The following is a 60,948-nucleotide window of genomic DNA, read 5'->3' as shown; positions in this document are numbered from 1 at the left end:
TCACAATGGGAAGGCCCAGATGACGTGACTTTCACTAAGCCTTTAGACACAGAATGGTGAGAAGGCACCGTCACACCTGAAGAGCACTCTGTCACTCTTTTCCTTGTGCCAGACCTTAGGGTCAAAGACGCTGCTGCTCGGCTGGATGAATTAGATCTGACGGGTTTAATCGGTCCCCACGTAGCAGGGGCTAGTTAGCAGTAGTGACTCACCAAAGGCAGGTGGTTGTAGTTATCATAATGGGCAACACGTGTTTATAATGGCTCGCTCCATAATGGTCAGCACAGGCAAAGAGATTTTTATGGTGGCATGACTCGTGGATCTTTGGAACTGGCTAACTGGTCATGGTGTTCCCGTATGTGAAGTAGATAAGAAGCCTACTGCATTTTTGTTTGATCTATATAAGCAGAAAAATCCTCAAATGAAAGACTACATTGGATTATGGCAAGAAGGAATCTTGGCCTGGGAAGCAGTTTCTGACTTACGCCAGCTCGCAGACCAGAACCCTTTGAATGAAGGGAAGGCCAAGAAGGATTTTGCTAAAATCTTACTTTAGTCCTTCTCCAGAGGGGCTTATGGCCTTTTACACAAATGGACACAAACCCTAGCTCCTGGCATCCCATTCCATGTTCCTCAGGATTCTAGAACCTTCTCCAGAAACCCTAGGACATGTCTGCCACCTTTTCCCCCTCCCACCTCGCAGGTGGTTGCTTAAGAAATCTTAGCTAGATTTCTAAAACGTATTCACCCTTTCCCTGTCTTCATCTTGTGCCTGACACTATTCTTGCTAGCTGTGGCTAGCAAGCCACTCTGACTGTGGCCATACTTTGCTCAGCACCTCTGTGGTTCCTCTTCTCCATAGTAAGAACCAAAGTTCTTCCAGAAGCCCAAGCCCCTCCCCCAAGGCTGTTGCTCCTTTATGACTCCCCTTCCTCCGGGGCGGGGGGGGGGGGCTATTCCTTTGACCTTGTCCTCTGAGACCTGGAAAATCCTTGTCTGGTCGTTACTGCAAGTATGTACCCATCCCAGCCAGGACCTTTGCTTAGGAGGTTTTCCTCTCAAGACATTTGCATGGCTTGACTCTCACTTCCTTCAGGGCTTTGTTCAAAAGTCACCTCTTCAATCAGGCTCTCCCTTCACTGTTCCCATAGCCCCTGTCATTACTGGACACATCATACATTATACTGACTGGGTCTTGTGTCTCTCTCCTCACAGGACAAGGAATGGTTTCCTGACTGGTCCATTGCCATGGTTAGGTGGGAGCCACACACTCGAGTGCACACAAATATGTTGCATTTAAGAGAGAAGAAACATGTTGCCCGGGGAAATTAGCTGCCACTTAAGTGGCCAGCTTGGTACAACCATACTCAGCACCATTGGTGGCTTCAGAGGATATAATGGAGCCTGGCATTCTATTGCTATCTCCTGTAGAAGCTACCTTCTCAAATACCTGACATATACAAACAAATAAACAAACAACAAAAAGAAAACTCCAAATACCTGTCAAAAGCAAATCAAGGAAGGAATGTCCATCTATCACAGCAGGAAGTCATGACACCCCTGTTTTCAGCAAGAGCATGAAAACAGTTTGCCACGCTGTGTCCATAACAGGAGAGCATCATGACACTGTTGGTGTGAACTTTCTCCTTTACACGTAGCTGTAGATCTCAGAACGAGGGACGGTGCCACTCTTATTTGGAGTGGGTTTTCTCAATTAACCTGCCATTAATAATAACACCTCATGGACACACCCAGATGTTTGTTTCCATGGTCATCCGAAATCCTACGAAGCTGATAATCAAGAGTAACGATCATGCATCTTACTCCTCTTCTCTTCCCTCTTTCCTCATTTCTGTTGTAATCTAAGCCTGAATGCTAGCTGTGTAGTCAAAGGATTTGAGTTTAATGCTTTCTCAAGTGACTGCATCAGCTTGCTTTCCCACCAGCCATGAAAAAAGGCTGCGACACTGGGCAAATAACTTAACAGCTTGGTGTTTCGATTTCCACTTCTGAAAAATGACAGAAGAACAAAGCTTGGAGCTATCCCCAGACTTCAACGCATACTGTATCACAGTTAGCACAAAGTCTCTGTGGCCACGGTGAAGAACAAGCAAACACGCCGTGAAGCAAGAAGAGAACCCATAGCTGAAGCCGTGCAAGTGCTGTGGCCCAGCCGTTGACAGAGGAGCAAAAAAGATATGATGTGTATGAAAACACTGTAGCGCAGGCGTGCACCAAACGGTGAATCTGCACAGGATTTAAGCTTGCCACAAAGGCTAACTCGGGATGGGTCTTAGGCCAAGGTGTAAAAAGTCAGACTATAAAATGCTAGAGAAAATCTAAATAACATTGATTATGACAATGTCCTCTTAGCTTCAACAGCAAAGATATGGCCCATGGGAGAAAAAGTCGACAAGCTGGACTTAATCAAACTTAAATTTTTCTGTTCTGTAAAACATAATGCCAAAAAAATGAGAAGACAACCACAGACTATAAGAGAATATTGACAGAAGCCATATCCAATAAAAGGCTTGTTGTCCAAGGGCTGAGCCTGAAGCTCAGTGATAAGAGTTCTTGCCTAGCATGTGCAAAGTCCTGGGTTCCATCCCAGCTCTGGGGAAGGGTATATGTACGTGTGTGTGTGTGTATGTATATGATACATATGTACATATAATGTGTGTATACTGGTATATATAAATATATACTGTACTACATAATTTATATATATTATACATAATACATATGAAATATATAATATATTATATTATATAGATATATATAATGAGGAGACGACAACCTCATTGACAAAACAGACCAAACACCCAAAGAGACACTGCACTTAAGAAGAGATAGAGATGGTAAATGACTTGTAGAAAGAAGCCCATTAGGGAAACATAGTTTAAAAGGCAATGAGGTAGGTACCATTACACGCCTATTAGAATAACCAAGATCTGGGCTTAGGAGATGCCTCAGTGGGCAAAAGCACTGGCTGCACAAGCATGAGGAGCTGAGTTCAAAGCTCTTACACTGTCTGGGGTGGAGACAGGAGAATGGCCACAGCCTGACTTAGGTTAGCAAGACTTTGTCTTCAAAGGAATAAGCATGATAGAGCAGGACACCCAGTGTCCTCCTCTGGCCTCTCTGAATGTACAACTGTGCACACTTACCCTCTCATGCACATAGACACACACACACTTTTAGTTTGTTTTCTGTGTCTGTGGTAAAGACCATGACCAGAAACAACTTGGGGAAGAAAGGGTTTGTTTGGCTTACACTTACTTTCACATCACTGTCCATCATCAAGGGAATATAGGGCAGGAACTCAAGGCAGGAACCCAGAGACTAAGCAGAGGCTATAGTGAAATGCTGCTTAATGGTTTGTTCATGACTTTCTCAGCTTGCTTTTCTAGATGACCCAGAACCACCTTCTCAGGGGTGGCACCATCCACAGTAAACTAGGTCCTCCGACAACAGTCATTTAAAACAAAGTATCTGAGGTCACACACACAGATGGCTGGGACAAGGGGGCTGCGTGTGCTTCAGAGCCTATGTGTCGATATTACACTCACGATGGTTGAATAGAGTCTGTCACCTTTTTACACGCACCATGCTATTTCCTATTCCAGCTATCTTCTTCAAAATGTGGATCACATCCTCCAAATGGAAACTCATTAGTGGGCCATAATCTGCAGCAGGAAACCTCCCGCTGTAGTCCATAGCAGGGCACCTGGCCACAGTAACTCCCCAGCACCCATTCTCCACCTCAGGACCCCTCAGCCTTCCTTTTCCTATTTTCTTTGCTTCAAACTGGACCAGCAGTGGGCACAGCCCAGTCTCTCCCACATGTGAGCTGACAGCTTTAGGACAGCTCCGAGCTTTCGTCGAGCTGGGGAGCTGATGGAACCGAGAGAGGGTACCCACTCTCTCTGATTGAGGTCATTAGGAGACATCGGGCAGAGGAGCCTCAGCTAGGCTAGGCTTTCATTTCCAAAGGCTGGGCTGGGGGAGGGAGATTGCACAGATATGGGAATGCTATGCTCAAGGCTAATACTATTTCTGCTTGGCTGGTAGCCAAGCTCCTTAACCCTTCCTGATACTGGAGCCTGAGAGACAACCCACAGGTAGGTGGGTCCTGCTAGTGTGGAAAATGACAATGGGGGGATCTGCTTAATAATTGTAATTTGTTATCATATACATCTTCCAAAGTCAAGCTAAAGGCATTCCCTGCATTACATCTGGGGTTGCTACCCTGGAACATCACATTTTATGAATGGAAACATGGGGACCCAGAAGCCAAACTGCTTGTGCAGTCTCAGCACAGCTGGGAGAGAGAATGCATGGAATGACTTTACTTTATAAAAGAGACCTTCAAAGGTCTTAGGTGAGAGGCATCAGGGACCTCAGCAACCAGGAGCCTTGATTTGTGGTGTGCCTGATGGCCTTGGGTCGACATGCTGGGCTTCTAGTGGAGAGCCTCCCCTTTCAGCTTCAGTTCACTCTGGGATCAAGGCATCGATGGATGTCATTTCTGCTCAGGAGTCCACATCATTCATGGGTCCTGCATCTTGGTCCTGGGCCTTTTGTGGTAAGAAAGTGACTTTATATTTTTATCTAGTGTCACAGCTCTGATGTTTACCCATTGATTGTTGGGTTTTCTAGGTAGAGAACAGTCACCTGCAGTGACTCCATTTGATTCTTTCCTCTCGTGTCCTGCCCCTTGCTTTCTTTCATGTGGGGGCTCAGGTCTCCAGTGCACGTTGTCAGTGGTAGTGCTGGTGGCAGCGCTGTCTTCTTTCTAACCTCACTGGCCTTTAAAGAGTCTGTGTGAAGAAAGTGCTGGTTTTTCTCATCAACCTTTTGAATTTAAGATGTTGATCTACTTTTGATTTGCTGAGATTGTATCTGCTGCATTTCTTTACCAGTGAAGCTAGTGTTTGGTTTTTCCTCTTTAGTCAATTATATGGGGAGTGATGGTAATTGGTGTTTGACCTTGGACCAACTTTGTATCTCTAGGACAAACCTTACTTGGACATAATGCATTATTTTAAAATTGCCCAACCATTTCTGAAATGGCCTTAAATGTACTTCTGCCACTTTATATTTGTGTAAAGTGGCATTCTTAACATTGATGATTCTTAGCATTGATGATTCTAAAATCAAAATACCTATCAATTCTACAGGGTGACAAGATGCTCTAAGTTTTACAGCATTGAATATTCAGGCAAGATTATGTAAAATGCATGAACACATTCATGGCACAAGGATGCAAAGTTGCTTTCATCCTTAATAAATGGAAAGTCACAGGTATGCCAAAGAATTGTTTCTAAATACATTTATTATTATCAGTAAATGATTTGCATACCTATATGCCCAGGGTTATGTAAAAAAAAATTTCTTGGTCCCAAATGGGAAAAGTTTAAGAAGCCCTACACTAATCACAGCTCAGACAATCCAGCATCTTCCTGCCTTTGTGAGAGCCACTGTGGAAAGACGCCTACCTCTCTCTCTCCTGACATTTCCATGAAGTAAGGCTTTCCTCTTCTCTACCTTTTCCTCCTCCTCCTCCTCCTCCTCCTCCTCCTCCTCCTCCTCCTCCTCCTCCTCCTCCTCCTCCTCCTCCTCCTCTTCCTCCTCCTCCTGTTCCTCCTCCTCCTTCTCTTCCTCCTCTTTCTCCTCTTCCTCCAGGAGCAATCTGATGCTGCTCTGGAATTCACTACCTGCTTTGCCAGTGGGAGGTGCCCCTATTCACAGGCACCTCCCAGAGTAATAGGCAACCTGCATTGCACCAGGACCTGACCTGCCTCTTCTCCTGTGCACAGAGCACTAACTACTTAGCATATCTATGTGAGCACAGCTGAGCACACAGCCTAAAGGCCAGAGAGGTGCAGGTCTGAGGCTTTATTTTAGACTGTAGCCTGAGCAGAGGCCTTGGTTCTAACTTTCAGCAGGCTTAGGGGGACCTATCTACGACGACAGAACAGAACTTTAGCCTTCTTGCTCTTATCTGTAAAACACAGCACCAAATGCTGCCTGGAGTTAGGGACCTGGACTCTATTCTAGGCACAAAGGCCAAGGCAGACCCTTCACAGTCTTTGCTATGGGGATATGCTTCCTACCAACCACACAGTCGTGAGAGATCCAGCTCTCTCAGAGCTAAGGGACAAGGCAACAAGCACCAAGAGCACAGCTGCCTGGGGCCTGTGGATGCTGATAAATGGGCTCCAGGACCACGAACTCAGGGAAATGAGAATGCAGTCTACCAACATGTTCCATTGCTGGACTAAACGGGAAGGAGAGCCTGCAAGGTGTCTGCTGGACTCTGGCCTTCAGCCCACTCCTCCTCTTCCTCTTATTCTCCTTCCTCCCTTGGCATCCCTATCTGCTCTTCCATCCTTCTCTCTCCTGCCTGCTTTCTCATCTGTTTTCACCATTCCTTCATTCTCTTCTCCCCTTCTATGTCCTTCTCCTCTCTCATCTTCTTTCTACCAGAAGTCTTTGCCACTCAACAGAGGATGGGAGACACAGTCCAGCCCCTGCTGAGGCTCCCTAGGGTTGCTGAATGGTATAGTGGGAAGGCCCTTGGCCATGAGACATTTGTTCCCCAGAATGGTAGTCTCAGGCTTACTCCTGGCCATAGAGAAAGCTCTGAGATTGGGATAGCAAGTTTTCAAGAACCCAGCCTGAAACTAGCTATGAGGACTTCTGGCCTCCTTGGAGTCAGAGCTGTGGTGGCCTGTCCCACCCCCCACGCCTCATCCAGACACTAGAGACACATGCATTTATTGAAGGGGGTGGGAGACCAGGAGGTGGGGCTAGGTGTAGGGAGGGCATCGCTGGCGATCTCAGCATCACTTCTTAGAGTTTAACTTCTTAAAGCCAGTGGTCTTCTTACTGCTCCTCCTCGTTTTGGTGAAAGGCTGTGTTTCCTCTTCAGGCTGTTTGAACCTAAATACACAATGGGAAGATGCAGGTACTGGGCATCAAGGGAACAGGCAGGGAGCCTGGCCTCGCTGATGAGGGCATGGCCCTGGAGGGAGAGTTGCAGGGGACAGCCCCATCTTGGGCCAGTCGTCTGATCCTAGTACTTTTCTATCTTTCTGGAAAGGGGTGACACTGCAGAATTGGTATTTGGTTCCCTGTTAACCATCACCAAGAAACTTGCTGTAGCTGAGAGCATTCTCCATCCTTCTGACAGATGAATCTGGACTTGGAGCCTTGCTACAAAGTGTATCGCCCAGTGCACAACCCTGACACCCAGTGGGACACTGCAAAACAGGCTGTCAATCAAGGGCTGGCCTGGCCTACAACCATAGGGACACAGATTACCAAGGCAAAAGGCATGCTCTGGTAGGCTTTCATGGCCTATGTGCAAGGGAATCCTGTAATGAGCCATCTGTAATCTGCCAACTAGAGTCATGGGGAAAACATACTTCTCAGGGGAAGGAGAAGGTTCTTTTTCTATTTTTTCCACAAGCGCCACTGAAGACACACTTCCTTCATAATCGTCGGATGGGGGTCTTTTAGTTGACTCAGAATCATCCTGGTTTGTGACATAGGTTGACATGCTGCAGGGGAGGGTGACAAGATGACATAGCTTAGGGGGTCAGGGGTGAGAGCCCAGAGTTCACTGAGTGCTATCCCACCCTATTCCAGACCCTAGAGAGACTAGCAAAACACTCTTCTTCCCAGTTGTCATAAGGGAGAAAGTGTTTGCTCTTGGAACCTGAGGGCCATTGGAGGCCAGTTTAGCTTCTGTGAAGGACCGCATAGCTCTCCTTCCCATGCCACCAGCTCCTGGGTCCATGCTACACTGAGCACGGGCAATGCCCACAGGTTCCAGATGACTTTGCAAAGCAGCAAAGGAGAGTGGAGTAGAAGCCATCATGCAGTGCTGTTGGCCAAATGTATCCCTTAAATTCATATGCAGAAACCCCAACCCCAGAACCCTAGAATGTGGCATCAGTAGAGACACAATAGTTGAGATATAGTCATTCTGGAATGAGGTGGGCCCCTAATCCTGCATGACTAGTGTCACATCAGGGTAGTGCTGTCACTAAAGCCAAAGAGAGGCAAGAATGTGACTTGAGAGGGTCCAGTTTCCAGCCCCTAGAACTGAGATGACACAAGTCTGCTGCGTAAGCCATACGGTTTGGCTATTCTGGCTGCTCTAAAAGCACTATGCATGCACGGCAAACAGATCATTGATGTGAACTGTGCTCAGTTCTCAAAACTGGCAGTCCATAGTCAAGGAGTGCCTGCTGACACTCGTGGATGAAATCAGCATGGATGGCAGCCTCTCACTCTTCTCACATAGCAGAAGGGGGAAGCTAGCTTGTAGATATTAACTCCACTCATGTCTCTGCTCATGTGGCCTAGTCACTTCCCAGAGCCCACATTCCTAACACCATCACCATGGAGCTAAGGATTTCAGCACATGAACCTGTGCCTCGTGGCGGCTTGCTACAGCCACTTCTCTTCACTCGTCCCTGGTACCTCCTGTTGTGACTCAGTTGGCCCCACTTCTTCTAAGGTGGGCAGAAGAGAGGGGTACAGTACAGTCACGCAGAAGCAAAGAGTCCCCTCATGACTGGAAGCACACACAGTACAACCAAGCCTTTGATGTTCATAAAGATCACGACTGCTCACAAACCCTGTGAGGTTCTCACACAGGTATTTGCATACCGTATTATTTTTACCAGGTCTCACTCCAGTCTGTAAGTCATGGGGAACTTGATAGTTTATAAGATGCTCTGCCCTTCATAGACTGCCTGCCGTTTACCAAGTGCTGTGCAGGTGGGGCACTTCATAGGTGACTGGGCACACTGTGCATGGCTCATGACAGCTTGCAAAGTGCTCTGCTACTTAGGAGGAGCAGGTCTGAGAGGAGGCCCAGTGGTTTCTGAGACCCTTTCTACTTCACAGGGCACTCGGCAGCTCCCACTTGCCACCGTGACTTACCAGGGATATGGGCAATTTACAAAGGATTTTGTCTTTCACACATTTCATAATTGCTGTCAGTGTTCTCTGTGGTCCACTGAACACATTACAGTTTACACAACATTCAGCTTATAGGGCCAAGATTGTTTTCAAGGCGTTTTTGTTACTGTAGAGTGTGGCTGTTTCTGATGGATTTTGGTTGTCTCCTGTAAAAACAACCCTAAGATGGTTATATCCCATCCCTTCAGGCCATGACTGAGGTACAGAGAAGATACAGGTCACAGTTGTAGTGTAGCCTGGATTTATTTGCTATTTATAGTACATCCTTTTCCTTGCTCACCCTCAGTTTCTCCTTCCATAAGGTCTATGTGCTGTGCCAGGATCTCCTAGCTCAGGGTTCTGGGTTGCTTTTATAGACACAGATACCTAACCAGACTCTAGCAATAGAGAACAAAGAACTTGGAGCCCACAGTTCCACATTCCTCTCCCTGATGACCATGTCACATTCTACAGGCAGCAGAGGACCCCAGGACACCACAGGCACACTTGCAAGTGTTACACAACTGTGTACTCTGATGCCACAAAAGGAAAGTAAAAGCAGCAGCAGCCTAAGCTTCCTTAGCAACCAGGAACAGACAAAAAATTGTCTTTCAAGTGTCCTCTGTAGACAGTCTTCTCAACCTGATTGTGAACTGTTAGCAATTTGGTGGAGTCCGGGGCTAAGTGTTCTTCTCCCTTCCCAACTAGATTTAACAACTCTTCCCTGATTGGTCCTATTTTTCACTTTATTTGCATACCCACAATTCAGCCAATCAGGGTCCAGAGGGTACCCAGTACAATCAGATGTTCTGAGGATTGCAGAGACAGAACTGTTGCTGGAGGGAAGAATCAAAAAAGGTAGACTTTAGGTTGGGCTCCAACTTTAGGTTGTTCATCCTCACTGAAGGAAGGCTACGCTCAGTGAAGGCTGCCTTCAAGACAGGCAGGGGACAGAACTGTCCCTATTCTCAAAGTTCACTTGAGCCAGCCTCTGGGGCATGCATGACCTCTACTTCAGCAGCAGATGAGAATTCATTCTTGACTTACTTCCAGCTTTCAAGACCTGCGCTCTGGGTGTTCCTGTTGTTGACTAGCAGATTCATTCTGCAGGAGCCTGGGTTAGTGCCCTGAAGTCCTCTAAGAACTTTTAAGCTGTAACACTCTTCAGAGCTGAAAGAGCTCTTGGCTAGCATCTTTCTGCTAACAAGAATTCAAACCTGATCCATTTAAATTGTCAAAACCCATGTGCCAACCAGTTTAAAGATGTTTTATCCTATTTAAAGCTGTTAATGCCAAATTGGCAACAAAGGCACCTCCTGGTGGTTGTCCTCACTGGCTGCCCACTCCATTCTTGAAGGAGAATGGGATAAGGACCCAGGTAGAAGGAGACAGGGATGTTTCCATTAGCCATTTCATTACATTGGGGCCTCCTATATAAACATGTACCTTTTGGAGCTGCTGCAGGTTAAGCTCCTTTGTGATTCCATCGGACCAACTTTTTTTCTGTCTGGTCTGCTCTCCCATCTGCTCGGCCTCCATGAATATCTCATACTGCTCTATCCTGGTCTCTCTTGTACCTAAGTCCTTGGTGGAGCGTGAACATGGCAGGGTAACACCTCTCTGCTTACAGTTACCAGTGCCTACAAACCACATGTGACCTCCCTTTAATGTCCCCAACCCTGTGAAGAAGGGTAAGTGTCGTCAGTATTTGTACAGGTGGGCATAGCCTCACTTGGGCTGGTCAGTAAGGACCACATTTTACATGTGCTTCCCACTGCGGCTGTCTGGCTACAAGCTTGTTATGCCCTCCCACCTAGAACCCAGAGACTTGGGTTAGGGGGCTAAGTTCTGGGTTCATACATACATTTTCTTATGTCATAGCCTTTGTCTCAAACTATAAAATGGCCACAAGCACAGTGGGGCTTATAATTAGACACCTCGGCAATTGTTCAAAGCATAAATAAATCTCTCTTTCTTTTCTGTTTCCTAGTATCTTTTAAAATACAGGAAATCTAAGGTGCTAGGTTTATGGTCATAAATGTCCAATAAGACCCAATATATCTCCAGCACATTCTTTTTTGTAACTGTGAACATTTTCTAAGACTCAGCTTTACAACTCCCTGGACCTGCCAATGTCTGGTCTCCAACAACTCTATCACCTTCTTCTCTTTGTGTTCTGAATGATGGGGCCTCAGAACACTTAGGATGTTCTGTCTGCCTTCCTTATCCTCATGGGCTCTTCCTCCTCCTGCCTTCTCTACTGAGTACTCCAAAACACTGAGGTCACTTGGTGTGAGCTCCATGGACTTCCCATGAATGGATCTCCAGCCTCGGGGTGAAGCACACTGACAAAACCCAAATCAGCTCCCCGGGGTGAGCTGGCATCAGGATAGAAAAGTGCATCTAGGTGTGGTGACACACACCTTAATCCTAGTACTTGGAAAGTAGAGGCGGCAGATCTTTGAGTTTGGGGCCAGCCTAGCCTACAGAACAAGTTTCAGGACAGCCAGGTCTACAGAGAGAAGCCATGTCTTGAAAAACCAACCAACCAACCAACCAAACAAACAAACAAACAAACAAACAAGGTAGACATCTTCAGGTCTGTGTGAGAATGGATTTAACTTGGCACTGTGGGGGTGTACAACAGGTGGCTCAGGTCTGCATACAAATATTACAGATAACAATTATCCTAGATTTGATCATTGTTTACCACTTACAGAGCTTGTTGACACACACTTTTTGTGGAATCCTTAAAATTTTGCAAGACTGAGTATTATTTTCATTTTAAAGACAAAGAAATAAAGACTGGGGAGCCCACCTGACTACTTGACAGTCACCAGATAATATAGGGTAAAGCTGGCTCCAACTGTGTCTTGGGACCCCTGACCAAGCAAGTTTCCCAGGAACCTGCACCACAGATCACAGTGGAATCTGGAACCTGCTAGTGCTCGCTGGATACAGATGTTAACGTAAAGCCCAGGCTCCTCTTGAGTTTAGACACTGCCTTCTCCCACTCACCAGAGCCAGCCTGGACATGCTTAGTAGGAGTCAGCACCTAGTGAGATGCTCATACCTAAGCCTACTTCACCAAAGACTGTGTGTGTGAGGCCCACCTGGCAACCCAGCAGAAGCCAGGCTGAATGTGTGCACAAGTTGCAGATGAGGAGTATGGCTGGGCCTTCTGCCCCCCCAAAATATGTTTTTCAATATCTCCAGTTAAGTGGGGCAAAGCAGCAGTGCCTTCTGTTTCCCACATAGCCCTTTATACAAAGTTATGGCTCAGAGAGACAAACAGCTTGACCTTGTAAACCTCTTCCTGCCTGTTCTTCCTTCTTCCCCTGCCCACCTGCAAAACCCCTCTTTTGCTCAGGGGACTGTAGAGAGGCTGTACCCCACTTCCACACTCTGGCTTTTCCCCATCTCACCCTCTGGTATCACCTGCTGTCCCACCCACCATCCCTCCTGGGATGGCTTGTCCAGTTTTACTTGAATTTGTAGTTGTCTGGCAGGAAGTAGCCCATCTTGCAATCCTGTCGAGCCCGAAAGATCTGCTTCAGCAGATTCTGCTTGCTGAAACCGTAGCCATTCAGTACACATCCCCCAAAGAGGAGCTTGCCCCCAGCAAACATCTGTTGGAAAACAGGAAAGAAATGAAATAAGAAACACCCTCGGTATATTGACATAGTAACCTGACTATAATGACAGCCAAGTTCCGAGTCTTAGTTGGACTGGCCGCAGGCTGCTCAGAGATGGTTTAGGATTCAGGCCTTTGACAGCATGGGCAAGCACACTACCCTCCATCAGCAATCAGGGGAGACACAATTGAGCCCAGCCTCTGCACAGGTCCTCCCGAGTCACAGGGCAGCCTAACCTGCCCAGCTTTTGGCTCCTACTGGGAGCCTTTCAGAAGTACACTTCATGTATCCCCTAGGGTGCAGAAAGATCAGGTTTTTACCCACCCACAGACTCCTACCCACCTGCCTTCAGCTGTCTACCCTCCTACAAAACCACATATCAAGATGCACTGTTCATCTCATCCTATGGAATGGGGTTTTCACACTCTCTACTCTGCATATCATTCTCCAACACGGATACCAGTCTAGAGATGGCTAGGCATGGTTATTCATCTTAACATTATTATAAAGGGGAAGAAAGGGAGAAGGGAGAGAGGGAAAGAACCTAACTGTCCAATAAAAGGATAGTGATAGCAAGGTAAAAATTCTGGTGTTATATGCTCAAGATGTGGAAAGGTGGTCTGTTATTGGAAAAGCATTGCCCTCGTTGCCCTCGAGTATGCATGTAGAGAAAGACAGCAAAGTCCAGACACTATGTTAGGTGGGTGTGGCCTAGCAGGGGCTTCAGAACTTTAGTGCCGGAAGTTAAGAGCCTAGGTGATATAAAGTTGCCATTAGTTTCTAGATTGTATACCTGAGTTTTCAATAAGCATGTAAGGTTTGAGAATATTTTCATGTAATTTAATAACAATCAGATGAGTAGGCTTGATTCTCTGTGTGAATGTCACCCAACCCCTCCATCTCCTGGGATGGGGGATGGAAGTCTGTTGGGTGAGTCCTCAGTCAGTCCTGCTCTCTGGGCCTCACTGTGGATGGTAGAAGATCGGCAGGTCTTGTCCTCTTCTCCCTGATCTGGCTGACACAGTAGGGGCTGGTGGTGAATGTCTAGTCCTTATCAAGGCCCCTGCTCACCAAAACCATCCCGTGTATCACAGCAAACTTCTTCACCATTAGGGGCGGATCCTTCTGCAGGGGGCTGTCCAGGTCATACCGCAGCAGGCGGTAAGGGTCATGCTGGCACTGCCAAATAGATATGTGGGCACTGGTCACCCTGATGCAAGAAGATACACATTAACTACTCCCACATCCATCACTGTCCCTAGTGGAGGTTTCCAGATCTGCTCTGAGCCTTCTGTGGGGGAAGACTCCTCTGACTCCTCTTTACATGACACCACTAGATTTGCACTGGGATCTGTGGAATATGATATCCCTCACTCTGGAAGGTCTGAAGATGGGAGTGCTGCTATGTTGCCCAGCCCAGAGCACCGCATCTCTCACTGGCTTCCCCTACTGATCTCTTTGTGGTCTTTAGCCATTATGGGATTCGCGCATGAATGAGCAGCTATTAGCCGGGGCAGAAGCCAATTCTCCGTGAGGTCCACCACTACCTTCCAAGCCTGTCTCCAAGACTCACTGCCACTTGTCCATCTCCTTACTACTTCAGGTCAGATCTTGGCCCCATTCACACTGCTCATGGCTGTAATAAGACACTCAAGCACCTTATTCCTTAGGGATAATTATTAGTGAATAATTAATAGCCCCCAGATGAACTATAGCCAACTGTACATTTCCATGAGGAATTTCCGTGATACGGGTGAGCCCAGAGCAGGTTCTTAGTGAACATTCTCTAAACCAGAGTAGGCTGGAAATGAAAGGGGGACGGAGCATCTGAGTTAAGGAGGGCTCTAAATTCTGAGCTTCAGGAACTGGCTAGTATCCGGGCCTGAGGGTAGCTATGGGAGGGAACACTCCTAGAGCAGATCCCTACCCCAGGGTCCTCCTATAGATTCAGAACTCTGTAGCAACAGGCTCAAGGAGAAAGACACCTTGGAAGAAGTCCCCTCGCCCGTATGTCCACATGAGTCTGGGGACTCAGCCTTTCACCATTTCTAATACCGTTTTAAATGAAGGCACACTCAGTGTGATAAGGATGGACTTAGGAACTACTCTAGAGGGAGTAGGTTTCCTGTGCCCTAACCCTCATGCTCCAATACCCCTTAGACTTAAATTGGAACCTCAAACTGTCCTCATCCCTGCACAAGCAACTGCCAGGGACACTCAGCTGCCTGCCAAAGTCCTGAGCATCCTAGGAGGCACGTTCTGACCCCAGGAGGCAGAATTCCAGAGCTGTCCTGCCATGGCCCTCTCAAGGGCCCATTGTAGCTACAGCCATACCGGGACTGACTCATGCTGAACCAGTGGTAGGTATCCAGAACCTGACACAGGCCCAACACACGGGAGTGCTTGGGAACAGCCCAGGAACATTTACTGTAAGAATGTGGGTGGTGGGCATTGTCTTTGCCTTGAACATTCACTTCAGTTGTAGACATAAACTACTAAATTCTCTGAAAGAAAGGGGCTGTGCCTTGACCTTGTCTCAAGGGGCAGAAGCAGCACCTGACCTAGTGTGGTGACATTCATCCTGGAAGAATGAGCAGAAGAGTGATAATGGGACAAAGTGCTGCAGACAGAAAGAGGAATGTGTGCCAAGGCCCTGGAAAGAAAAGGAACTAACAGACATCCAACCCATCCTCATACAGTGAGGGTCATTTTGGGTTCTGCCCCCCTTGCCTTAGCCTGATAGGCCCCTCACATGGCCCTGGACCAACCTGGATGCAGGGTGAAGACCGGCCCTGCTGCCGATGGCTATACAGCGTGTCCATCAGCCACTGCAGCTGTGCGGTGAGGGTGGGATCCTGGCTCGACATTATCCCAAAGACCAGCACTTGGTTGGGGTCCCGGGGAGCAGACAGGAAGCGCTCCAGCTCCAAGTCGGACACCAGCGGTGCCTTCACGATGCATTTGCAGCCAGCCCGGATGTCTTCCTTGCGAATGAGCCTCCGCAGGACCAGGGGGCAGTCAGAGGGCGAGGCCGCCCACCTGGTGGGGCTGCGCATCTCTCTGGGCTTCCCTCTACAAAGAGGAGCACAGTGGCAGGAGCCTGAGGGCAGGCCTCAACCCCTCCCCAGACAGCTCTTGTTTCTATCCAGAAAGAAGCTCACTGCACTGCCCGGGCCATGGGCAGGTCCGGGGCTAGTCCCTCTAACAGTGTGAGGGACCCCATCTACTCCAGGCCTCAGTTTCCCCATGTGCAAAAAGAGGCATAAGAAGTTACTCAGCTTACATCTCAAAGCCATTCATGACTGTGATTCCACACCCCACATTTCACCAGTACCCCCACAAGCCTCTTCCTCAGTTTAAGACAGACCCAGAATCTGACTGCCCTCCATTACTACTGATATAGTCCAGCCTCTGATCGCGTCTTAGGGTGGTGCCTTAGGGTTTGTTTGGCCTTCCCTCTCTGATCTCTCTTGGAGCTACTGAGGGATTCTGTCAGAGTCTGACTGGGTCTCTGGAAGCCTCCTTGGGCTTTCTAGTTTACATTCAGTTGAGGCAGTGGCAGGCTGTATGCAATGTTGCTCCTGCTTCTCGCTCCCTGTAAACCCCTGCCACACTTCCCAGTACTCTCTCTGCTCACCATGCTAGGGCCACACTGACTTCTGATTAGGCCTTTGTTTTTGTTCCAGAGCTACAAGCCTATTCTCTCGCCACCTTTAAATCTATTGAAATGTCACCTTCCTAGTGACTTTCTAAGCACCCCATTGAATGTTTCCACCTCGACATGCTTTCTTGCCTGTTTTATCTTTCTCTCGAGCACTTCTTGCTGTTTAACATACCATATATTCCCCTTATTTATTCATAGTCATATCATCATCATCATCATCACCACCATCATCATCATTTCTCTGTATAGCCCTGGCCATTCTCTGAAGAACAGGCTGGACTCAAATTCAGAGAGCCACTTGCCTCTGCCTCCTGAGTGCTGGTATTAAAGGCATGCGCTGCCACCACCAGTAGCTTCCTCTTATTTTTTTTTTTTAATTATTATACACTCCTATTTCACTGCGGGTTCCAAGAGGTCAGCAACTTGCAGTGCTTTGATTGTTGGACTATGATAGAGCACTTGGCCCAGCAAAAATGCCACAGAAATTTGCCATCACTCCAGCATTTGTCAGCCTCCTGCGACGTGCTGACATAACACAGGCACCATTAGATGTAAAGTACTACTGTAAAATCATATAATAAAATCATATAATAAAATCATATAATAAAATATAAAATCCCTCTCATGATTGCCATTTTACACAGGATTTTACAGGATCTGTGGCCCTTGGAATAGGCATTACCTTGGCTAACTTTGTACCCCACAACATATGCAAGACAGAAACAGCTATCACCACATAGAGGTCAAATACAGAAGCTTATTCCCATGAGGGGACTGGTCTGCCCAAGCTCAATGAAACCTTTGCAGTATCGAGGCCTCAGACTAGAACCAAGTCATCCCAAAACAGGAGCAAGGCCTGTGATTCACCACTCACTAGTTAGTTCACTTTAAGTACATTCATTTTACTTTAAATGTGAGTGTTTTGCCTGCATGTATGTGTGTGCACAGTGATTCCCTGGAAGTTACGGATGTGTGCACCACCACGTGAGTGCTGGGGACCGAGACTGGTCCTCTGTGAGAACAACAGGCACTCTTAACTGCAGAGCCATCTCTCCAGCCACTCATTTATTTTTGAGACAGGGTCTTGGCAGGTATCCCACACTGACTTTGAGCTGATGGTAATCCTCCTGTCTCAGCCTTCTTGGTGCTAGGACTGTGGGCATACACTGCCATACCCAACCTTACAATTAATAATTCTTCAGAGGAAATTTGATGATGGTACATACTTGCTGATCAAAGTTGGTAAGAGCATCTGCTTGGGAGAGAGGGGAGAGAACAGCAGTGCGGCATGCATTTAGCTTATGTGAGGTCCTGGATTTGATCCACAACACCAAATATATAATAAAATAAAGTAGAGTATCTCTGGTTTAAGGATCTAACATCCAGGAGGAATGTTAATTCTATTCATCACGATTTATACCAGAGCAAATTCAAAGTGATCAAGGCTTTTAATGTAAGAGAAATAGACTCTACAATTTCTTACAATTTAGAAGAGCACAAATTATTCTCTTATTATTCTCCAAAGCAGGAGCTCCTACCCCAGCTGTGGTGAGCAAGTACCTGCTATGTGAAGACCTGGGGATGGATTAGAAAAGTCAACATTTGGGGCTGGACAGATGACTCGGTGAGTGAAGTTCTCGTTGTTCAAGCATAGGACCTGAGTTTGGGCTCCCGACACCCATATAAAATGCTGGGCATGGTGGGCCACATATATAACTCCAATGCTGGAGTTGGCAGAGACAGATAGGTCCCCAGGGCTTGCTGACCAGCTAGTTTAGCTAAACTGAAATCTCCAAGTTTACTGAGAGACCTTTTCTCAGAAAGTTAGGTGGACAACAGAGGAAGGCACTGAAGTCAGTTTCCAGCCTCCACATGCATACTCACAGATAAGCTCATAAACACACACACACGCACGCACACACACACACATAACACACACATGCACGCACACACACACACACACACACACACACACACACACTTTAACATATGATAAAGTGGGAACAAAGTTGTGAACAGTCAATTTACCAACAAGGATTTAGAACATGTTCTTAAATCTTTGGAAACAGAGAACTCACCAAAAGCAGCAGGATAGAAATACCAAAACTGTTCTTCCACTAAAGTTGGTAACACAGTTAGGGAAAGATGAAGATGGATAGCTAGGCGGACAAGCTGACTAAACCCCACCCAAACTAATCTTAGCAAAGTTCAGGGACGAGAAACTGCCAAGCTTTGGTGAAGGAAGCTGGCGTTTTAACTGTCTCCTCTACCACTCTTCTTAGTTCCTGTGCTGTTGTGAGGTGGAGGAAATGGATCAGGCTCAAGGAATGGGCTGTGCAGCTGACCTGTCTAAGGGTTGATCTTAGGATCTGCTTTGAACAGCCCCAGCAAATATTTGTTGAAAGCACTTGTCATCATCAGTTTCATCTGTCAACTTGACAACAGGGAAAAGAAAACCTCAGATGAGATATAGCCTCCATCAGAGTGGCCTGAGCTTGTCTGAGGCTGTTTTCTTTGTTGCTGGTTGATGTGGGAAGGTCAAACCCATGGTGACCAATGCCATCTCCAGGCAAGTAGACTTGGGCTGTCTGAGGGAGGCAGCTGAGCATGCCAGGAAAAACAAGCTAGTAAGCAGTGTTCTGCCATGGTCTCTGCTTCTGTTCTTGTCTCGTCTGTAACCTGCACACCAAGTCAGTTCTTTTCTCCTCCAATTTTATTTTGGTCAGTGCTTATTGCAGCAATGGTGAGACCTAACTAGAACACATGCAAAGGCAAAAAAAAAAAAAAAAAAAAAAAAAAAAAAAAAGTCAGACGTGACTGCTTGTGCAAGGAAACCACAGGGGTACAGACTTTAAAAAAAAAAAAAAAAAAAAAACAGCAAAGGGGAAAAAAGATGTGGGAGGAGCTAGGTAGATGGCAAAATGGAGGCTTTAGTCTCTTAAGGACACTGAGGGGTCTACATGTCGGGCTGGGGAAAGCCCAAGGACACTGTCATCTTTCACCTCTGGAGCTATGCAAGTAGAGTATGGAAGTTGATACGCAGCTGTGGACAGCCTGGGCAAAGGCTCAGAGTGATGCCCCAACACAGATCGGTTGGCAGCAGCTTTAGCCTCAGGGGCTCTGTGTTAAGCCATCAGCTGGCTGCCATGCTGAGGGAGTGGAGACCTCAAGAACTCCTGCACAGTAAAAACACAGACCTTGCAGAAAGAGTTTGTAAAAGTTAGTAAACAAATCTGGCACAAAGAACCCTAGGGAATGAGAGCTGGTCTTCTACAGTACTACAGTTAAATGATCGGGTTTCAGGAAAGGGTTATGAGGAATAGTCAAAGAAATTATAAACAGAACCTGCTCCTCAGGAAACTAAGACATTGGACTTCCTAGAAAGGGGACTTAAATTAACTTTTAGATATACCAAAAGCAAATTATAGAGCAAGAGCTAAAGGAACCCAGAAAAACAGTGTCTCATCGATCAGAGGACATCAAAGAGACAGAAATTATAAAAAGTAAAACAGAACAAAGCTAGAGCTGAATGCACAAGAGCTGAAAAGAAAACCTCTGCAGTGAATCTCAGCAGCAAAGGGAGGAGCAAGGCAGTGTGAAGACGGTAAACTTGGTACAAAGCATTCTTTGTGGTTTTTACAATTAACTTGTCAAGAGATAGGAACGTGTGTGCGGTGCTGCCGAAAACCCAATACTCAAGAGGCTAAAATAGAAGTAAACAGTTCCAGCCCAGCCTGGGCTATTCTTAGACCCTATCTCAAACAACAACAACAACCCTCTACCCAAACACAAAGAGAAACTTGAGAGCAAAAGGAGAGAAGCAATTCATTATATTTAGAGATAAGATTGACATCAAATAGCAAGTAATATATAAAAATATAAATAATACCATAATCTATATTTTAACACATGTTCTTCATAAGGGATGTATTTTGGATTCAAATATACAATTAAGTTGAAAATAATAGACTGGAAGAAAACGTATCGCACAAATAATCATTAGAAGAAATCTGGAGTATCTACACAAACACCGGAAAAAAGTAAGTAAAAAAAATCATTATATAGAAAGGGACTGGAGAGACTGCTCAGTAATTAAGAGCAGGTGCTACTCCTACTGAAGACCCACATACTTGGTTCCCAGCAGCTATACTGAGTGAGCCTAGGGGGTCTGACAGCCTCTTCCGTCCTCCACAAGCACCTGCAATCGTGTGCACATAGATGCACACATACATAAGTAATGCATAAAGTGTGTGCTTATGTTACTTTATAATGCATAAAATGAAACAAAAATTATTATTAAAAAAAAGAACATAACAATGGAGAGAAGTTCTTCCATCTAGAAACACACTGATTATATCAGCATGTACTGGACAGTGAGCACTAAATACATAAAGCAGAAAGTGGCTGAGCTGAGGATATACCACTAGGAACACTATAAACATCAAGAAGGGGCACACGGGGCTCAGCCAGTAAAGGCACCTACCACAGCTTGGCAACCTGAGTTTGATCCAGGACAGCCAGGGCTATACAGAGAAACCCTGTCTCGAAAAATTGAAAAAAAATTCATATTTTAAAATATATTTTTAAAAATATACTTACCTACTTATTTTACAGGCATGCATGTGCTGTGGGCATGCATGTGCCATGGCACACATGCATGTGGATGTCAGAGGACAACTTGTGGGACTCAGTTCTCTTCTTCTATCATGTAAGTTCCCTAGGAATTGATCTCAGGTAATCAGTTTTGATGACAGGGGCCCTTACCTGCTAAGACATCTCACAAGTCCCAAAAGATACACATTTTTAAGCTTTAAAAAATAAACAGATAAATCTGTTGAGTTCCCTCCATATGTGGAATGGCCTCTCTAGCATAACAAGACTCCTTGATCAATCTCCTGTGTTCTCAACTCTTATCATGGCTTCATTCTCTTAAAAAAAAAAAAAAAAGATTTTAAAATTACATTGTACAGCCATCTTTTTGGCTACTTTGTAGCTTCTTTTTTCTTCCACCCTTCTCCACCTACTTTTTTACCCTTTTCAGCCCTTAATGCTAAATAAGAGAGAAACAAGGGTAGAGGGGAAAGAGGGCAGTGTTATCCTGAGAGTACTTCTTGCTGATTAGGAGAGTCTAGTACCTGGGGCAAGTTTGACCTTCACTGTCAGGCTATTTTCTTCTTGTTGTTGTTTCTTCTTTGCACATGACTACTTAACAAACTGCAACCAATATCCAACCAAGAATTCACCCCACCTTTCAGAGCCTTAGAATTATATACCCTCTGGAAAGTTCACAGAACTCCAAACATTATACAGCCACAGAAACTATCTGCAGCTGACAAAATCACATCCCTGCCAAAGCACTAGACAAATCACAGTCAGCTGTTGTGGACAGTCTGAAGCAGCCCCATATCCCACACCAGGGAGTAAAACAGAAACATTCTTATAATATTTCTGTGTTTAAAAGAAACCAAAATTCCAAACTTCTCACCACAACATTGATCATGTATGTGTATTTATGCCACAGCACATATGTGAAGGCGTGTAGTACGACTTTTAGGAGTCAGTTCTCTCCTTCTACTCTATGGAGCCATCTTGCCAGCCCCTTTGTAGCACCTGGCCACACTGATCTTCCCAGCGCTCACCCCCTTGTCTCCAGGAGTTGCTCCTGTCTCTCTTCTGCTTGTCTCTCATCCTTTACCCTCCCTTTAAGTATCACTTTACGACAGCTTTCTTGGCACCCTGATTGAAGGAAGCCTTTCCAGCCTCCTCCCAGTCACTCTGTTTCAGAAATGGGTTAGTCCTCTCTGTGGTGGACCAGAAGGTAAGTATCCCGGCCTTCAGAGGTGGATGGGCTCAGTCACAGAGACTACATTTCCATGCTATGGGGAGCAGCTATGGATGGTGCAAAATGACAGATGTGATTGTGCTCCAATAGAATATCATCAAAGAATACCAACTTTCCTCTCATCTCATATGTCATAAAGTATCCTTCCTTTGGTTTTCCCCAAAGTACTTTAAAATTGATAAAAAAAAAATTAGGCAGCCAGGTTAGGTCTGGTCCATGATCAGTACCTCTTAAGACACAGTGTTCTGAAACTCTTTCTTATTAGCCCAATTGCCATCTGAAATGGCATCATCTTGGGGCCAGTGAGATGGCTTATCAAGTAAAGGTGCTTGTGACCAAGCCTGAAAACTCAGGTTCAACTCTGGAACCCACACAGTGAAGAGAGAACCAATTCCCCTGAGGTGTCCTCTGGTCTCCACATTCATCCCATGCTGTGTGTGCACCCATGTGCATGTCTACACGTACACAATAAATGTTCAAACATCAGCAATATCATTTAAACACGTATTCATCTCCTATTCTTCTGCATCCCTAGAGTTGGAGCTACAGAGAGAGGGGCTTGTGTGGTTCCCCCAGCATCTGTATTACCCATTGCATCCCCTGACTCTACAGAAGAAATGAAGGACTAAGCCAACCTTGGTAAGACTTTGATCTGGACTTTGCTGCTCTTCTTTCGAACACGGACCAAAGATATAGGTATAGAATCCTCCTTCAATGCCTCCTCAATTATGGAGTCTTGTCGGGCTGAGTGGGTTCGAGTAAGTGTTTCTCCTTGGTATAAACTTGTCTTACGGATCCGATCATGATTAGACCCAGATTTCAACTTGACCCGACTAGCTTCTGTGTCTTCTTTTGGGTTGGGGTATTCTAAGGTGAACAGACCTGTCAACAGGAATGCTATTGTTACTTTCTTGAACCACCAGTTGGCCCGTGGGAGTCTGTCTTAGCTCACACTCACTAACCCTCGCTGGCTCCTGTCTAATCTCGATTGGTCTGCATCTAACACACCGCCCTACTCAGCAGTTTCTACTTGTTCTGCACGACCCAGCTTCAATCTTAGTTTCCCCAGATGCCCTGTGGGCCTTATGATCTCCACAATGCTCCACACTGAGGTTAGGTGCATCCTGTGCTCCCTTCCCTGAGAATACAGCCTCTCAGGTCTCTGTGCTGAGGCTGATTTCATCCTCCTCTTTGTTGTGTTATAGGTTTTTTGTGTTTGTTTGTTTGTTTGTTTTGCCTTCTCTACTTAGTCCAGTAGAAATTTCTGAGGACCTATTGTTCCCTCAGTCACCCAGCGAGCATTTATTAAATAGATGCAGAGCATAAAGACAACCCAAGACAGGCCCTTTGCCACTGAGAACTTGTGATGGAGGACAAAGGGGGTGGGCAAACAATTCACAAGACTGGGTAACAAGATTTATAACTTTCAGAGCAGCCATGAGAACCATCAGAAAGAGGTGGAGAGTCCCACTTTGTGAGGGAAGTCCAGGAAGATTCACAAAGGAAAGGCACAATTGAACCAAGTCTCTGCTGCAAAAGAGACTCCTTGTAGAAGCCATGTGGGGAGCATGGCTGCAGTCCCAGCTAGGAGATAGTAGCACCTTCTTCCCAAGGGCTATCAGCAGAGTGGAGAGCAGACATGGAAGGCTCCTGAAGCCTCTCATATGGGGCCTGAGAATGCTGTGTCTAGCAGTGACAGTCTTGTAAAGTGACTACATTTTTCTCTTCTGAGATCATCCACAGAGGAGAGAGGAGCAAGCGCCAATTATAAAGGATGACAGAGGGCATAAGGGACAAAGCAGAAAGGACACAGGAATGCACAAAGTCTGTGAGAGATAGGAAAATATCATAATTGCATGGAGACACTAAAAACACATAGCGGGAGAGCTCTGTTCACCAGTCCCAGCTGTGTCCCCTTGGATGATCCCCTTAGAAAATACCGGGTATCTCTACCTCTTAGAAGGCAGAAGCTCAAGAGATGGAAAAGACTCAACTTTAAGACAGGTGACCCAAGATTTGAGAGGCTTTCCAGTGGGCCTGGGCACCTCTCTCCCCTTACCTGCTGCCAGCAACACAGAGTTCATAAACTGAGTCACAGTCTTCTGAAACCGCTTCTTGATCTCAGCCAGGGCTCTGTTTATCTTTGACACCTTTTCATCGATGAGGCTGATTCTTCTAACTGGCTGGAGGGAGGCAAATGGGGTTGGGGGCAGTGGTCACCTGCCCTCAGGGAGCTGTCTGCCTGCTCAGCAGAACTGACTCTGCTCTGACGGTTAAGTGACTGTACCTTCTGCCTAGAATATATCTATCTCTGCCTCTCTTGACCCAGTCCTTTCAGTACACAAGGCCAGATCTGACTCAACTCTCCCACTGTAGAGGGCTTCCCTGATTCCACTGTGTAGTATGACCCTTTGACCTGACTCCCACTGTGCTATATGACTGCAAGGTAAGCTAGCACTTAATTAACTGGGTACATTTGTTCAGTCCCCCTAAACTGCAAGCTTTGAGGAGGTAAGGACTGTGTCTTGGTGTAACCTGATTTCATGCAGAAGGTGCTCAGTAAATGCTATTGCTTTATGAATGACAGGATGGACAGAGGCTCCTATGGAGCGCTCGCTGACAGTAGTGCTATTGCTTTATGAATGACAGGATGGACAGAGGCTCCTATGGAGTGCTCGCTGACAGTAGTGCTATTGCTTTATGAATGACAGGATGAACAGAGGCTCCTATGGAGTGCTCGCTGACAGTAGTGCTATTGCTTTATGAATGACAGGATGGACAGAGGCTCCTATGGAGCGCTCGCTGGGAGTAGTGCATAAGCATTTGTAGAATTCTTCCATCTGGCCAGCTACCAGAGTACTGGCTGTGGACAACTCCCTGCTGAAAAGCTAAGCTGGCCAAGGTTACAGAGACCGGCAGGTCATCCACATCACAAAGGGCCAGGCTCTCACCTGGAACTGGGGTTACTCTGAAGGGCCATTTGACTTCAGGACTTCCTGTGGTATCCCAGATACATCTGTATCAGCTTCCCTGAAGTTCAACCTCCCTCTGCCCTAATCCTCAAAGCAGTCATTTCCAGTAAGCTTCTGTGTGCTAGTCTCATTTTCTGAAGAAGCTGCTCTGAACAGCCAAAGGCCTCCATGGTACTGCAGAAACATGCACAGAGTCCAGAGTTCACTGTGATCAGTCTGTCCCCCAGAGGCCTTCCTTCCCTTGGTTCTTCAGCCAGTGGCATTTGTTTTCTACCAACCGCCCTCATCTACACGTTCCCATCATGTCTGCCTGGGGTCTTGTTCATTTTTTCACTTTCTTTATCCCTAAACATGGCTGACTCCAGAAGAGTAGGCTCTGTGCTTTTTCTGTTGCTCACTTAATATAGTAAAAGTATGAAAAGTTTCCTTCTGTGGACTTTAAGCCTCAGGTGGAGTTAGTGGGAAGAGGAGTAGACGGATAATCAGGACAAGGACTAAGCTGGTAAGAACCGCCATAAAGAATGGCCCCAGTTACTAGCAAAGCCCGAGTCATCCTTCTGAGTAGCCCCAGCCGCTATTTCTGGGCTAATAAAGCATTTAAGGCAAAGCATCGCCTTGCTTCCAAAGTGCTGCCTAGATGAGGAGCCAAGCCTCGGGGCTATAAAAGCTGGGACTGCCGTTCTGCCTGTTGCTATGATAGGTAGCTCTCTCTGGCATGGGTGTCTGGGGAAACCATTTAAACAAGCTTCCCAGTGACAGAGATACTATCCTCCCCGAGTCCCAGCCTTTCTAGATAGCCATGCATTTTTACAGAACCAGAACCAAACAAGCCAGACTTGTGGTTGGAAAGACTGAAAATCCCAGAATAAAGTTAAAGTTGGGTTGGCCTTTACACATCACTATATAGATAGGGAAACTTAAGTTATACCAGGAAAGTGTCTGCACCAAGGTCCTGTGGTCTTTTCCTAACCTGGGCCCTTTGCCAGACTCAATGCCCTGAAAGTTTTCTTTGTCCTTGAAACTGCCAGTTCCAAGGGTCCAAGATGACCAGTTATCTGAGCTGGGAATTCATGCAAAAATAACTTGAAACGCTGAACCTTGTTGTTCAGGACAGAGTTTGGAAATCCCATTGCTCACAGGAAATGATTACATTTATTCATTTGTTTCTGTTCATCTAGTTATAAATATACATTATAGAAGACACCGTGCCTTTTTAAATAGAAGCAATTACAGACAGAATGCTTTTTTGGCAAGTCAGCCTTCTCCATTACTAGTGTGTGTCATCTATAATGCAACATGTTTTCTGAGGCTATTTTAATGCATCGGCCTGTTTATCTGTGTTGAATGTCCCCAAGATAGTCATGTTCCTTGAGTTATTGTGTCATTTTAAATAACTTGTCATCCTTCTACTTCCTGCCAGGCTGTGCCTTTGTGAGTCCCTTGATGGAGACCTACCCTCAACATTTAGTACTGTATAGTAGCTGTACAATGTGAGTCAGTTTAATGCCTGGCAGCCATATTCAAAACATCCTAAAGGTATAGTTAATTCTAATATTTATTTTCTCGAGTATATTTACAATGATCATTTAACATGCAATAAAAATTGGCAATAACTGAGAAATTTTAAGTTCTCTTCCCACTAAGTCTTTGAAACACAGGATGTGTTTTCACTGAGATTTCAAATCAATTTGTACTCCTTGCACTTCAAAGGTTCAACGGCCTTGTGTGACTGGTTCTGTGTCTGCCAAATTGGACAGCACAGCTTGGCTCTAGTTCTGGCTCACTACAGTCGCATTGAAGTAAGGCAAAACTCCATTTGAATTACTTCGTTTTCCCAGGCTGAGAGTGCACGTGAACACACAGACTTGAGAGTCATTTCCTTCAGCTCCTCTGGATGGTCTTTAAGTTGCTTATGTCATGGTTCTCAGAAAACACTGAGAGGTTATCAGACATAATTGGACATCATTTAACAACATCATTAGAAGAACCTGGAGCCAAATGGACATGGGAGAGGCATCAACATGCAAGCTTACCTACTCATCACGGCTCACCCATCTAGCCTACCTGCTTGCCCTCTATGCTTCCTTCCTCTCTTTCTTTCCCATGTGCTAGTTAAATACTCTACTTTGTACTGTACCGAAGCCCACTGTAGTTATAATTCTTGCTGCTGGTGTAGTCTTAGCTCACAGGCCCCTGAGTGGCCTTGGTGTTTCTGAGAGCTTTGGTAAACACCGTCTTTCCCCATGTCTCAGAAGCTCCCGTGTGTCTCCGTTATATGGCATGAACCAGGCTAGACTCACAACTGGTATGTGTTCTTTCATCCCTCCCATTAGACTGAAAGTTCCAGACTAGAAAGGAGCTCCATTTCTACATCTCCAGCAGCTATCATGATACACTGCAAGTGCTAATAAATGTTTGCTGGATTCATTAAGAGATTAATGAAAGAGAGGCGGTGCTGTAAAGAATGCAATGGGTGAAGCAGGCACGATGCTTTTGTTTACGGATATCGGGAGTCTTCTTCATATACTGTGGCTCTACAATGAATGCCTGCCCCATGCCTCTGTGTAACTGGAAGGTAGTCAGCTGTCTCTGAGGGACTGAGAGCGTATGGCATGCAATGGTAATGTCCCATAGCTTAAGAACACCTTGGTTGGGTCCTTAGAATTGATTATTCCAGCCAGGATGCCACTGAAGGAAAGACAGTACTATCTGTGATTCCTGCAGGTGGACAAGTATAACAGGGCTGGCACTGTGCAAACTGCTTCTCGTCCTAGGAACCAATCCAAGCAATGATTTCAACAGGTGAATTATAGTGACTGTTCACATGAGCTCTCGGTTAGCCCAGTCTTACTTCCATGCCAAGTGTTATCTTTTGGACACGTCAGAGTTTAGGGATAGCATCTTATTCATTTACTCTATCTTTTCTATGATGTTGTTTTGGCCGGGCCACAGTCAGACCAATGAACGGAAAGACTGGACTTAAAAGGTTCTGTTATATTTTTATCCTCTCAATAAATAATGGGGAAGTGCAGCCATCTCTCTGCTTATGGGATCTATATTCTCATAGATGTGAACATCTCCACAGAAACCTTGATCTGCTCAAGTCCCTTGTGTACATGGTATGGGATTCACCATTTCCTACACCCATGCCATCTCTATATTACCTGGCACACTAGTACAGTGAGGGTCCCACACCAGTCATTGCTTCACTGTGTGCTGTTCAGGGAGTGAGGCACAAGCAGACTGAGTGTGTTCAGTTCAGACACAATATCTTTTTCTGAGAAATTTCCATTCATGGTTGCTTAAGCATGGGGATATGGAGGAGCCTTGCATACAAGGTAGCAAGAGAAAGCCTGGCGTGGCAAGCTCTGCTGAGACAACTGAGTCAGGGCTGGATGTCCCACATGCTCTGCCCTACTCATCCACTTTGCCTTACCCGTTTGTCATGCAGCACGTTATGGGGGCAGCTTTTGGGCGACACACTGAGTGTTACCGTCTCGTTCATGGAAGTGAAGGTGACGGTGATGGAGTCCTGCCCCAAGACTGTGAGCTTCATTTGTTCATTCACCTGCAGATAAAGAAATCAGAACTCGTGGGTCTCTGTTTCTTCCAAGCCCAAAGCACAATCCTTTTTAGCTTGGAGCTGAGATGTGTAAGCATTCTGGATCTTGTGCTAGAATCTAACTTTCATAGAGAGGATAGAATACCAGTGTCCTTTGGAAATTTACTGAGAACCTCAGCAATGTCTTCCTTCCCTGTTCCTTCTCTTCCAACTCACTCTTGGAAACAGCTGCAAAGCTGTACAAGTGTGCCAGACAGGCGAGTCAGCTTGGGTCCTGCAGCCTGCACTGGGTACTCGTGGGTCCTGGATCAGACGGCCGCAACTACTCAGGCACCAACTGACTTGAATCTTGTTCTGTTACTAAGCTGTTCAGTTTCCTTGAATCTCAGACTCTTCAGCATGGAATATGTATAGAGCTACTGTTCAGTTTAAATGATTTTTGGGTTTTTGTTTTTCAAGACAGAGTTTCTCTGTGTAGTCCTGGCTATCCTGGGACTTGCTCTGTAGACCAGGATGGCCTCAAACTCACAGAGATCCATCTGCCTTAGCCTCCAAAGTGCTGGGATTAAAGGTGTATGCTGTTACCACCACCTGGCCAAATGACATTTTTAATGGCAGGAGAGTCTTTCTATGCCATAAGTGCTCCTGCCTCAGGATAGTTCAGAGCATGGGCAGCAGAGCGGCTTGTTTACTTCTCGACAGTTTGCCATTATTTATGAGCATCATTTATTCAAGGTGACTGAGCATGCAACCCTCCACTGCTGAGTTCCTCCCAGTCTTCAGGGCTCTGACCTACAACATCTCTTTCTCTACAGATACACCCCTAGGCTGTTCTGAATCAAGAGAGCTCTCTACTCTGCTCCTTCTTTCATTAGTCCAGATGTTGGCCCAGTAGTCAGGGCCTCCCTCATTGTCTCATCATTGAGTCTCTGCCTCATGCATGCAACCATCTGGATCTGACCTATCAGTACCTCAAAGACAATAAACCATCATGTGCCAAGCCTCTGAATATCTTCAGATTTGCTGATCACTCTTACTTAAAAGAAACTACTCACTCCTTGTCTAGAAAAATGTGGAACAGAGGTGTCATCATGAACTCAAGCTTTGCTGAGGGGCCAGGGTCTATTCCAGTTTTGAATCTTATTAATTGGGCAGTTATAGGGAAATCGATTGCCCTCTCTGTGCCTGGAGATAAGAACAGAGCTACCCTCAGAGGGAGCTCGGCATCCTTCCTGGGCCAAAATATGCATAAGGCTTAGCATGTTACTTTATTTATTTATTGTTATTTATTTATTGGCCTGCTCCCTGGAAGGGTATCTGCCCTCTTTAAAGTCCACAACATAGATGCTCTACAAACTTAGTCAAAGCTCTTCTTCCTAACCTGATATGTCTTTTCTCTCTCAGGTCAAGAACCAAATTATAGGCCTCACATATTCCACTGAGTCAAATCAGCACATCTAACACTGTACAGGACAGAGTCATAGGCAGTGAGGCAGCTCTCTAGCTCTGGTCTCTACTTCTTGTTAACCTTCCACGTTGAGGCTAAACTGAGCGTTCCTGCCCTTAGCTTAAAAGCTAAGCAGCTGCTCCTACTTCAAACAGAGTTGAACCAGCCCCTAACAGGTTGACCCTCCCACTGGTAACTAAAAAGTTGAAGAAGAAAACAAAACCAACACTCCCCCAACTACTACTCAGTGGCTGAGAAGAGTGAGCGATGCCAGGCAGATTTTGAAGAGTTGAGACTTAGGATCCTAAGGATGAGCATGGGAGAAACTTCTGTCCCAAAGCTCTATCTTGGAGGCCACAGTTACGGCTAAAGCTACCACCTTGAAGTAAGAGAATCCAAAGAACAGAACCTGGGCAACAGAAGTCATGGTAAAGTATGCAAAGACTGGAGGAGTGAGTCTGAGGAGAGCCTAGAATTCTGAGTGAAAACTTGTCCATATCTCTGGCTAGTACCCGAATCCTGCAAGAGAAGACAGTCTTAAGACAGCTCACAGATAGAGAAATTAAAAATATAGTGTTTTAAGCTTCTGTCTACTGCTAATGGGGAAAAGTTCATAGCTTCAGCCTGATCAAGTTCTTTGCCTTTTAGAACAAGAATATCCAATACCATTCTCGAAAAAGACATCAGGATTCCGAGATTCCACAGCATAGCAGTGGCAGTCTGTCACCCAAAGCTCTATGGTAGAAGAGGGGCTGGTAAATGGTGAGCCACTCTCAAGGCAACAGAGAGTTGACTGAAGCTGATATTTTTTTGGCACAACCAGGACACAGAGATCTTCACACCTTAGACTTTGAGACAGCTGATGTAACTATATTCAATGGTGAAAGGAAAAAATAAGCTTGTCATGAAAGCACTTGAGTTAAAACTGGTTAAAGATAGCATGCAAGGGCTAGACAGATGGCTCAGCGGTTAAGAGCACTGACTGCTCTTCCAGAGTTCCTGAGTTCAAGTCCCAGCCATGACATGGTGGCTCACAACCATCTGTAATGGGATCCGATGCCCTCTTCTGGTGTGTCTGAAGAGAGCTACAGTGTGCTCACATGTATAAAATAAATAAATCTTAAAAAAAAAAAAAAAAAAAAAAAGACAGCATGCAATCTACCCATAGCCTGATTCCTCATCTATTCATTGTGTCCCCTTTCTTTCACAGCAGCACATAGGAACTCTTAAAACGATGCCACACCGGACTCAACACAAAGCCTTTAGGAGTGCAGCCTCCTTTGCTGTACAGCTCCAGGATAAGGCACAGTGCTAAGTATCTGGGCATGGTGATGCATACCTTAATCCTAGCAATCGAAGACTGAGCAGAAAGATCATGAGTTCAGTGCCATTTTGTCTATATATTGCCACAGAGAGGCATTACTGTGCAGCAATTTCCTCCAAATTAAAACACTGTCCTGAGGGAGGACAGAGGCTCCTAATAATTAGGAAATAAACAAGCTTTCAAGTTCAGGAAAGCCAAAACTTAAGACTCACAGGGCCCTGCCTAGAGTATATAAGGGAGAAATGACTTCTGGGGAGGAGACTCTGGAACCAACTGAGCTGTCTGGAATGATGCTGGTACTTGCCAGCTGCCTACAAGCTGTGTACCAAACTCTAGGGATCCATCTTTTGTGGACTGTCACCCATGCCAGGGATGGCTGGGTGAGAATGCAGCAAGCTGCTTGCGAGCCATTCAGGCTTTTTTGGAAACTCTCATCATCCATTGATAAGTAACTCCAGTGAATTCATTTGTCAAGCCAGACTGTGGGAGAAACGTCTCTTTGGTTGTGGGTTCATGCCCTACCTAGGGTGAGCAGACATTTGTTCACATCTTCTCAGGAAAATCACACAATGGGGACTATTTTTAAAAAGCTATAAGGTCAGCAAGAAGGCTCGGTGGGTAAAGGTATATATGCCAAGATGGACAACCTGAGCCTTGGGATTCACATGGTAGAAGAGAACCAACTCCTGCAAATTGTCCCCTGACCTCTGCATGTGTGCTATGCCCTCATGTACACACACACACACACACACACACACACACACACACACACACGGGAAAAGAAATACATGCTGTATATTTGCTAAATATGTTCCTTACTTGGTTGAATTACTGTCTTGAACTCTGATAGCTGAATAACAACCATGACCTAAGAATTACAAAGATGTGGAGACAAGTGAATGAAAGCCTTACTTCTAGCATAAGCATACCAGTCTCCTTTGTGCTCCTGCTGGGACAGCTGGCTGCCTTACCAGAGAAGTCCTGCTCACTGAAGGTAGAATGTTCTAACTGTGACCCACAATGTTTGCTTCGATAAACAAGCTTAAGTACAGTGAAAGCTCCCCTCCACAGTCATAAAATGCAAAACCGCCTGAAAGTGGCCATGTAGTAAGCAGGAAAATTCAAAACTAACACACAGCCTACAAAAAGTTAACAAAACAAACAAACAAACAAACAAAACCCTACAAGTGAGCAGCTGGATTTTCAGAGCCCGAGCTCAGTCTAGGCCGGCTAGGATAAAATGAACCTGAGTTTTCCAACTTTTCAAGTATCGCTTGGTTCTTTAGTAGCCAGTTTTCTACAAAATAAAACAAAAGTAATAACATTTCTAAGAAAGTAAAAAAAAATAAAATTATTAAGAATAAAGCTGTCAACTACTATAAATGATGCCTGACAAAATGAAGTATATTTTATAATAAAATCAAATAAAAATCAAATAGGAGGGAGGTTGCCACGAAGAATCAGTTCAGTAACCTCCCATTGCTACAGGCTGGTGGAAAGCAAGTGAGTCTACTCTGGACCACTATTGACTGTCTCATGACCTCTGGACAGGATCAGGTGGTTCCAGGGCAGTGCTGCCTGACAGGTACTTCCTTTCAGTGCTGAGAGGCCCATGGAAGCCACCCCTACCGTGCTGCCCATGTACCTTATATTCCAGAGAGAGCAATGTCTCAGTCTTGCTGGCCCAGCTCCACCTGTGGACTATGTAGCCCTTATGGTCATTTGTGATCCCACCTTCTTCATCCAAAACCAAGACATATGGACAGCTGGGAGATACACAAAACATAGAAAGTACTTATAGGTCCGTCCTGAGAGAACCCCCTCATCACTACATGTTACAAATGGCCAGGGCTGGGAGAATCTGCCCCAGTCTGGAAGAAAGTTTCCCTGAACAACCTGAGGGAGGGAATGAGAGAGTCTGAAGCCTCCTGTGAGCTGCTTTACCTCTCCATTCTGTGGTCTAAGACTCCTAACACCAGCTGATGCTGGTGGGGGTGTCTGTGGAGAAGGGACAGGCTGACGCAGACAATGTAGGCTCAAGTAAAACCCAAAAGATGAAAATTTAATTTTTTTCTGTAGTCCAGGAACCTGGCACAAAGATATCAAGCACCAAAATGTGAACTAGAACATGTAAACATGAAAGGAAGTCACTTCTTCCAAAAAACAACTTACAAAAAGCCAGACAAAAATCAACTCTTGGCTGATAAGAGTATGTCCTGCTCTTTAGAGACCCTGTGCATGATGGGTAAACCTGCAATGTCAACTTGAGTAGTTTGGAAAGGCCTAGATTTGTGAGTGGATCATGCCTCTGGGTCTATTTGTGCTTTCAGAATCGAGCAGATCCTTAGGACTCTGTCCTAACCAGCAGATTAATCCTTGGATGGGTTCATAGTTATTAGTACTGGCATTATTAGGAGGTGGTGAAAGGCAGGAGGTAAGGCCTAGGCAGCAGAAGTTAGTCACTGAGTCGTATCTTGGAGAGGGCTGTATTTTGCTCTGATCTTTTTCTGTAAGTTCCTTTGTCTATTTCCTAGATGAGACGGGATGAGAACCACCCTAATCCACTGTGCTATGTCCAACTATCAGTGCTAAAACTGTGAGCCCAAGTAAGTCTTTCCTTCTTCAAGTTACATCAGCTGCTTTGTCACAGTAACGAGGAAAGTAACGGAACACCACTCATCTTGTTCACCTACTCCTGGGGAAAGTAACTTTTTCTATTAAAGAATTCTTCCAGGTTGAAGAAATGGGGATGTAGCTCAGTGCTTGCTTAGCATTTATGAGGTACTGGTCCTCAGCCCTGAAAACAACAACAACAAAAGCCCTGTGTGTCTGACCAAGAATAAAGATCTTAGTGTTCTGGGGTACCCAGTGGGAGACTTGGAGTGGGTTCCTTCTCACTGCGTAAAATGCAACACAGATCCAGCAACTGTGCCTCCAAGTACAACGTGTCCCTGCGGGACCGCCTCATCCTACCTCAGTGCCTCCCTACACTCCTCCTTTAACTTTCAGTTACCAGCTTACTTCCTGAGTCTAGACTTCCCTTGACCTACTCACCAGTTCTTCAGGTTGTAGTAAACACAGCCCAGGCCTTCAGCATTGAACAGAGCCAGGAAGGTATTAGGTATGTCATTAAAGAGGCAGGTGATGGGTTTCCCTCTGCAGCATGTGGGAATCTGAAGTAAGGCAATATTCCCGGAGGGATAGCTGGCAGATACAGTCAAGTTGAACTAACAGGATTCTCCAGTGCTGGCCTCAGGGTCCTCACAGACATGTGAAAGGATTCTTCTCTTGTGTACTGTTCCCTTCCTCCACAGATCATGTCTGTGCTTTGCGTGTGTCACAATTAAATAATTACAGAACCCAGCATGCTCCAGATCCTCCCTGTATCTACTTCTTATTCCTCACACTAACTTAGGAGAGGTAGTCCTATCTCCGTTTCATGTCAGTAGGGTTTTCACAGGTCTGGATGGTACTACAGACATAGACTTTTAGTGCTAAAACATAGAGATCACAGAAAAACCAGAGTAAGGAGTTCACCCGAGTAATAAATCTGAGATGTAGAAAATGCCTTGTCCCACCTCATGCCACAGTGAGTACAGAGCCAGAGCATGGTCTCCAGAGCCAGCAGCACTTCTAGCACTGTCAGGCTGTCTCCTCCTCTGGCCAGTCTGGTAGGAAAATAATAACTCTCCGCTCCTTTCCTAGCTCAGAGGCCTCAGGAATCACTGATCCTCAGAAAGGCACAGTGTTGGCAGCGTCTTCCTGTGTAGAACTGCAGAAGCAATGCTCCAGGTAGGAGGACTGTAGAGGTTGGCCCTGCAACCCATCTTCCTCAGTCTTTCCCACCAGCCAAATGAAAATAGAAATGGAAAGGGGAGAGGGGGTGATCGGCAGGTAGACATGACACAAAGTAACCTACCCGGAATTCTAGAGCTTAGGTAGGTAGTACAACGAGCAAAATAAAGACTTCACTAACAGTAACTTAAACAATAAAATTTAAAAAATCATTGTACTGGAAAGCCAATGAGCTGAAATTATTTGGACTGTAAAGAATAAAGGAAAAGACAAAACCTCAGGCCTGACAGCTTATGCCTGGAGTCCTAGAACCTGGGAGACGAAGGCAGGAAAATACTTGAGTTCTAGGCTAGCCTAAGCTACATACTTTCAGGTCAGTCTAAACTACGATGTGAGATACTATCTAATAACAACAACAATCTAAGAAAGAATAGAAGCTCAGGGCCCCTGGAAAGATGATCAGCACATATAAAGCACATAAAGGACACAGCAACATATGCATAACAGGAGTTTCAGAAATCCAGGGAAAAGGAGGAGACAGAGGGGGTAGCCAAAGAAGTAAAATACACTGACTGAAGCTGGATATGTTTGTGAACAACAATCCTAGAATTTGGGAGACAGAGGCAGGCAAATATCTCTGTGAGTTCCAGGACAGCTAGAACTACACAGAGAGTCCCTGTTTCAAAAAAGAAAGAAAGAAAGAAAGAAAGAAAGAAAGAAAGAAAGAAAGAAAGAAAGAGAAGAAAAGAAAATAATACTACCACCACCACCCTACCCCCCAAAAACCTGGAGGGAACACAAATCTTATTGACTTAAAACTTACCACAAATCTTTAATAATTAAAGCAATGTGGTCTGGCATAAGGATAGACATCAAAATTAGAACAGTGAATTAAAAATGAGCCTAAAAATAGATTCTTCCATCTATAGTCAATTTATTTTTGCCAAGATCTCCAGGACCATTCAAAGAGGGGAAAGTGGTCTCTTCAACAAGGCTCTGGGACAATAGGATACCCATGTACAGAGGAATGGGCCCTTGCCTCATACAAGATGCAAACGCTGGCTCAGAATACCTCCAGGATCTATATTAAAAGCTTCATTTATAAAGCTGCTAGAAGGAAACATGGGGTAAATGTCACGAACTTAGATTTGGCAATGGATATGAAACCAAAAGCATTAGCAACAAAATGGGGAAATTTGGACTTCATCACAATGAACAACTTTGGGGTTAGAACACAGCTCAGTGGTAGAGTGTGTTTGGCACACTGAAGCCTTGGGTGCAAGTCTGAGCAACTGCCTCACCAAAAGATAACCAACAGCTGGGCAAAGGGACTAGAAACACTGCAAAGACCATCTGCCAAAAGAAGCAAATGCAAAGTTACTCAGGATCACAGTTCCAGGGGATTCCAGCTGATTCCTGTGAAGAAGGGTAAACTGAGCACGGTTGGTTCTGAGGGCTGCACCAGGAGGTCGAAATCAGCTATGGCCTAAAATGGGCCACCACAAAGACCTATCAATTTTATCTGAGCTCTGTGTGCAAAAACAGAATTGGTGGCTAAAGCCAGCATTCTACAGAAACTGGGTGGTAAGGCAATGCTTTCCCGACACCTCACTCAGGAGGGATGCAACAGCTGAGGTGTACCTTAGCCTTTGAACACAGTGACACAGAACTTCTTTAAGATACTTGGTCCAACTCATTCATCATGTAACCAAGATAAGTAAGGCACACAGATTGAGGAACGTGGACAGGGTCATTGTGATGGCTGATGTGGACTGTCAGTGACAGAATTATGTAGTAAACAAGCCTCTGAGTGTGTCTGTGATTGTATTTCCTCCCAGAGAGGTTTAACTGAGGTGGAAAGACCCATCTTGAATGCAGACAGCACCATTCCATGGGCCAGGGTCCCAGACTGGATAAAAAAAGAGGAAGCAAGCAGAACATTGGGACTCATCTCCAGCTGTTTTCTGTGATTCATGTGAACAATCACTTCACACATCTGCCACCAAGCCTGAAAAGAAGGACTGTACCTTCCTACTGAGAGCCAAAATAAACCCTTCCTTCCCAAAATACCTGGTATGGTGCTTTGTCACACCAACACGACAAGTAATGGATATAGATAGGAACTGACCCTGGCCTCTGTGACTTCCAAGGAGGAAATAGACTTATTGTCAGGATGTCATCACTGTTGGAGTCACGTTGTGTGTTCCTGTAGCAATCCCCTGCTGGAGGGGATTCCACCTAGGGCACCTCAACATTCTGGGACAGGTAAGAACAAAGATCCCAGGCAACCCTTCTCCGGTCCCCTTGCTAGAAAGCTAACTTGTAATCACGTGTTGAACCTGGTTAATGCAGTGAAGAGTCAGAACTAGGGCAAGGGAGCCCCATGATCTCTCAAGCAGCAGCCTTCCATGGGCCATAAGGTTCCTGCAGCTGCAAGTCACAATTTACACATGTATGGATATAAACACACGTGCATATTTCTTGGAAGAAGGTCTATAGCACCCATTAGAGTCATAACAGCTCAGCTTCAGGTCAAACAAATGTTCAGCAACTGGGATGAGGGCTTAGACTCCAAGCACTTAAACCTTAATGGTGAAGCACAAGGACCACAGGGATAAAACGATTAGTAAATAAGGTCAGGGAAACAACCCTACCCAAACCAGTTAGAGATACTTCACCTTTCCTCCCACTAGAAGTGAATCGCCTTGTTGGTAGCTTCCTCTCTCCTGGCAGAGCCTTGAGGGCAGGGATCTGCCTGAATGGACAAACTTCTCACAGGTATCAGGGGCTTGATATACACCTGTTGACTTGAACTATACTGAACTTGGACTCTGAACTCTTTCCTCAGTCCCTCCAGAGCCTGACCTGGACTGACACTTATCCCCGGAGCCTCCTCACCAGGCTTCTCTAGTTGACCAAGAGTCCCTAATGAACAGTTAACTGTTTCAAGCTCAGAGCTTCTCTGGGACTAAGTTGGGGAGAAAGAGTAACAACCATCAAAAGGATATTAAATGAAAGAAGAGCCGTCATAGAAAGTGTAATGCAGCTTGATGGGCTTCTTGGGCCCCTTCCACTCTTGAGAATGGCGGCCCATTTGAGCATGCTGGCTGGAGGGCTGGTGAAGACTGGAAGCAGCAATCTGAGTCCCCGCAGCGACAGGATGGTGAGAGTCCCCCTTGGAGGCCAACATTAAATGAGAGGGTATCTTTGACCTGTAGTTGCGTAAAATCATGGGGCAGGAGGCATTCCTCCCTCTCCACAAGATCCTTTCGGCTTCTCTGTGGGAAGGAGATGAACGCATCTTCTAGGGGCTCGGTTCTCACTCTCCAGAGAGGTTCTCTATATAGCCCCTTCCCAACATCCAAGACTCCCAACCCCAGTCCCCTTGTCCTAAAGCACATATCCCCATCCTTGTCTTCCTCATATGCAAAGGTAGTATTTTTAGGAGGGAGTGGGAAGGTGTCAGTGCCTTGGGAAGATCAGCCTTGTCTGATTGTTTGGTCCTACAGAGTGGGGCTATGCACAGAGGGGACTCTGGAGCAGCTGGAGACAAACTACCCTTCACCCACCATCCTCAGGTTCCAGGTGGGTTTATTTTAGAACGCCACAGTACAGAGGTAAACTGGTTAGCTGCTCCTCCCAGTGACCTGGCCCAGTGATCCCAGAAGACATAGATGTGAAAGGGGGTTACTCTTTATGAGCTGGGCCATTAGAGAAATGGTTTTCTGCTAGCGTCACAGTATCCCCAAATAATATACTGTCAATCACCTATGTGAATGAAATTGTTTTGAGAGAGATTTTTTTTCTTGAACACTTAGCAAATTATGCCCTAAAATTACCACTTAGGGCACAAAGCCTATGAACTGCAAGGAGCCACACAAACGACTTCCTTGGGTGAGGGAGGATGTTGCAGAGAAAGAGACAGTTGAACAGGAGTGGGCTAACAGCAGGGCGAGCTCCAGAACTGCTTGATTTTCTTATCTGTAAGCTAGATGGACCTTGTTTCTCTTCTCTCCTCTTCTCTCTCTCTCTCTCTCTCTCTCTCTCTCTCTCTCTCTCTCTCTCTCTGTGTGTGTGTGTGTGTCTGTCTGTCTGTCTGTGTGTAAAGGACATAGTTGGGCTGACATGGAGCATGCACTCACTGCTGTGACACCCATCTGTCCTTGTGTCCCATGTCCTGTGGACACCATCCCCATATCTAGGCACTCACATGTGGCGACACATGTCCTGCAGCTTTTCCCGGGCCTCGGGGCAGGGGTCAGGCAAATCAACAATAGAGCTTTCAGGAGGGGTTCGGGCTCGGACGGGTGGAGGCGAGGCATCTTCTACAGGCTTTGCCTTGGCTGTAGTTAGAGGTGAGGAGTTAGATAGATAGATACAGTGGGCTTTAGGGATGGGTTCTTGAGTATCACATTCTCCTGGGAAAGGGCTGCGGAGCATGTTAGGAGCCTCTTCTGTGCTATGCTGCAATAGGGATCATTGCCTGCTAACTCAATCAGTCAATAATTAAAGGTACTTCAAAGACTGAGGAGCACAGTGATGGAACAGCAGCAACAGCAATGAAGTGGCCTTAATGCCGATGCTTGCACAGTCCCCTGTAACCAGTCCCCTTTTACCAAGAACAGTGAAGCATGAGGAAGAAAGCCATACAGGTAGCCAGGATGGGTGAACAATTGGCTTCAAGCTTCTCAACTTCTAGCCTTACCTCCAATATCTGTGGAAATAAAAGGGGCAGCATGAGCCAACCCTGGCCCTCCTTCACTACCCAATCCCCTGCACCCCCCCCCCACGGCTGTCTAGCTCATCTGTCATCAGAGTCAGCAGGATGGATGGAAGGAAAGTCCTGAGGCCGTTCCTAGTCTCATCAGACTCCTCCCATGCACACTTTCCCTCTGGAGCTTCTTCCTCTCATCTGCTATGTATTTCCCCTGACGTTCCCTCCCTTCTGGGTGGGACTCTTTCAACATGACAGGGGAGTCTTCTGTAGCTTTGCTTTCTGCCCACACATAGTAGTCCCTTCTGGAACACAGAACTGGAGCCTAATAAGTTTGGGACACAAATTCCACTATTTCCCCAATGATGGTGTAGCTGGGCAGAGATGTCCCATTCACATTTGGGATACTGCCTGGGTTAAAGGACTAGATGAAGCGGGGCAGCCCCGGGGGAATGGAACACAACTGTGATGCTGTGACTAGATGTGCGGCAGCTCTGGAGTGCTTAAGAGGACCTGTGTGTCACAGGCTGCTGAATCTCTGTGACTAAAGATGCTACTTTTTCCTCACCTTTCTTCCTGCTTTCCTTTCCTGTGGAGAGGGAGAAGCTCAGACAGGCTGTGGAAGTCTGGTAGACCAGCTGGTAAGGTGTGTTCACTCCCATAGCAGAAATGTTCATGGAGGATTCTAGGGAAGAAGAGTGGGTCTTCTTTACCATATTTAAAACGTCAGCTAAATTATAAAAATGTACAGTATTCTTCTCTTTTAAACAGCGAGCCAGCTATTCCAAAGTTACCCATAGTCATAAACCAACCAGGAAATCTTGTAAGGAAAGAACTCATTTTGTTGCTCACTATGAAACACTATCTGCATGGACCACAATTTGTCTTCATTGATGGACAGTTATTTCTAATCTTTCTTCCTCTCCAAACGATTCTGTAACGAGCATTCTTGTAGGACTGCTTGTACTCATGGAGTTGAGTGATGGCTGGCATTGGGAGCTGATTCCCATATACCATAAACAGCTAAGTTCAGACACAGCGTCAGGATCAACAGCGGTCTGAGGAGTGACTTCCCCACTTTGAGTCTGTGTACTAAAGGGCTACTCTGCAAACAACCAACGGGAAATCTTAAAACCTCGACGACAGACTGCTAGAAAGCACACCCTAGGGAGGGCCTGAGGGACTAGACTGTTAGGTGTGAGGTGCACACATTTCCACCAACAAACAGACTGCCCTCCGCCAGAGGTGCATGAGCTCTCCTTGCCAGCAGCGCAGCATCCAGAGCCGCCTCCACCCTTGGGAACCTTTACCTTTCTATCACCTTCTCATCAGCACTGTTTGCACTTCTTCCCTATAGGAGGACACCCACCTTTCCCCAGCTGGGCTGCACTTAGGCAGTTTTTCCCAATAGTGCCAGTCAGGCAGTCAAAGGCCATCTCCTTCGCATTGAGATGGAGAAGCTGGCTGGCCTCCACAAAGCGCTTGGTGATGTCCAGAGGATTGGCACCTGCTGAAGGAATAAGCAAAGGCAGGGTTTTCCTCCCAGTATAGCTGACTCTTTCAGAAAAGGGCCTTTACAAATGGCCCAGGAAATAAAGGTGAAGAAGACCTTACATCCTCCTGATGTAAGGATGAGGAGCTTCTGATATGCACGCTTGGTTGGACAGAGTTCAAGATCCAGCAGGCAGCACCTTGCTCCCAGCCTACCTGCTTGCCTGCCCTCCTGCTCCTCTACCCCTGTCCCCCTACCTGGCCCCCTGCCCCCTGCCCAGCCCCCTGCCTGGCTCCCTGCCCCCCTGCATGCCCACACCTAGAGGCTTCTGCTGACAATGCTTTAGGTTCTTCCCAGCCCTCAGTTTGGAGGCACTGGGCTCTTAGAATTCCTCTGGCATTGGTTGAGCTAGACTCTTGATTCACAATTCCATGTCTCCACTCATCAATGAAGCTCTGTCCACCTCTACACCATCACCCCAAACCCTCCCTTCAGCACTGCCAACCTCTCACCACCACCACTGCTAACTTTTGAATGGGTACCCCAGAGATGGGTAACTGGAAGGAAGGGAAGGTGGGAGAGCAGGGGGAAAAGGGGAGGGTACTAGGTAGGGGAGAAGGAGAGAAGGAGGCGCACTTCTTGCAGCAGACTCATAGCCACCCCACCCCCATTCCCAGTGCATACTTATACAGGCTAAGTATCCCTTATCCCAAGGTTTAGAACCAAAAGGGTATGGGGGTAGAAGAAGTTGGTGTTTTGAAGTATCTCCCTATAAACACTGAGATATATGGAGATGGTACTCAAAAGACATGGAATTCCCTGATGCTTCTTGTACACCCTGTATACAGATTAAATATTGTCTTACATGTAAATTATCATGCACTGTCAGTGGACTATTCCATTGTGGTATCATATGGGCACTCAATACCCCTCAGACCACAGAATACTTTAGATTTTTGTATGCTCAACTCATACCTGTTGGGGTACATGTGGTATAAACACACACACACACACACACACACACACACACACACACACACACCCTACCTAGCTGTGTAGAAACAGGGGAATCTGTGAGCAGCCTTACCAGAGGCAGACTCCACCATGGCCTTCATCTTCAGGGAAAGCAGCTCTGTCAACAGGTGGATGGATTGCCGCTGGAACTTGTGCAGGGTATCTTGGCCATTGGGCATCAGTTGAGCAGGGGTGGAGGGAGTGGGCATGTTTTTGCTCTCCTTGGTGGCTGAGAGCAGTAGTGGAGGTGGTGGGGCAGGTGGGGGCTGCTTCTTCTGCGTGGGGAGGACCTGCACTGGGATCACTTCTGCAAGCACCACTGTAGGAGTTCCGAAGGAGATCACCAGATCCTGAATCTCAGATGCAGTGGGCACTGCAGGGTCGCTGATGAGCTCCTCCCAGGTGAACTCAAAAATATTCCTAATGCCTTTTGGGATGGAAATGCCTGCGTTGCGGCAAACAATGAGGAGTCTGGAGACGTGAGCCAACAGTTTGGGGGCTGAGGCTGAGTACTGCAGGTACAGTTCTCGGTTACTTTTGACCTGGTTCATGTCGTCTGGGCAAGCATACTGCTAGGTGACACTGTCCATCTCAAAGGAGAGGGACACTCAGCTGTAAAGACTCAGCACTCTGACAAGTGAAGAGATGGATCAGAAGCTCTTACCTACGGAGAAGTCGTAGGAAAAGATGGAGTGCACATGCAGAAATCACCCTCAAAGGTCACTGAGTGTCATCAGTTTCTGTCTCAGAGGGATAAGGAGGTTGCTGGTCATTCTTTCATGCTAGAATAAAGCATTGCTCCCCTCCTTCATCTTCCCAGGAACAGCAATGTGAGTGGGCTACACTAGGACAGGCCTGCTGCTGAGGATGAGTCCAGAAAAGTTCCAGAGAAGGTAACAGAAACTGAGTACCAAAGGTAGGACCCTTGGGAGCTAGATGAACAAAAAGGGCCAGGGCAAGGAGGGAAGTCTCACCACACCTTTCGTAGTTAGCGACCTGAGGGTGGAGGATCTGCCTGTGGTCTATTGACAAACGCCTGTAAAAACAAAAGGATGTCATTGACTCTCTCCAGAGACAAGGAACACGGGAGCTCACAAACCTGTGGTGGGCATCCAATTACTTGACATGCACAGACAGTAAAGCCTGAAGGACAGTGCAACCCCATAGTTCAAAATCTGATACCACAGGCCACATCCCACCAAGCCTAGGACATTGACAACTGGAAATGCACTGTTAGAAGGATGCCATTGACTGGAAAATGTATCACTGTAGCAGAGATGTTACAGTGTGGAAAATGTATACCCTTTCATTAGTGGACCGTGGAAGGCATTTTCCCTTGTCAACAGCTGCTCAAGGTCTCTCCGTGTTCAAGTAAACATTGGGGTGGGGGGCCTTGAACTTAGCAGATAACACATTTGTGAAAACATACATTTTAAAACATACATTTTTCTGGATTTTATGCCACACAAATTTTTCTGGATCTTATGCTACATAAGAACAATGCCTGATTGCTTATTTCTGAGGGCCTTCGTGAGAATTATGAGCCTCTACAGAAGGGCAACATGCAGGAGTGTCCATTTAGAGAAACTCAAGCAGGACTTTCTTTCTTTTCGTGGCCTTTCCAGCATCTTCCTTCAGTGCTGACTCTTCTCTGTCATCTATCCAGAAGCCAATCCAACATCTTCACCATGATGTCAACCATAAGAGCAGAGGGCAGGCTGCTGGCTGCATCCTCTCACCATCCTTGGTGTGAGAGAAGATGACTAGTCATCTCTTTTTCCACTTTTCATCCTGACCACCACTTTTCTGAATAGGCAGTTCTCTTTGCCTTTTCAAGCTCTAACCTTGGGAGCCATCCCCCAAGGTCACCATTCCAGAATAGTTTCTCAGGTAAACACCTGCAGAGCTTACACTGAAGGTCCATGGCACTCCTCTCCAAGACTTTTGCTGACGAGGAACCAGAGCCCTTGCCTTGATTGGGAGATGGCTGTCCCTAGATTCAAAGCATGGAGAATTCTGCAAATACTACACCACTTTCCCTGGCCTTTGAGATATCTTTGCCCATCTATCAGGAACAAAGTTCCCAAACAACGAGAGTCCCATAGGATAAAGCTAACATTCTACAGGCTTGAAGACAAAGTGGTTTCCTGTGTCTATTTGCTGACCCCTGGCATTGCCATTTCTCAGCTTTGCAGACACAGAAAAATAGATTTGTTCTGGAATGATGAGTCCACAGAACAAAGATTCCATTCAGAATCTCAGGCAGCAAGGCACCAAGCCAGAGAGGTCTGGCCTTAACTGTACAGGGCAGATGATGATGATGATATTTCTTCCCCCATCACTCCCACCATCTCCCCCGCCTCCTTCTCATTCCTCTTCAGTCAGGACTCAAATGAAGAAAGAGGATGATTAAGCAGCCGCTAGAATTGTTCAATGTTAACTGTTTGGGAAACTTCTCCCCTATCCTCCTAACTAGTTCCTACCATTTGAAGTTAATTATGAAGACATACCATACAAATAGATAAATGTATATATGTGTGGTTATGTGCAGATGTATGTGCATGTACATGCAAGCACCAGAAGGCTAGAGGTCAATCTTAAGTATTGTTCCTCAAAAGCCACACACCTTGTTTTTTTCTTAGTGGGACCTGGGAGTCACTTGCAGGCTAGACCAGATGATCAGTGAGCCCCAAGAATCTGTCTCTCCCCAGTACTGGAATTACACTCCCTACTATAAAACACACTACCACACATGGCAAATACGGTACTGGGGGTCAAACTCAGGTCCTTACGCTTCACAGCAAGCAAGGTATCAACTGAGCTATCTCCTAGTACCCCATATTTGGCTGTTCTGGAATTTAATATAAATAGAATCATGAATTATGTGGTCCTTCTTACCCGCTGAGGAGCTATTGGCATTTGATGGCTACCAGAGGAAGAAGTCATGTTTGTCTGAAGATATGGCCACTGGTTTGTTTCACGTGTTCCAGTTGGACCCATACCCATGTACATACCACCTGCACTAATTGTTCTTGGTGGGTATGGTGGTTTAAATGAGAAGTGTCCCATGCTCGTGTATTTGATCACATGGTCCTGAATTGGTGGCATCACTTGGGGGAGGTTATGGGAAACTTCAGGGAGGTACAGGCTTGCTGGCAGAAGTTTCATGGGGGGTTGGCTTTAAGGGTTTATAGTCAACTTATCTAACGTCCTAATCTCTCTCTCTCTCTCTCTCTCTCTCTCTCTCTCTCTCTCTCTCTCCCTGCTTTGGGTGTATAGAGATATAATCAGTTAGCTTTCTGTTCCTGCCCTTCCTGGATGCATACATAGGCTTTCCCTCTGGACCTCTAAGCCAAAATAAACTCTTGTTTCTATAAGTTGCTTACAGTCATCGCATTTTATCACAGAAATGGAAAAGTAGCTTTAAAAGCAAAGAAGAAGAGGAGGAGGAGGAAGAGGAGGAAGAAGAGGAAGAGGAAGAGGAAGAGGAAGAGGAAGAGGAAGAGGAGGAGGAGAAAGACATAAAGTTACCAGGTGAAAAGATTAGGGAAGTTCGGAGGAGGTTGGTGGGAAGCAATGGGGCTCAGTGATATGGTCAAGATACATTGTATGCATGAATGAAAATATGTATGTGGTCTTATGTGAAGATTTGTTTATCATGATGCTTTTAAATGTTATCCATGATAGTCTAGGCATGGTGGCACACATGCTTAACACCAGCAATTTGGGAGGCAGAAGTTATCGGATCTCTGAGTTTGAGGCCAACTTAGTCTACAGAGCAAGTTGCAAGTTCCAAGACAACCAGGGCTACACAAAGAAATGCTGCCGATTTTTTTTTTTTTTTGTCATGAGCTGGAGACATGAGTCAGCAGTTCAGAGTGACCCAGGTTCAATTCTGAGTACCCACATGGTAGCTCACAGCCATCTATAACTCCAGACCCAGGGTATCAGTCCCCTCTTCTGGCCTTTTCTGGTACTGCACAAAGAGTGCACAGACATATGCAGATAAACACTCATATACAAAACATATAATTTTAAAAAATTTAGCCATGTGGCAGCATGCGTAAATATTTCATTACTCTTTGGGTTTTATTGTTGTTTGTTGAGACAGTCTCACTGTTGCTCTGGCTTGCCTGAAACTATGTAGACCAAATGACCTCAGTAGTCCCAGATATCCAACTCTCTCTACCTCCTGAGTGCTGGGATTAAAGGTATGTGTCATGGGGCTAGAGGAATGGCCCCGTGGTTAAAAGCACTGGCTGCCTTTCCAGAGGACCCCGGTTCAATCCCCAGTACCAACATGGTGACTCACAGCCATCTATCTAAAACTCGGTTCCAGGGGATCTGATGTCCCCCTCTACCCTTAAGAGTACCAGGTATGCATGTGGTGCATAAACATATATGCAGACAAAACACCCATACACAAAATAAAATAAAAAAGCATGTAACACCATGCCAAGTCTTGTTTTGCAGTTTATCATTTTGTTTGTGCGTGTGTGACATGTATGTGAAGGTCAGAGAACAACTGTATAGAGTTGACCCTCGCCTGCTCTTACATGGGTTCAAAGGGTTGAACTCAAGTTACCAGCCTTGCATAAGTATTTACCTGTGAGCTATCTTGCTAACCTTTATATTATTTGTGTGTGGCAGGGGAACACGTGTGGGAGGGGACATGTATGTGTGTGTGTGTCTGTGTGTGTGTGTGTGTGTGTGTGTACATGGAGGCTACAAGTCAGTTTTCAGTGGCTTTCTTGATCATTCTGTTTCACATTTTTCTTAGACAAGGTTTTTCACCAAAACTAGACCTCACTGATTGGCTACACTGGCTGGCCAATGAACATTAGAGATCCCTGTCTTTGTCTCTCCCCATCCCTATCACTCCCTCACACCACACTGGGGCTGTAGCTGTGCCAGGTAGGAGTGATAGAGGGCAGAACTCAGTTCCTCACTGCTTGCACAGAGGCAATTTATTGGTTGAGCGATCTCGCCAGGGCTCAGTGTTTGCCTTTCTGAAGAACTCCTAGACTTTACCAAAGCAATGACCCTGCTTCACAGTCACCAGCAATGTTATGGAGGTCCCAATTTCTATATGCCCTTATGGACAGTTTTGTCACTATTATTGTTTTGATTCTGTTTTGTCTGGTGGATGTGAAGTTAGTGATGGGATTACAATCCCATGTGTCTAATAACATCAAACACTTTTTCACATGCTAATCAGGTATTTTTTTTAAACTTGAAAAACATATCTACTCAGACCTAAAGGCCAATTAAAAAAATGTTATTTTAATTAAATGCACAGATAGTGTTTTGCTACACTGTGCCTATAAGAATGAAGCTGTTGTGTAGACTTGCCTTTAAAGGAGGCTTATCTTTAAAGACTTATAATTTGTTTTTTATTTCATAGGGGGTTACAGTTAAGAGATTGCCTTGAATCTCAGTAAAACTTTGGACTTTTAAAAGGTGTTGGGACTGAAAGACTTCAGGGACTTTAGAAGCTGGGCTGATCTTTAAAGGAGGCTGCCTTTAAGGGAGGAGAACCCCACTTTTCAATCGCTCACTGCCCTGCTCACATGGCTTGCCTGGAATGGGTAAGATGGGGATACCTCTATCTCTAGCAGCCATTTTGAACCATGAGGTTACCTTGAAAAAGGGAGTCATGAGCTAGGGGTAGCCATAAAAGACAACAGAATCTAGACTCCTGATAACATTGTGGAATCCCGTACCATCTTTTTACCTGTCTCCAAACATCTCTCACATGGGAAGATGGGCCCTTTGCATCTTGTGTCTACAACCCCCTTCTTTATTCAGATCTCTACTCTTGCCATCAAATGTGATTTCTGAGTAGCCATCTTAGGTCATCCCAGCACTCCTCCTTGTCCACCTAATTTGATTCTGCATTCAATTTTCCAGGATTGAAACATGAGTCTTTCCCTTGGGAAACTTGATGTCAAAAGTAAGAATGAAATGAAACTGGCTTACAACAGGAATCACACTACCAAAAAAAAAAAAAATGTGTAAGCCGGGTGGTGGTGGCGCACGCCTTTAATCCCAGCACTTGGGAGGCAGAGGCAGGTGGATTTCTGAGTTCGAGGCCAGCCTGGTCTACAGAGTGAGTTCCAGGACAGCCAGGACTACACAGAGAAACTCTTGTCTTGAAAAAACCAAAAAAAAAAAAAAAAAAAAAAAAAAAAAAAAAAAAAAGTGTAAAGGCCATGGACATCTATCTATATTAGTTGTTTCTAATGCTGTGACAAAATGGCATGACCAAGACAACTTATGGAGGGAAGGGCTTCTATTTGGATTCATGGCTCAGGAAGGTAAACATCATTGTCACCATAGGGAAACATGGCGGCAGGAAAGTGTGGGGAGCCGACAGAAGGTGGCTATCATCCTTGCAGCCATCTTGAGCCATATACCCTGACAAGAGACTTGTTTTCAACAGCCTACAACAGCTGAGCACACTCTGATAACATCTTGTCTTATATAACCAGGATTTTCCCTTGGGTGTGTGAGACTTAAAGGTGTGACTTAGAGAGGAGACTTAAAAGTGTGACTTGAGAAGTCAGATTTATAAAAGGTGAGAGGCAGACAGAAGAGGGGACTGGAAACTTGGAACCTAGAGGCACTAGAGATTAGGAACTAGGGACTAGGAACTAGACACTTGGGACTTGGACAGGGAACTAGGGACTTGGACAGAAGAAGAGAGACTTGAGAATAAACGGGACTGAATCACACCCTGTCTGGTCTCCATTCTTCGTGTCCACCCTCACTCACTCTCTTGCTGAACCCTGACCTGCAGACCGGAGCAGCAGTATGAACCAGGACAATTTAGCCCCCAAAGCTTTTGGCAGTTTGGGTTCCAACATTGATAGAGCAGTCCCCGCTCTATCATACTTTTTATCATAGAGGAAAGTATGATGGTAGGAGCTCGAGAGCTCACCTTCCAAATGTCAAGCAGCAAGCAGAGGGAAAACTGGAAAGGGCACATGTCTTTAAGCTCCCAAAGCCTGCCTCGATGACATTCCTAAGCACAACTGTGCCACAAACTGGGGGCCAAGTACTCACACTCCTAAGAATATGGAGGACACCTACTGTTCAAAGCTACCACATTCCACTCCCTAGTCCCCATAGTCTCCTGGCCTTTACATAATGCAAAACAATCAGCCTGACTTCTAAAGTCCCTGTAGTCTTTCAGTCCCAACACTTTTTAAAAGTTCAAAGTTTTGCTGAGACTCAAGGCAATCTCTTAACTGTAAACCCCTATGAAATAAAAAATAATTATGTATGTCCAAAATAAAATGGCACAGGCATTCATTACTGTTTCAAATAGGATGACTGGAGACATAGTGAAAAGTCCTGGATCAAAGCTAGACCAAAACTCAGCAGGGCAAACTCCAAATCCTGTAGCTCCATGTTTCCTATCAAAGAGTTTAGATGGCTACGTCTCTCAGCTCTGGGCATTTCTCTCTCAGGCTGGTTCCACTCCCTATGTTCCACTCTCTCTGGCAGATGTCTCACAGCCTTGATATCTCCAACACACTGAGGTCTGTGATGCAACATAAGCTTCGCTTCTACAGCTTCACACAACGGCCTTCCATATAGGGACTCCCCTTCCATGTGCCTGGCTTCGGCAGCTCTCTGAAACCAGAGGAAGATTCCACAACCTCTTAACTAGCGTATCCTTCATGCCTCTAAAACAAGCACCACATGTACAATACCCAAGTACAGTTCCCAGCTTTGGATGAACCCTCCCCCACCCCAATCACACTTGCTGTACTTTTTATTTTTCCTTTCTAGAAGCAGAAAATTCCCCATGGCTTTTGTTTTCACAAGTTGGAAGTTTAGCTAGATGAGGTCTCTCCCTGAGGGTGCCCTTCCCTTTATTTTACTACTTATCAGACCTCTTGTTAATTTCCCTCTTTCAACTCGGCTTATCTGTAACATCAAGTTTCCTGGTGTTCTTTATCTTCTCAAACTACATTTTATATTTCTTTCTGCCTCACTTGCTCTCCTCACTGCCTATGATTACTAGTAACTATGCAACAGAGTCAATAGTAGGCTTTCTTGAAGTCTCCTCTGCCAAAGAAGTTAATCCACTGCTCTTAGATTTAGTCTCACGCAAGTTCTTAGAAAAGTAGCCACATTTTTGCCCAAATATCACAAGCATGGTCTCTAGTACACTTGCTAATATGGTTCCCCTCTGAACCTCTTGTGTTGGGCCTCCACAATCCCACACAGCTCTCAGCACTACTGTATTCCAAGTTCCAACTAGGATGGCCCATTAAACTCTGTTTAAAGTGTTCAACTGCTTTTCTAGTCTAAATTTCTACAATTTTTTACATTCCTCAAAACAGACAAACAAACAAGCCAACAGCACAGTCAGGTTTGTCACTGCAATATCCAACTCCTGGTACTTGTTACTTTTTACTGCTGTGATAAAATTCCATGACCAAGGGAATGTACGAAGGAAAGGATCTATTTGGGTTTAAGGTTCCAGAGAGAGAAGCATGATCATCTCAGTAGGGAAGCATGGCAGCAGGCAGGCATGGCAACAGGAGTAGCTTTGTGCCTGAATTTCAATTTTCAAGCTGCAAAGAGAAAATTTAAAATGGTGCAAATCTTTAAGTTCTCAAAACCTGCCTCAGTGACATACCTCCTCCAGCAAGGGCATACCTAAGCATGCGTGTGCATGTGTCCATTCACACAAAAGCACACACACACACAGTGTACAAACTGGGATCAAGTATTCAAATGCTAGTGAATACAGAAGGACATCTATCATTCAAACCACCAATAACATCAAAGAAAAATGTCAAAAGAAGGCAGACCAGAGGGTGTTCCTAAAGCTTAGAAGTTACCAGGCAGATAGGAGGAAAAAAAAATACATGATGGAATAACAGAGCCCTCTGAGGGATAGTGTGGCACAGTGGGCACAGTGGGCCTGGAGGAGCCACAGATGAAACAGGGTCATGCCTGCTTAACCAAAGCTTGTAATTGTTGTATATGCAAACATTTGATACAGCATTGACATGGGCACATGACAGATGGCATCCTCAGCACTGGACCCTACAGGTCATAATAAGTTGAAAGGTTCCACCATATGGTGACATCACAGTTGTCACAGCCATGGCAGCACAGTGCAAGATAGTGCAGCATAGTGCTCCTATTTTTGTGATTCTGGTATGAACACACACACCACAAAACAGCATGGCACATATGATAAGGAACAAAATTTGGCTGTGATTTAAAAGGAGAGAGGACACACATCCTTCCCTGTAGTGGCCGGAGCCAAGAACAAATTTGGGTAAAATGGCTGAGTACTCAAAAACAAAAGGAAAGCAGGCTTCCCAGGTCATCTGGCCATGCTTCTCTAGTTTCTGTTTCCCTCTGGGTTTGGTCAGAAACACTCCTATATAGGGTTTGATGTATAGACGGTGGTTTGTGTGACTGCCCTGTGAGTAAGCATGGCTTCTGATAATGGCACAGAAATGCTTATCCCTGCTGTTCTCTGAGCTGCTTGGCACATAAGGTGGCATCTGGAGAGAGGCTAGAGAATTCTCCAGCAGGCAGGAAAACAGGCCACACAGAGAAGTGCATCTTAGTACACATGATGAGGGCCAGCATGCATCCTGCGCCACCCCACTATGCCAAGACTCACCATGAAACCATGGCAATGCAGTCCTGGGGTACTAACCCTTATAAATACTTGGCCCCTCTACAGGGACATTCATTACAGTGTCAACAGGCCCCACTGAGATGAATTTCCTGAAAGGATTGATCAAGAAGTCTTTCCACGTTATTGAATGATGTCACTTCTCAAAGTGATACTCAAGGGGACATTTCAAAGGCAAAGGGAAGGTGGCAGTGAGAGATAACAATTGTTAAATCATTCTAAAAGGTGCCCTGGCTGGTCCTTTCCTACCATGTCTGAACGCTTGTTTCTGTTATTTTGATGAACTACTAGGCAGCAACTAAAAACAACTGAGCAGCTCAGTTTTAGGAACCTTAAATGAAAGCAAACCAGCCACATGTAATGTAACATAATGTAATGGTACATTACACACTGCACTGACCAGCATTCCTAGAAATTTAAACTAGCATCCACACAGCTAGAGAGACTTGACAGTACATATTTTCTGTAGCTAGAAAACAAGAAGCCAAATGTTCTGCACAACTCTAAGAGTATCTGTAACATGGGAGACCAGGTGGTGAGCAGAGCCAGGTCTTTACACAAAGCCTCAAGACACAGTGACTGTTGAAGAGTGGACAGGATGAAGCAGGTCAGGAAGGAAAAGTGGACACCATGTTCCAGCTCAGAGAAGCTCAATGCTGATAGTGTACAGGACCAAGAAGAAGACAAAGCATAGCCTGGGGAAAATGCTTGAAACCAGGCCACAATGACAAAAGCATGTGGGCTTCGGGAGCTAGGGAAAACATGGCAGTTAGAAATGAATTTAAATGAAAAACAAGAGAGGGAGGGAAGGAGAAAGGGAAAGTAGAAGGGAGGGAGGGAAGGAGGGAGGGAAAGAAGGAAGGAAAGAGGGAGGGAGAGAAAGAGAGAGGGAGGAAAGAAGGGAGGGAAAGAGAGAAAAGGAGAAAAGAAGGAAGGGAGAAGGGAAGAAGGGAAACAAAAGGAAAGAAGTAAGGAGAGGGAAAAAAGAGGGGGTATTTAAACAGAGAGTGGAGAGGAAACAAGCCTCTGACTACTATGTGTGGACACTCATTTTCTTTATATACATGTGGAGCCTGGGTATAAGAAACCACTGCAGAGCACCAATGCTCTGCTAGAGGCCAGGCTTTAGTTTATTTTTAATTTAATTACTTTTGAGAGCACATATCACTATGTAGCCCTGGATGAACTGGAACTCACTATGTAGCCTCAGAGATCTGCTGAGATTAAAGGCATGCACTGCCAACCTGAGCAAAGGGTATGGGTTTGTATGAAAACATGGCTTCCCCTGAACATCTTGACTTTCCAGTTTCCTAAACATTATCATCAACCCCACCACCACACTGAGCCCTCACCAGTACAGCTGAACCACTCTTCAAACATGAAGGCAGACACCAATAACCTCCAACAGCCACATGAGTTCTCACAACCACAGGAGTCTCTTCTCAACATTTTCAAGCCAACAAATCATTTTCAATTATTATCACTCACCTTGGCTATGTAGCATTTTATGTGAACAGTCTGGCATATAACTGACTCAGCTTGCCTTACTGGCTCAAAATGAAACTTGAGCCACATATGGTGTGGCTATCCTGTTGTGTTAACTGTAAAGACCAGTACCCACCCCTGTTCAAGATTCTAAATTCCACTGCCTCATCTGTATGTCACAACCAGAGCAGCTGAACAGCAACCCAAGGGAATGACCCAAGCCTCTGGCAAATGTATAGCTAAGAGCAGCAGGCATCTCATGTATATGGATTCAAATTCTCTCCTTTGGGAATTCTGCAGGCCAACAGAATGATTCAGTACACCAATTCAAAAGAACTGTGCCAAAACATACAAGGCCCAGAGGAGAGGTTACAATAAAAACAAGGAACTCAAAGCAGTCTTTTCCCAAATGGTTTGCTCTGCTCTCCAGAAGTGCAGAGAAGATATGAGAACATTCTCCTGTAGGCTTACAGTCTTGGATGTGCACCTGGGAAAAATTGGCTTGCCAATCTTTGGTCATTAATGGGAAGACAATGTACAGGGACCATACAGCCAGGAAATGGTTCTGAGCAGTCCTGCCTAGAAGTTAGCACAAGAAAAGAATTAAACTTCAATTTCACTGATTTAAATTTAAATTTGGTGGGAAAGGAGAACAGGCAGCTAAGTAAAGGTGCTTGCCAAGCCTAGCAACCTAAGTTTGAACCTAGAACTACCTCACGTAAAGGTGGAACAGGAAAACCAACTCTACAACTCTATGAAGTTGTCCTCTGACCCCCACATGTGTGCTGTGGCACACAGACCCAATACAGAGATACACACAGTAACATTTTGAACTTAAAAGTTGAAACTGGAACTCAATGATAGCACACTTGACAAGCATGTGCAAGGCAAACCTGACACCTCAAAAACATACCACCAAAATTCTTAAATTTAAAACTTCACACAACTCAATTATCAGAAAATGTAAATGTTTGGGATAACCTGGACATGAATTTAGCACTTTTCAACTGCTTTATGACATCTAAATACAGATAAAAGTGTATCTGGTGAAAAAATGTGTGTACAAGCTCAGCTGCATTGTGGGCTACAGTGCACTTGGCAACTTACTGTGAGAAAATCCAAGTGTGGCTGAGCAGTTATTACTGACACTCTTGCAGAGGACTCTCTGTCCCTAACACAAACACTGCAGCTCCACTTGTAACTCCAGTTCCAGGAGATGGCACCCACTTCTGTCCTCTGAGGAATCAGGCATACATATGGTACACACATATATATGCAGGCATTCACACATAATATAAAAACAAAAGCAGATGTGATGGTGCACACCTTTATTCCCAGCACTTGGGAGGCAGAAGCTTCTGAGTTTGTTGGCAGCCTGGTCTACACAGCAAGTTTCAAGACAGCCAGGAGACAGATAGACAAACAGACAGATAGAGATATATATTTTTAAAAGAAACAAAGTAATGCTTGATGGTTTCTGCATCGTGAATGTATATTGAAATGTTCTGAATATAGTAGGTTCAATAGAAAAAAATTAATTTCACTTTTAAAATATGGTTCTAACAAAGTTGAAAGTGGCCTGGAAATGTAGTTCAGTTGGCAGAATGTTTACCTAACATGCAAAAATAGCCTTGGGTTAGATACCCACCAATACATAAACCAGGTGTGGTGGTGCACACCTTTAATCCTAACACTCTAGGGACAGAGGTACACACAGGATCAGAAATTCAATCCTGACACTTCCACTTCCTGTGGCTATACATCCATCCACACTGTGCTCAAGGTGCTGAGAACAAGCGACAGCTGAGTGCATAACCTCGGGGCTCAGGAACATCAGCAAAAGGAATAGAGTGTAAAGGCTGGAAGACAGGACTGAGAAATGCCGTCTGGAGGGCACAGCATAGTCACTGCACACGACACAGCACACAATCTTACAGTAGCTGCAACTGCCTGCAAAAGACTGCGACTTCAAGGAGCAATCACTGACTGAGGAGGGGTTCAAGGGCCCTATCCCTTCCTGCTGAACAATTGGTTGGGATGGATTTCTGATGAAAAGACAATCATTGTCTAGGTCCCAATAGACAGATCACAGATGATCTCAGATAAAATCAATGGATCACAAGACAATAAAATGAAAGGAATGGGAAAAAAGGACTTGTGGGGAAGAGGGGAAGTTGACAGGGTAGAAGCAGATCTGAGAAGGGTAGAAGGTAAGGGGAAACAATACATTATGTACACACATGTACAAAAACTGTCAAAGAATGAACTACAAAATGTTCAATCTGCTACATAACAAGTTTGAGCTACATGAAACTGTCTCCCAAAAAAGGAAAGAAACAAAACTGAAAGCGACACTTTGATTGCATCCCTATGAAGCAAATACTGTCTTAGTGCATGGATCGGAACTTGGGGACTCTGCTGCCATCTGCTGGACACGCTGGCAAGAAACTAGTCCATGAGAAACAAATTTCTGAAGCAGATTTCAAGCTCATCTGAGCTTAAAACTGGTGTGGTAAAGAAGAGACTAGAAAAAAACTTAAGTCTGTAAAACCCCAGAGAAAAATGACCTACAGGTACTACTTGACAGTGAAGAGTAACTGTGTTTGACTACTTCTACCTACCCAAGGGTTTGTAGCTTCCATGCCTACTGGCTCCATTCAAGGCTCACTGCTGCCTGGCTGTCCCTCCTGCCTTCTCTTTTCCCACCACGTTCTCTTCTTGATACTCTGCCTTGCAAAAGCACTTTCTTTCCAGCAACTAAATTGTTTTCCTTTTATTCTGTTTGAAGCTTGCTACGTAGTCCAGGCCGGCCTTGAACCCACGGAGATCCACCAGCCTCTGCTCCTAAGGTGTGCACTACGTCTGGCTCTTTTTTGCTTTTGCTTATGGCTGTGACATGTCTAGTAATTCTATTTCTTTCTCCTCTAAACCGTCTCCTCCTTTTGGCTGAGTTTATAGTTTCAGCTCACATCTTTGGTCCTACATTTTTCTGGCTATTCTGGATCCCTAGCATTATGTCTGCCATTTCTGGAAAAAAAAAAAACACGGGTAGCTAGATTAGTTGGGTTTTGATGTATATTAAAAGAGCTATTTGCCTGATGAGACTAACAAGACTGCATTATGTCTACCTTCTGCTTTTGTTGTGGAGCTCAGAGGACCTTTGGGATTTGTCTAAATTTTGTTAATACTGGGGCAAAAAGACTGGCAGAAGAAGATACTAGAAAAAGCGTAAGTCTGGAAATTAGACTTTAGTCTTGTTCCAATACAAGTGCCACATGACCTCGAGTCAGGTATTGACCAGTTCTACATTCCACTAGGTCATGACAGAAGAACAAAGCATTTCCATTCATAATGTGAGCAGAGACAAAGCCATCAAGGAGACCCCTAAGAGATGTGTCTTCCTTTGCTACACTGTTCCCAAAGGTTTGGTGGTCAACTCCTGACTGCCTGTCTGCAGTTTCATGGGTGAATGCTCTGAACACCCCTACTTAGTGACGTCCTTTAATTCCTGTGCACCAAACATCCCTGTTCAATAAGGATATAGGCAGGGACCTACCTGCTCAGCACCATGGGGTCCAGTCTTGACTCAGAGAGTCAAGAAGACTCAAGTAATGGGGAGCACCAAGAGGCACAGAGGCAAGAGGACAAGTCAAAGCTCTAACTGGTAAAAACTAAGAAGCACTGGTTTCTAAACAGCCCAGCAGCCTTGGGAATACCCAAATAATTCAGCCCAACTCCAGATATCTGCAGAGGACAGAGATATAGGTAACTGAGTAACAGGGTATAGATCAACTATCAACTTCTACCTCTGAACTGTAGGTGCTGTTCCCTGACCTCAGAGCTTCAGACGTGACGGCTAAGTCAGTATTCCACCAGCTTCCTTTTCCCACTTTGTCCCCTCGTTTGCCTGTTGAACAGTTAAAAACTCTTCCTGATTTTGCTCCATCACCTGTTTGGGAAGTTGAATCTGTGGAGACACTTGCATGCTAGTACTTCTGAAAGAAAAAGAATGGAGCCCTCAAAGTGAAGTTATGGGTGGGTGTGTCTGTAGAGAGGGGTGTGGAGAGATGAATCCCAGTTAAGAGTACTGGCTGTTCTTATAGGGGACTAAAGTTCAGTTCCCAGCACCCACATAGTAGCTTACAATTATACATGACTTCAGTCCCAGGGTGTCCAACACCCTCTTCTGATCTCCTTGGGCACCAAGCACACACGTGGTACACATATATAAAAGAAGACAAAATGTTCACATACTTAAAATAACTTAAAAAAGAAACAAGTTCCTCAGTATCAGATTTCTCAGATTAATATTTATAGTTTACACACCTGGAAACCCAATGAGTTACAACTAGTCTGCACGGAAGGGAGGAGATATTCCCTCTGTACCAAGCGATAAACAAAATGAACAACCAAACAGTCAATACGCTCTTGTCAATACACTCACTCCTCCCTGTCAACTAATCTGGCCTCAAGCCTGTGCATCCTTGGGAAAGTACAGGAAGAAGTAAACTCAGTCCTGTCCTGACTTCTAAGACACAAATGCAACCAGCATGCTTTGCAAGGTTATGTGACTTGTTTATAATAAGATATCATATCATCTAGTGTTTGAAAAGTGACTGTTGGCGCCTGTGGTGAGCTTTCAGAGGCAGGAATGGATGTGTGGGAAGAGCTGGGCTCCTGGCTCTGGCCAGAGGAATGGCCCAAGTCACTTGGTGCTGATCCTGGTCTGCTCCACGGCTGGCTATTCAAAGGACCAGTTCTCTTTTGACCCACAAAGTAATTTGAAGGTGGGGCAAACTCAGGATCTCGTTCAGCCCGGAGTTCTGACTGCTTCTTCGACCAGAATCCAAAGGAAAAGTCTATGAAAATAAGAAAGAGTATTATTAAAAAGCAATTATGAACAGTCCAATTTATTGAATATTTTTCAGTTCTTACATTTCTCATCAACTCCAACAGCAAAGGCTAGTGTTCCACTCAAGTAGCTTTGAAAGAGGCTTAAAGCACAGTCTTCTGAGGCAAAGACTGTGGTGGGCACTTTGGGGAAAACTTAGAGAAAGACGTGCATGTACAGAGGAAGCTCAGGTAAACTTTCAACCGAACATAGAGGTTGCTAAAGACAGAAGACCTCAGATGCCAGCCTCCCTCATACCTTAAAAGTAGTTCCTGAAGAGTAGCACTCTAAGCTGAAAAACCACACCTAAAAGTATGGATCTAAACTTCCCATGTGCAAAAAGAAAATTATTCTGTGGACAAGATACCTTTGTAGATGCTGGTCTTTTGTGATCATGTTTTTTATCATCCTGTTTATAAATAACTACTGTCCAGTATGGAGAAGAAATAAGTTCAGAGACCTGGAGACTTAAGCCTCAGGAACACTAAGAGTCACTGTGGGGCTGAAGGTGGAACCCAGCAGTAGAGCTCTTGCCTAGCATGTGTAAGTCCCTAGATTCTATCTCTGCACCATAAAAAAATAAAAATAAAATCTGACCAGAATCACACTTTTATTTAAAACCAAAACCACACTTCACAAGGGCCCCTCTAGAAGTTCACACCTACCTTTCCCTCGGTCCCACTCTCGGATGTGTGGCACCCCAGGCTTGGTGTCCCTCCTCTCCTGGATGATGACTTCCACCTTGCTGTTCTGGGCCACAGGAGGTGGAGCAGGTACAGGCTCTGGTTCTGAGGGCTCAGTAACAACTCCATCTGCTTTTGTAAGGAAATAAGAACTTATTACCATGGTTTAAAAACTTAACATCCTAATTTTGAATTAAAGCTAATCACTAGTGCTCACAGGAACAGCAAGCGTGCCTCACTAGACAGAAGTGAAGTGGTTTGGTAATGTTTATTTCTCTATGTCTGTGAGCGGGTGTGAATGCCAGAGCACATGTAGAATCAGAGGACAACTTGGTATGGTTGATCACCCTTTACGTGGGTTCCTAGGATCAGAGTCAGGAAATCAGGTTTCTTGAGTATCCTGACAACACTTCAGCAATTTCTATACAACAGATCACCTAAGTCCTTAAACAATTCTAACAATTTTCTTGTTATTAACAAGAAAAAAAATCAGCTGATCAATGGTAAACATGTATAAAGTATCAAGAAGATTCAAAACTAAAGTTAAAGTTGAATAGGTGTTAATTCCTGTGCTCCTAATGAGCAACTGAAGGACCCTAAATCCTCAAAGTATCCAACTATAACAGCGAGGAGCAGCCAATGTGCTGGAGAGGTGAAACCCCGTTCCATTTTGGCCCTGTTTTTAAAATCTTAATGAAAATCGATTTTTAAAAAAGGTGGGAAAATTTCATGTCACATCTTCTAGGACAGATGTTCAAGAGGCAGAACAAAAACAGACACCATGCAGAACTCAACAAGAGAAGGCCTTTATCTGAAACTAAGCACAGAATTTTCAATTCCTAGGCTTTTCTGGTGTCTTGTCAGTGTTGCATGAGGCCTTGCTCAGAGGCTAGAAAAGGAAGAGAAGATTCTAGCTAGTCCTAAACTGGTTCTCTTGTTGCTGGCAGAATGTCCCCAAGTTTCAATCTCATCTCCCAGGAGAAGCCACTTTCCAGCTTCCTCTGCTGCTAATACAGCCTACGGGCCTGAGCTCTGGCCAGTGAGATGCAAACACTGGGCTACAACTTCCCACTCACATCCTGAAAAGAAAAGCTGGATCCTCGTCCTCTCTCCCCTGCTTCCCTGACCCGGTCCTGGGCTGGATCAGGAGCAGGTGCCAGGGAGCAAGCTTGGAGTAGACAGAGGAAAGCGACATTCTAGAGAGCAGCAGAAACAGCAAGATGAGAGGAAACCTGGGACCAGATGACCAAATACTCTTGCACTCTTCAATGTTAAAACAGACAGGCAGGTTTGTATATTGGAGCCATTTAGGGAAGGGCTAAAGTTAGCAGTTTGGCTTCTACTCCATACCGCACAACAAGCCTGTCTGATCACAGCATTTCGCACTGTCTCCCAGGGAAAGCGTGTTCCACCTCACTTCTAGAGCACAGTTCTTCAGTTTGAATTTGTCTCCAGCTGCTTTTCCTTAATACTCAACTTGGTAAGTACATTTTACAAAGAGTACATTACAACAAAAAATAACTATAAGCAAAAAAGCTGCAGTTGGAGCTAGAGAGATGTCTCAGCAGTTAAGAACACTGGTTGCTCTTCCAGAGGACCCAAGGACTGATTTCCAGCACCCTCAAGGTGGTTAGCAGCCTTCTGTTCCTAGGGAACTGATGTCCTCTTCTAGCCTCTGCAGGCACAGGACACCAACACACACACACAAACACACACACACACACACACACACACACACACACACACACACGATAGAATTTTAAAAACTAAAAGAGCTGA

The 60,948-nt window shown here is 45.4% G+C and overlaps 2 protein-coding genes across 3 annotated transcripts in view; both read right to left on the bottom strand.

Moving 5' to 3' along the window:
• Positions 1–5,652: 5,652 nt before the first annotated feature.
• Positions 5,653–48,501, bottom strand: C9H3orf20 (chromosome 9 C3orf20 homolog). The gene is made up of 16 exons (XM_076940130.1): positions 42,511–48,501; positions 41,301–41,441; positions 40,500–40,616; positions 39,918–39,931; positions 39,428–39,555; positions 38,226–38,495; positions 34,477–34,626; positions 33,068–33,188; positions 28,526–28,657; positions 24,177–24,300; positions 22,753–22,999; positions 15,380–15,683; positions 13,683–13,790; positions 12,463–12,605; positions 7,431–7,565; positions 5,653–6,945 (listed from the first exon to the last, which is right to left on the bottom strand). Exons 1-16 carry the CDS (start codon positions 42,986–42,988, stop codon positions 6,849–6,851), a joined length of 2,709 nt encoding a protein of 902 aa, XP_076796245.1. The 5' UTR covers positions 42,989–48,501; the 3' UTR covers positions 5,653–6,848.
• A 6,405-nt stretch (positions 48,502–54,906) lies between these two features.
• Ccdc174 (coiled-coil domain containing 174) overlaps positions 54,907–60,948 on the bottom strand; it is a 23,933-nt gene continuing 17,891 nt past the window's right edge. Inside the window, exons 10-11 of one of the 2 annotated variants that reach the window (XM_034512135.2) lie at positions 59,152–59,298; positions 54,907–58,454 (exon numbers count right to left, since the gene is read on the bottom strand). In XM_034512135.2, coding sequence (XP_034368026.1) covers positions 58,159–58,454; positions 59,152–59,298 — 443 coding nt within the window. In that variant the 3' untranslated portion in view covers positions 54,907–58,158. Of the gene's footprint in view, positions 58,455–59,151; positions 59,302–60,948 lie in introns of both variants that reach the window. The other variant, XM_034512134.2, reaches the window with a different exon arrangement.

Source organism: Arvicanthis niloticus, chromosome 9 (assembly GCF_011762505.2).
Source record: "Arvicanthis niloticus isolate mArvNil1 chromosome 9, mArvNil1.pat.X, whole genome shotgun sequence".
In the NCBI taxonomy this organism is placed as follows: domain Eukaryota; kingdom Metazoa; phylum Chordata; class Mammalia; order Rodentia; family Muridae; genus Arvicanthis; species Arvicanthis niloticus.
The sequence above is the reverse complement of the archived record's forward strand: the minus strand, read 5'-3'. Positions and strand labels throughout refer to the sequence as shown.

Bases quoted from the DNA above. Each gene is read 5' to 3' on its own strand.
- C9H3orf20 (XM_076940130.1), bottom strand. From the start codon at position 42,988: ATGAACCAGGTCAAAAGTAACCGAGAACTGTACCTGCAGTACTCAGCC. The intron at 24,301-28,525 runs GTAAGGCAAAGT...GCCTCCCTCCAG, and splicing joins ACGTGCTGCATGACAAACGG to CCAGTTAGAAGAATCAGCCT. The intron at 13,791-15,379 runs GTTGGTCCAGGG...TCTATTTGGCAG, and splicing joins GGTCTTCACCCTGCATCCAG to TGCCAGCATGACCCTTACCG.